This window comes from Eucalyptus grandis, chromosome 5 (assembly GCF_016545825.1).
Source record: "Eucalyptus grandis isolate ANBG69807.140 chromosome 5, ASM1654582v1, whole genome shotgun sequence".
In the NCBI taxonomy this organism is placed as follows: Eukaryota; Viridiplantae; Streptophyta; class Magnoliopsida; order Myrtales; family Myrtaceae; genus Eucalyptus; species Eucalyptus grandis.
The window spans coordinates 12,269,530-12,341,618 of NC_052616.1; the positions used below are offsets into that span (position 1 = coordinate 12,269,530).

At 38.9% G+C, this 72,089-nt stretch overlaps 4 protein-coding genes and 4 pseudogenes across 4 annotated transcripts; 3 read left to right on the top strand and 5 right to left on the bottom strand.

Annotated features, from left to right (window-relative positions):
• Positions 1–574: 574 nt before the first annotated feature.
• On the bottom strand, positions 575–1,091 carry LOC120293624 (annotated as a pseudogene).
• A 9,481-nt stretch (positions 1,092–10,572) lies between these two features.
• On the bottom strand, positions 10,573–11,073 carry LOC104446218 (annotated as a pseudogene).
• A 16,892-nt stretch (positions 11,074–27,965) lies between these two features.
• Positions 27,966–28,482, bottom strand: LOC104446204 (annotated as a pseudogene).
• Positions 28,483–32,884: 4,402 nt separating this feature from the next.
• On the top strand, positions 32,885–33,277 carry LOC120293625 (eukaryotic initiation factor 4A-III homolog A-like). The gene has a single exon (XM_039313322.1). It carries the CDS (start codon positions 32,885–32,887, stop codon positions 33,275–33,277), a length of 393 nt encoding a protein of 130 aa, XP_039169256.1.
• Positions 33,278–34,554: 1,277 nt separating this feature from the next.
• Positions 34,555–35,058, bottom strand: LOC120293626 (secreted RxLR effector protein 161-like). The gene has a single exon (XM_039313323.1). The coding sequence runs from the start codon at positions 35,056–35,058 to the stop codon at positions 34,555–34,557; it is 504 nt and encodes a 167-aa protein (XP_039169257.1).
• Positions 35,059–47,066: 12,008 nt separating this feature from the next.
• Positions 47,067–49,971, bottom strand: LOC120293627 (receptor-like protein 54). The gene is made up of 2 exons (XM_039313324.1): positions 49,807–49,971; positions 47,067–48,377 (listed from the first exon to the last, which is right to left on the bottom strand). Exons 1-2 carry the CDS (start codon positions 49,969–49,971, stop codon positions 47,067–47,069), a joined length of 1,476 nt encoding a protein of 491 aa, XP_039169258.1.
• Positions 49,972–59,554: 9,583 nt separating this feature from the next.
• On the top strand, positions 59,555–65,229 carry LOC120286366 (SH3 domain-containing protein 2-like). The gene is made up of 11 exons (XM_039313325.1): positions 59,555–59,689; positions 61,043–61,159; positions 61,658–61,771; positions 61,910–61,979; positions 62,055–62,203; positions 62,346–62,447; positions 62,530–62,730; positions 63,792–63,854; positions 64,022–64,174; positions 64,531–64,605; positions 64,902–65,229. The coding sequence occupies exons 1-11, from the start codon at positions 59,555–59,557 to the stop codon at positions 65,028–65,030; spliced, it is 1,308 nt and encodes a 435-aa protein (XP_039169259.1). The 3' UTR covers positions 65,031–65,229.
• Positions 65,230–66,923: 1,694 nt separating this feature from the next.
• LOC120293629 overlaps positions 66,924–72,089 on the top strand; it is a 5,324-nt pseudogene continuing 158 nt past the window's right edge.

A 72,089-nucleotide genomic window follows, 5' to 3' on the forward strand; every position in this document is an offset into this window, starting at 1 on the left:
GTGATTGAGGAGCAATGTTCTGGAGAGAGGAACAGAGAATTAGCTGATAAAACCCTCAAGAAATTATATTCATTTGTCTTGTTCGAGCTACAACCCTCGTGTAGAATTTTTCTCAACTATGGTTCATGTCATGTTCCCTTTGGACCTTCCGAATGTGTCAATCCCATGTTAAAGCTGAAATTTGGTCAACGTGGGAAGTTGAGAGGTTATATTCATTTGCCTTTCTGAGATGCAACCTTCTTGTTTGATTTTTACCGACTATGGTTCATGTCATGTTCGCTTTGGACCTTCAAAAGGATAAATCTTTAGGTTACACGTCAAGTATGCTATTAAGGTCAGGATGTGGTTAGAAAAAGAAAAATCAAATCAAATCAAATCAAAAAATCCGCGTTGAAGAACCCATCCCTATATATACATCTTGCATTTATTAAATCAACTCTCTTAATAAGTTTCCGCGTGAAAGTTCATCCCCATCAATACACCTTGCATTTATTAAATCAACTCTCTTAATAAGTTTCCATGTGAAAATTTATCCCCATTTATACACCTTGCATTTATTAAATCAACTCTCTCACTATGTCATCATATTAACTTTGACAACACTATCAGGGACAAACGTTTCAAATACGATCAGTGGCATCTTCTCCCCGGTTGCTTTTTGGGTAGAGGGTTGCTTAAATAAGGAGCATCGGACGTTCATCGAGAGCCCCACGTAGCTCAATGTAGAAAATGTGATGCCAGATCTTTTCCATATCATCCCAATTGCTGGCAATTCCACTCTCCATAGGGTACTTCAAAGTAAGCATGCCCCTTTTAGATTGGGCCTCATCTCCAACATAAGCAACCCTGTGGCCCATACTAACCATGTCAACGGGGTGCCTCGATCGACAAACCATACTGGGGAAGACAACCCTTGGAGCATCATCTCCAGCAAAACCAGCCTGTCCAATTCAGGTTATTATGTGAGCACAGATACCACCATGCACTCCAGGAAAGCCCATAGCAATGGACCGGTGCATAAATATTCTCACCTTAACCATGCCAAATCCATTATCAACACCAAGAGGCTGAATGTCTTCGGCATCTGCCATCTCCTTATGCTAATCAAAGGAAAAATTCTACATGATTAATACAGGTAAATATCAATGTCCAAGTAAGATCCACGTCGGTAAGTTCTAATGGATGCACGATAACGTTTTACCATAGAATTATCCTTGGCATAATACATAGCTGTATAATGAACTGCACTGATCCAACAAAGCTAATTGAATAGAGCTTTTGTGGAGATAACAAGAACAAAGATACCTTTAGTAGCTTTTTAATTTCAAAAAAATTAAAGCCTTAAGGATATATTTTTAATTTACGCAGGCTCTATCCCTCACTGTCCAACAGAAAAGCAATAAAATACTAAATCCAAATAACACACCGGCCAGGAAAAGAAAATCAAGAATTTTTGAAGAAATGCTTTAACTACCATAACAGTACGGGAAAAAGGATAATAGAGAGTGACAGGAATCTTAAAAATATTCTTGAATTATGGTTGTCGAGTTCAACAATCATGCTTTAATTGTTGATCACGCCTTAACTCGAAACACCACAGCAGCTCGCACACCAACTATGCATCTATTCATGAAAGGAATCTCCTCTCGATGCCATGAAACAAATTAAGTTAAATCATCCCAATTTACACTCTTGGTCACGCACAATCCGTTGATTCTGAGAAAGCTCCACACGCGTTCAACAATCGGCAAGCCTTCACCCAGTCCGATTCGGTAAAATTCAATGGCGAACCGCCTAAATCAGCTCCTAAGCCTCCAAAATTCGACTGGTAACATGGCTGCGCATTGGTCAAAACAGACGAAGGAACGAAATCCAACTTCAAATTACATTAAAAAAAAAATGGTCGCATTCCATTCAATTTACCATTTCATTCTCCGATTCAAAATCGAGTGACAAAATCCAAAACAGAAGTAGAGAGACAGCTTTAGTTCAGAGTTCAGACACGCCCAACGACATAATCGTTTTAGTGTCATCCAGGGTAAGAAAGGTTCTAGAGTCTTACGTGTTATATTATTTAAGATTCGTGATAGTATACCATTTATTCATGTGTTATCTTAGGTTTTCAATTTATTAGGCAAAAGAACGCTTCAAGTGCCAGAACTTTGCACAAGGGACACTTAAGTGCTATAACTTACGAAATGTACACTTAAGTGCCACATTCGAAGAAAACGGATCACTTAAGTGCCACTCCAGAGTCCGGCCAAAACATTGACGTGGCATTTTTCCGGCAAAGCGTGCCCAAAACAACGCCGTTTTGCAAGCTAACATGACCAAATAATGCAAAAACGACGTCGTTTGGGCTAATGTGGTAAAAAAAATAATGAAAAATTAATTAAATTCAATTTAAAATTCAATTTAGTTAAAATATTAAAAAATTAAGATAAAAAAAAGAAAAGGGAAAGGGGGAGGCGGTTGAGGGATCAGCCCTCGCTGCCGCCGCCCCACCGTCGCCGGAAGGGCCGTGACGGCAGGGGAGGGTCGGCCGGGGTCGCCAGGCCTAGCAAGGGGTCGGCGACCCCGGCCGACCGGTGGCGAGGGCTCGCGGCCCTTGCCTAGATCCGGCGAGGGTCGACGGCCCATGGCTCGGCCGGGCGACGACCATCGACCCTCGCCGATCTAGGCAAGGGTTGCGACCCTTGCCCCGATCTGGGGTGAGGGCTCACGAGCCCTTGCCGCCAGTCAACCGGGTTGACAGCCCTTGGCCGGGCCTAGCGACCCCGGTCGACCCTCCCCGCCGTCGCCGGCCCTTCCTAAGCAGCGGAAGGGCGGCGGCACAACTCAAGGCCGATCCTCACCACCTCCCCCTTTCTTCTTCTTTTTGTTTTTAATTTTTAAAATTTTAAATTATTATCTTAATATTTTAACTAAATTTTATTTAATTAATTTTTTATTATTTTTTTACCACGTCAGCCCAAAATGACGCCGTTTTGCATTATTTTGCCACGTTAGCATGCAAAACGACATTGTTTTGGGCTCATTCGCTGAAAAATGCCACACCGGTGTTTTGGCAGACTTTGGCTGGATTGGCACTCAAGTGATCCATTTTACTCCGATTTTGGCACTTAAGTGTACATTTCGTAGTTATGGCACTTAAGTGTACATTTCATAAGTTATGGCACTTAAATGTCCCTTTTGTGTAAAGTTATGGCACTCTAGGAGTCCGCACGTCCAATTTATTACAAAGCGAAAGTTAATGGAAAAATATATAGTATATATTTTATAGGCGGCCTTCTTAGAAAAGTGTACATGTCCAATGACCAATTTCTAGAGCAGCAAAAATAAAGACTCAACCCAATAGAGGAAACACAACGTTGATATTCAAACAAAAATGCGAAGCTGAATAAAAGGAAAATAGTCAAATGAAACTTTCACTAAGAATAGGAAGCATTAAATAAGTCCGCTAGAATTGTATTAATATATATCTAGGATAAGTACATTGAAAATTTTTAAACTTGTCAAGAAAGTACAATTACGTTTTTAAAACTTTCAAAAGTGCAATTGAGTCTTAAAACTTATCAAGAATATACAATCAAGTTGTAGAACTTTCCAAAAGTGTAATCAAGTTCTAAAACCATTCACAAAAATGGAACCGAGTCATAAAATTTTCAAAAAGTGCAGTTAACGAAAGGATTCAATTCAACTAAATTGACAAGTTTTATAACTCGGTTGTATTTTCTAAAAGTTTTATATCTCGATTGCACTTTCACAATAAGTTTTATGAGCCCCCAATATCTTTATTTCTACATATTTCCATACTCATTTCATATTGTGAGACAAAATTAACGATATTTAAATAATAAAGGAAATAACTTTGGAGTTTTTATATTACATTTTCAAGTGGATAAATTGACTTAAGAAAAGGTTTATTTTTCGTACAACCATTCCGAATGATGTTTAGGTAATTGTAATAAAATGATGAAAACATATCATTAAACTGAGAATATAGGAAACATAAGATTGACATTCAAACAAAAATGTGAAGCTGAATAGAAAGAAAATACTCAGACAAAAGTTTCGACGGAGGATAGTAAGAATTAAATAATTCTTGTTGTGATTATATTAATATATATTTGGGATATGTACATTGAAAATTTTTGAACTTATCAAGAAAGTGCAATTACATTTTAAAACTTTCAAAAAGTGTAATCAAGTTTTAAAACTTATCACGAATGTATAATTAAATCATAAAACTTTCAAAAGTATAATCAAATTCTAAATTTGGTCATGAAAATGCAATGGAGTCATAAAATTTTCAAAAAAGTACAGCTAAGGAAAGGACTCGACTCGATCAATTTGACAAGCTTATAACTCGATTGCACTTTTTGAAAGTTTTATGTTACGACCGCACTTTCGCGATAAGTCTTACGACTTAATTGCACCTCTTGAAAGTGTTATGACTCGATTGTATTTTCATAATAAGTTTTAAGACCCCAATACGCTTATTTCTACATATTTTCATACTCATTTCATTTTGCGAGACAATATTAATGAAATTTAAATAATGAAAGAAATAACTTTTGATTTTTTTGTAGTACATTTTCAAGTGGTTAAATTGACCTAAGAAAATGTTTTTTTTTCTGTACAACCATTCCAACTTATGCTTAAATAATCGTAATAAAATCACCAAAACATATCGATTTAATTAGCTAGATCATTAACACGCATTTAGAATTCAAGGGAAATATATAAAGTACAAGATCAATAGTGAAATTCGCTTTAGAAGTTCATACATGGGGCACGTCTATTATTAATGCTAACTCAACAAATTTTGGGCATATTTTGCATAGAAATTTGATGAAATTATCAAAATTTCCGTTGGAAATTAGGATTATAAGTGAAAGGCCCAGCGATGAGATCTCCAAGGTCAAAAACATGTAATTTCCCATGTTGTCATTTTGCATAATTTGATTTTCGAGGTCTTGACCGAAAAAAATAGGATTAATGTCATGAAAAATCTCAAATCCATACGCATGTGACAAATTTAAACTAAACTATTTTTTTTTTGTATCATAGAAAACCTCACAATTAATACACATGCGACAATTTTACCCTCCACTAATTTCTTTTTAAATTCTAGTCAAATTACCGAATTAGACAAGACATAGCAAATTGACGAGTTAGTAATTTAGGATTTTACCCTGGTTTGTCATATGTACAATATTTTGTACTTTTTACAGTATTGATACAATTTAATAAATATTAACGTATGGTAAATTTGTCATAAATGCACTGAATAAAACTTTTTGATGCTAAAAAAAATTAGTTTAATAGTCAAAAATTATATTGGGGCTTTTTATGATACTTATAAAGAAAATCTTAATTTTTAGAGATACCAATCACACATAACACGATGGAATGAAATTAAAATTTATCTAATATGGTAACAGGTGTCTAGCTTATTTTTATAATAAAGTCATTTTGAAAAATTGCAATACCCATAGTTTAACTGTTTTGAAGTGACTTGATTTTTTTTTTTTTAGCTTTTCTCAGTCAAAGCTATTTTCAAAATTTAGAAAATCCAAAATCAAGGTGCAAAATCGTATGCGATTTTTAAATGCAAATGTTATTTGAGACAATGTTCATTTCATGATGTTATTTGTTAAAATCAGGATACTTTAGACTGATCGTGTCCTAATTTGACTGAGTCCATTTGGCCCTGTTTGAGACGAGCGCTTCCACACTCCCGCTCACTCATCAATTCCACACAGAGACGAGACTGCTCTCTTGCCCTTTCCTCATCTCTTTGGATTCGGTAATGGCGACGTCCTTGATGGCAAGGCCAGTTCCGGCGACCCGATCGCGCCCGCCGGCGGCGGCATTCGAGACGGCGACAGGCGTGGAGGCCGTGTTGAGCTTCGACCGCATGGGCCCGAGCGACGATGTTCTCCGTGGATCTACGGCGATGGGTTCGACAAGCCCTCGGCGATTCAACAGCGAGCGGTGGTTCCGATTGTCCGAGGCCGAGACGTGATCGCTCAGGCGCAGTCCGGCACGGGCAAGACCTCCACCTTTGCCCTCGCGTCTTGCCAGATCGTGAACACCTCCACAAGAGAGTACGCGATCCTCTTATTACCTAAATTTGAATATCACGTTTCCAAATTGGATCGACAAAGGTGGCTCGGATGAATGACGAACGATGTGGCCGCTGACACGATGCTTGATGGCGGATAGCTATACCTATTCCCGAGGGGTGACCGAGGACAAGTGGTATGCCGCAGGTGGGGGAGTGCCATGGAAATGCGAGGAAGCTCTATCAGACTGAATTGCGACAGTTGTGATGGTGGAAAGACCAGGACAGCAATTGGCAAGGCTCCGAGATCGGTGTGAGTTGTAACTTGAAGGCACGACCATGGGAAGGAATTCTCCATTGGCGATGTTGGCGTCTCTGGAGAAACCTAAGCTGGTGACCATTGGGCTATAGTTGACACTAAAAGAACCATCGAAATTGGTGGTTTCATTGAGCGCACCATCAATGCCACAGGAAGTTTACCATGTGGTGTGAACTAGTTTGTCACGATGACAATGTAGAGCCGCCACCCCAAAAGACTCACCAATGTATAATAGTAAGTTGTCAAAGCAAGAGCCGCCACTGGAAAAGTCCCATGATAATCAAAACCTTCCCTTTGACTCAATCATTTGGCAACCAACGAGCCTTGTTATGTTCAACAGAGCCATTTGCGTTGTACTTAAATTTGCATACCCATTTGCAACCAATTTGGTTTTCAATGCAAATGTAGATTGACAATATCCCAAGTGTGGTTCTCAATGAGAGAATGTAGTTAAGCTTCCATGGGCTTGCCATTGTGGGTTACGCATTGCTTCATCAAAAGATGACGATTCTTGTTCCTCTTATATGCGACTAATACAACTTATATGTTCTGGTGATAGTCGGCTAAATGAAATATAAGAGGAGATAGGACGACATGTACATGGAGAAATCAATGTGGGACATTTGTACACTTTGGTCCATGCGGAGGAACAAATGTGGCTGCTCAATATGCCTTTGTCTTGGAACTAGTGAGCAAGAATCATCGAGGCATGGATGCGGGGATCCCACTGAAGATGCAGGTGTCATTCAAGAAGCAGACAGATCATCTTTGTCAGATGATGATGTAGGTGATTCAATTTCTTGATTCAAAGAATTTGAATCGGTTGGAATATATGATATAGGGTTTGCTGAAATGAAAACATATTAAGGACTCACAGATAATCCTCTTCTAATAAGAATTGACTGTTGTTTGATTTTGGCATAGGCGATTTAGATGAAGGTGTTATTTCCTAGAATGAAAACATATTAAGAACTCACAGATTAATCCTCTTCACATTGTGGACAGGGATAACAATTGCGGTACATAGAATTAAGTTCACAAGTTGTCAGCAAAAAAATTAAATCGACGAGTCTCTAGTGCTTGTGGGTATGACTTGAAGGAGTCTTGCAAAGGCAAAGGACTTCCGTTCTTGGCCATACAAAAGAAAACGAGTGGGATCAAGAAGTGGTTAGAAAAATGGAAAATCAAATCAAATAGAAAAACCTCTGTCGAAGGACCCATCCTCATTTATAAATCTCGCACGTATTAAATCAACGCTCTTATCAAGTTTCCACGTTAACTTTCACAAAACTACGTACTTCTAATTCAAGGCATTTTTGTTCAATGCAGATATATATATGGGCTTTTGACCTTTCCGTGAGCACTAGAATAACTCATTCTTATTTATACATCTTGGATTTATTACCTGTGTTGATAAAAGAGGGGAATTTGCACGTCTATGGGCACATGCATGTGCACGTTATCTACTTTTATATGCCTAGTCACCAGAAACATATGTTATCTTAGTTGAATATTCGTGAATAAACCAAATTCTTTTCATCCGGACCTAGTAGCTGAATTCGACTAACTTATCAAAGTTACTGAAATGAATACCCTGCTCGGCTTGGAAATATTTTGCCAGCGAAAAGAAGAATGACTAATGTTAGAGTGTTTTGTTAACTTTATAGACTTAAACAATGCCAGTCCAAAGGACACATTCCTTCTGCCAATCGCCGAGCTACGGATAGAATGGATATTCCAGCAGCAATCAATACAAGAATGGATCCAAATGGTGGCGAGGAAAGGACGGCCTTTATAATTCCCAGGGGAATATTCTGATACAAAGTTATACATTTTAGGTTCAAAGAAAGCGGGCGCAACGTTCATGACTTTCCTTCCTGGGGACTTTGCTCCACTATATCATCTAATGTTTTGTGGACGATTTGGCGGTCAAGACTAAAGGGGCGATCACCTAAATGATCTCTAGCAAAAGATTCCGGAGCTTGTGGACCAATGCCGTCTCGACAATTAATTATGTGAGTTCCATGTTGGATGAATTAATTATTAGATCATAAAACATTTTTTCCCACCACACCAGCAAAGACAATTTTTCACGCGGAAATTGTATTTTCACTTTCGAGGCAATAGAGAATACGTAATTATATAATTGCATATACTTGAAGTTCGTCTGTATACATTTCTTTTCTATGACATACTCAGGTATTATTATGCTTTTCTTTGGGGAAGATTGAAGGATATGTAATCTTCAGTAGGTGTGTATCATCAAAGATCTCAAGTGCACAAATTTATAAAAGCAGATGTTGGATGAATTTAAGAATTAAGGGTCTTCTTCACGAATTTTACTCTCCTAGCTTTTCTCTTCAGTATTTTTTTCCCTGCTTGTGCATGCCCATTTATACTCATTGCAACTAAATGACTGGCAAATATGAAAATGATCTGACACATAAGAATTATATAGAATCATATATAAAAAGAAATGGATGAAAGATATTTCCAATCGTATGACAGCCCCATACACTTTAAACCTACGGGTTTAAAAGCTGTGAGCATTGTAAACAAAGAAACTCCAAACATATTCAATGCTGGATCCAAGAAAAACTTCTATATATCTCTATTTCTTATTTTCCCGATGACGAGGAAACAAGAAAACACTATTATCAATCTTGAAGTTCAAGAACCATATCCAAGAAAACAATTATTCTCCCAACTACATAAGTATACCATTCTTACCCCCACTATGCTTCTCTTAACCTTCGGATGCCCATAAAAGCAAACGTATACTCGATTTTAGAGGAGAAGATCGTTACGCCATTAGGCTTCAATGAATTCTATGAAGAGCGCAGCATGCTCCTCTTCAGCCCGGGTGATCTGTTCTCGAATTTGCTGCACTCTGGCTCGCGTCGCTGCAATGCGGGCTTCCGCGCGATTGATATTCACGGCCCGCCTAACACGCATTAACAAGGCATTCACTGTAAGGTCGAGCTCCCATCTGAGACGCCTTAACCTCCTCTGCACTTCCTCAAGCTCGTGTAAAACAACTTGGTCAGTCCTTGGCATTTTCTCTCCCTCTCTCAGTCTCTCTTAGTGTTTTCCTGATTCAAGATAAGAAGGCAGAAGCAAGAATCAGTTTGAGATGGTTAACAGGAACTTTCCCCTCAGACTTCAAGAATGGACCTTATTTATACTCGCGGTCACTTGAATGATTACGCGAAACTTCAAAACCAATAAAAGAAGAAAACATTATTCCGCTAGAAATATTACGTAATATTTGTTGTATAGTTGACCGACTACATATTATAGCCAACTAGAAAAAGAGAACATTATTCCACTCGAAATTTCGTGAATGGACCTTATTTAGAGAGAGCTGTGATGAGCACTACAATTAGATGGACATAAGTCCTGTGGGAGACGCTTAATGGGGAAGAAGCGCGTCCCATGTTCGAAGAATGTCTCCACTTACCATTTTCAGACTGCTGTAATTTTAGAGCGGGCCTTCTTATTCCGGAGTAGATGTTGAAAATTAAGAGAGAAACCGACCAACTTCAGAAGTCGCATTTTTTTGGTCTTTTGTATGCTGGATTGGGGTTTCTGAGAGTTTGGATTCATGTGATTGAGGAGCAATGTTCTGGAGAGAGGAACAGAGAATTAGCTGATAAAACCCTCAAGAAATTATATTCATTTGTCTTTTTCGAGCTGCAACCCTCGTGTAGAATTTTCTCGACTATGGTTCATGTCATGTTCGCTTTGGACCTTCCGAGTGTCCCAATCCCATGTTAAAGCTGAAATTTGGTCAACGTGGGAAGTTGAGAGGTTATATTCATTTGCCTTTTTCTGAGATGCAACCTTCTTGTTTGATTTTTGCCGACTATGGTTCATGTCATGTTCGCTTTGGACCTTCAAAAGGATAAATCTTTAGGTTACACGTCAAGTATGCTATTAAGGTCAGGATGTGGTTAGAAAAAAGAAAAATCAAATTAAATGAAATCAAAAAAATCCGCGTTGAAGAACCCATCCCTATATATACATCTTGCATTTATTAAATCAACTCTCTTAATAAGTTTCCGCGTGAAAGTTCATCCCCATCAATACACCTTGCATTTATTAAATCAACTCTCTTAATAAGTTTCCATGTGAAAGTTTATCCCCATTTATACACCTTGCATTTATTAAATCAACTCTCTCACTATGTCATCATATTAACTTTGACAACACTATCGTGGACAAACGTTTCAAATACGATCAGTGGCATCTTCTCCCCGGTTGCTTTTTGGGTTGAGGGTTGCTTAAATAAGGAGCATCGGACGTTCATCGAGAGCCCCGCGTAGCTCAATGTAGAAAGTATGATGCGAGATCTTTTCCATATCGTCCCAATTGCTGGCAATTCCACTCTCCATAGGGTACTTCAAAGTAAGCATGCCCCTTTTAGATTGGGCCTCATCTCCAACATAAGCAACCCTGTGGCCCATACTAACCATGTCAACGGGGTGCCTCGATCGACAAACCATACTGGAGCATCATCTCCAGCAAAACCAGCCTGTCCAATTCAGGTTATTATGTGAGCACAGATACCACCATGCACTCCAGGAAAGCCCATAGCAATGGACCGGTGCATCAATATTCTCACCTTAACCATGCCAAATCCATTATCAACACCAAGAGGCTGAATGTCTTCGGCATCTGCCATCTCCTTATGCTAATCAAAGGAAAAATTCTACATGATTAATACAGGTAAATATCAATGTCCAAGTAAGATCCACGTCGGTAAGTTCTAATGGATCCACGATAACGTTTTATCATAGAATTATCCTTGGGATAATACATAGCTGTATAATGAACTGCACTGATCCAACAAAGCTAATTGAATAGAGCTTTTGTGGAGATAACAAGAACAAAGATACCTTTAGTAGCTTTTATTTTCAAAAAAATTAAGGCCTTGAGGATATATTTTCAATTATGCATGCTCTATCCCTCACTGTCCAACAGAAAAACAATGAAATGCTAAATCCACATAACACACTGGCCAGGAAAAAAAATCAAGAATTTTTGAAGAAATCCTTTAACTACCATAACAGTACAGAAAAAAGGATAATAGAGAGTGACAGAATCTTAAAAATATTCTTGAATTACGGTCGTCGAGTTCAACAATCATGCTTTAATTGTTGATCACGCCTTAACTCGAAACACCATAGCAGCTCGAACACCAACTATGCATCTATTCATGAATGGAATCTCCTCTCGATGCCATGAAACAAATTAAGCTAAATCATCCCAATTTCCACTCTTGGTCACGCACAATCCGTTGATTCTGGGAAAGCTCCACATGCGTTCAACAATCGGCAAGCCTTCACCCAGTCCGATTCGGTAAAATTCAATGGCGAACCGCCTAAATCAGCTCCTAAGCCTCCAAAATTCGACTGGTAACATGGCCACGCATTGGTCAAAACAGACGAAGGAACGAAATCCAACTTCAAATTACATTAAAAAAAAATGGTCGCATTCCATTCAATTTACCATTTCATGCTCCGATTCAAAATCGAGTGACAAAATCCAAAACAGAAGCAGAGAGACAAGCTTTAGTTCGAGTTTAGACACGCCCAAGGACATAACCGTTTTAGTGTCATCCACGGTAAGAAAGGTTCTAGAGTCTTACGTGTTATATTATTTAAGATTCGTGATAGTATACCATTTATTCATGTGTTATCTTAGGTTTTCATTTTATTAGGCAAAAGAACGCTTCAAGTGCCATAACTTTGCACAAAGGAACACTTAAGTGTCATAACTTACGAAATGTACATTTAAGTGCCACATTCGAAGAAAAAGGATCATGCCACTCCGGCCAAAGTCCGGCCAAAACGTTGACGTGGCATTTTTCCGGCAAAGCGCACCCAAAATGACGCCGTTTTGCACGCCGACGTGGCCAAATAATGCAAAAACGACGTCGTTTTGGGCTAATGTGGTAAAAATAATGAAAAAATTTAATTAAATTAAATTTAAAATTAAATTTAGTTAAAATTTAAAAATTAATAATTTTAAATTTTAAAAAAAAATTTATAAAAAAAAAAAGGAAAGTGGGGAGGTGGTCAAGGATCGCCCTCGCCCGCCCCCCGCCGTCGCCGGAAGGGCCGGTGATGGCCGAGGTAGGGTCGGCCGGGTCGCCGGGCCCTAGCCATGGGAAGGAATTCTCCATTGGCGGTGTTGGCGTCTCTCGGAGAAACCTAAGCGGGTAACCATTGGGCTATAGTTGACACTAAAAGAACCATCGAAATTGATGGTTTCATTGAGCGCACCACCAACGCCACAGGAAGTTTACCATGCGGTGTGAACTAGTTTGTCACGATGACAATGTAGAACCGCCACCCCAAAATAATCACCAGTGTATAATAGTAAGTTATCAAAGCAAGAGCCGTCACTGGAAAAGTCCCATGATAATCAAAACCTTCCCTTTGAGTCAATCATTTGGCAACCAAGTGAGCCTTGTTACATTCAATAGAGCCATTTGTCACGCCCCGAACCCCGAGCGCGAGCACATCCCACTGCGGTCGATCAAATGCGACATTCCCAGGTAGTGTCGCCGACCCATTTATTTTATTACGCATGCGGAAGCGAAACAAATCCCCTGACAATAAAATACGGGATAGAAAAGCATGAAGCAAAACCACAACATAACACTTCCATAATTCAACATAATTACAAACAGAAGCCTACAGCCAAAAGTCTACAAAAGACCGGCTCTAAAAAGGAACTGTCCTACGACCTACAAGTCGGACACGTTCTCCAATCTTATGACTTCACCTCTCGCAACTCCCGAATGCCAACCAAAGCTATCTCGGCCGCTCCGTCCACTGGGGACCCGAAATGGTTATTCAATAACCACCGAGACAACGTCTCAAAGTTCAACCCCTAAACCCCTATTAGAAAGAAAATACGCCCGGTGGCATAGCCACATCACACGTAAGACTTACCTCGCCTCAGCCTTTATCTCGCAGGTTAGCACAATTTATATAAACCAACCACGTGCAATTATGATAGCCAAACAACTGCAAAGACAATCACATCATCGAACAATTCAACCACTTGGATCGTCTCGGCGATCAATCGACTTGGCCGATTACATGTCAATTCTAGTGAATCAATTACTACTTCCAATCTCGACCCTATAGGAAAGCTTAATAACCAGTGGCAATCACGGCCCCACTCGGCACGACCTTTAATTAGGTGGTCCATCACGGCCTCACTGGGCACGACCTCACATAGGTGGTCCATCCCGGCCTCGCTGGGCACGACCTCTCATAGGTGGTCCATCACGGCCTCACTAGGCACGACCTCTAATAGGTGGTCAATCACAAATTACCCCATTAGGCACGACCTCTCTTAGGTGGTTCATCGCGGCCCTATTAGGCACGACCTCTCATAGGTGGTTCATCACGGCCTCACTAGGCACGACCTCCAATCGGTGGTTAATCACGGCCTCACTAGGCACGACCTCTAATAGGTGGTTAATCACGACCAATCTCCCATCAATTTCTACACTTAGGATATCGTAAAGAATCCCTATAAATCGAATCACACTCAATTCATCACAACCAATCATCAATTTCAAATTCTACTAGCAAAGAACGATCGGCACGAAATTCTGAGCAAATAAGGTACCAATGAAAATTTTCGGAATTTAATAAATAATTAAATTTATTCCGAAAATAATTAAATAATAATATCCATAGTTTTCGAAATCCACACTCAATTTATAATATCCAATCATCAATTTCAAAATCCGACTACACAAAGAACGAATTCGGCACGAAATTCTGAGAATTTAAGGTCTCGGCAAAATTTTCGGAATTTAATAAATAATTTAATTTATTCCGAAAATAATTAAATAATAATATTTTAAAATTTCGAATATTAAAATATTATTCAATTATTCAATAATTTCGAGATATTTAAATAAATCAAAAATAGATTCCTTTATGTCACATCAAAGTTTATATTAATATAAACACCCACTTAACTTTAAATTAAACACAATTTAAGCTAATTAAACACATTAATATAATCCACACTTAAATAAATCAAACTAACCACCTAATCACACTTAACATAAACTAAGCACCCATAAAGCATCATTAACCGTCTAATCAAGGTTTGATGAGCTAAACTCACCGGATTAGCAATGGAGCGGACCAAAACGACGGGACGACGCGAGGATCGACTTTCCTCAAAGCGGGCCAAGCATCTGGGCTCGGGAAGGCGGCCAAAACGGCCCACGAAGGGGCTACCATACCCATTTTCTGGGTTACTGATCGGGGCCGAGATGGGGCGGATCCGGCGCCGGTTCGGGCGGCCAAGGGCGGCGGAGGCAAGGCGAAGCTCCCGGCGGGCTAGGGCGGAGGTCGACGGCGGCGGGGACGAGCTCCGGTAGCTCTTGCACGAGATGAACAGCAGCTTGGGATGCCGGCCAAGCGCGGGCGAGCGCGGGCGGAGCGAGGACGCGAGCGGACCGGCGAGCGGCGTGCGGGCGAGCGGTCGAACGGCGGCGAGCTGCGACGGCGAGGAGCTCCGGCTGGCGGCGTGGACTGGCTGCTGCTTAAGCGATCTCAGATCTGCCCGCGGGTTCAAGCAACAACTAGGGAAGAAGAAGACAGCAAGAGAGAGAGGGAGGCGGAGGTGCTCGCGGGGCTGAGCGACGGCGAGCGGGTGGCCGACGGTGGAGGCGTGAGGTCCGGCAGCTTGCTGGTCGATCTTCCTTGTGGCTGGCGTCCGAAGAAGAAGATGAAGAAGATGGAGATGGAGGAGTCGCACGGTAGAGAGGAAGAAGAGGGGAGGAGAGAAAGAAGGATGGGACCATTCCCTTTTCTTTTTTTTCTTTTTTTTTAATCCAACAAATTGCCCACCACACGACCTCATGCGCGACATCACACTCCACTCACCCAATCCCCCACAACCTTTCCAATGGGTTCACTTGCAATTTCCGCCGGGGTCCAATTCTTTGAACAACAACTTCTTCAATCCCACTTGATTCTCTTCCAATTGAATCAAATTGAAGTCCATAAAATTAATCCAATGTCACCACACTTCAATTCACATATTCACTTGTCCATAGAACCAACTTAAGTCCCAAAAGCGCGACCAAAAGCGGCCTACTAATTTCTCGAGCCAAATTAGCTATTTCTTGATTATTTTGCCGAAAAGCTCGGCTTGCACGAAAATCTTCCCAAAGATGATTCAATGATCTTAAAATGATTTGTGACACACCCCGACTTCCAATTTCGAATTTCATCTCAATTCCACGGTTAATTTCACTTTGGCACGATACTAGCGCGCCCAACCTACCGGGTAGCATTTAGAAATTTTCATGCATTTGACTGTGGTTGATCATCTCAAGCCACAATGTACATCTTTGAAACATTGGCGGCTTTCGGTTGTCGGGGTAATCTCAAGGTTTCAAATACGAACACAGGGGTACCCAATCGATAGAAAAGTCGGTCCAAAAGATCGATCGACAAGAATTGTGCGATCCGGTGGAATCACCCACACTGATCACATGCCTCTCGTCGAGTCAACCTATCTCCGATCTCTAATCGATTTTAATTGTGCCGTAATGACCCTTGCAGATTAACTCGGTCGAAAGATCGCTTCCCGGTCAAATTCTCGAGTCCGATGCATTAAAACTCTTAACAAACTTCACCCGATAGACTAGCTTTCACATGAGTGGCCGACTCTAGGAAAAGAACTATATGCGTGCCAACGAAATGCCCGTCTCAATTTATTGAAAATAGAATCGGAAAATCGGGATGTCACAACTCTTCCTCTTATAAAAATTTCGTCCCGAAATTTAAACCTTTACCAATTCTTAAACAAAAAGGTGGGGGTACAATCGTGTCTCATATAATCTTCTTTTCTCAAAGTTACTCCTTCGCACCAATACCGCAAGATCACCGCTATCTTGCCCAAACCACTTCGGGTTCAAAATGCTAAGCACTTGCTCACTTAAAATTCCAAAGGTCTTCAAAGACAAAATCGGCGAAGCTAATCGGCGATTCCGAGCGCTCTAAACTATCTCTAATAATTGCGATCAATCACCGATTTCAACCAACTTTGGACCCGCAATTTTCTGATCTCGATCTCGATCTCATCTCAACAACCGAAGTTCGAACACTCGCTCTACACCGACTAAAAGAACTATCTGACTGATCTACTGAAACTGGGAACCTCCGGTTAAGATATGATATAATTCTGACACTGATCTTGACAACTGCAATCACTGACTACTATACTGACCCTGGCCTATGATCTTTCTTTCCTTGACTTCATCTCAGCAATTGAAATCATGCATTCTCTGCTATGCACTGCTTAAGAAGGAACCATCTGAAAGCTCTGCAAACTTGGAACATCTGATCTAGATTTGAAATACAATTTATCCTTGGCACTCCATGCCAGTGATTTATATGATATACACACACTTCGGTATACCTATTCCAATCGAGATCTTTTCGCGCATTAAGGTGAGTTGACTCCGATCACCTGTCGACTACAACCTCATAAGGAATCAATGCTCTTCCTGACTCCTTAATAACCTGTCATAACATTCCATCATGTTATACTTTCATTCTCACACAAACCTCTCTCCAGTACTTGAAAAAGCTTTCCTAGCTTACATTACCAAATTCTCACTTACTGGCGCATCCAACACTTACAACTTGTTCGGCGATATCTATCGTCATACCGATCTACCAATCCCAATGATGTAGATTTTGACTCATCTTCTTATTGTCTGGACAACGCTGAAGTTGCTATGATGAGCTTCCCATAAGATTTATTCTTTAATCTTAGCATTCTCAATTACATACAATCGTCCTCAGAACCTTAGCGTTCTGTCATCAGAAATCTGAAAATCAACCTCTCTCTCAATTGCATTCTCTTATAGAATCTTCTGAATTTCTGAATCTGTCCACTGAAGCGATTTGATTATGATCTATACTCTCCGCTCAATTCTGAGGGTGGTCATAAGATTCCAAAAGGTGGCCTACCTTAGATTCGAAAATTGAATTTCGAACTTTCTCAAATAATATCTAAATCCTTGAGTACCGACTCAGGCAACTAAGGACTCTTGATTCAGTACGTCTGTAACTTTGCTCACATTTCCAGAGTGATACGAAATACCATAATCGTAATCCTTAATGAGTTCCATCCAGCGATGCTGTCTCATATTACTCCCTTTTTAAGACTACATACTTGAGGCTTTGATAGTCATTGACGATATGCAATATTCCTCTGTACCGATAGTGCCTCTAAAATTCCAAACGAATATAACTACTGCAAGTTCTACGATGTGCGTCGAATGATTTAACTCACAAGATCTCAATTGACGGGACGCGAATGCAATAACTCTATCATGCTGCATCGACAAGCAACCAAATCCTTTAAACGACACATCATTGCAGACCTCATAACTTTCCGGACCAGATGGAATGGTCAGCACAGGTGCGGTAGTTAGCCTTTTCTTAGGCCCTTGAAAACTACGCTCGCACTCATCTGTCCACACGAACTTTTCTTACTTCCTTAGTAGTCTTATCAATGGTAACGCTAACGCTGAAAACCCTTTTACAAACTGTCTGAAATATCCTGCTAATCCCCAGAACTTCTGATCTCTGTTACTGTCGTCAATCTCGGCCAACTATTCACTACTCCAATCTTGGATGGGGTCTACGGAGATTTCTTCGCCCGAAATCACGTGACCAAGAGCGCAACACGAGTCATCCAAAACTCACACTTGCTAAGCTTATTGCAAAATCCAAAAGTACTTAAGGTCTAAAGTACCATCCTCAAACGTCTCTTGTGCCCCTTAGCACTCTTCGAACACACCAGGATAACTTCAATGAACATGATCACAACCGATTCAAGTGTCCTTAAACATTTTGCTCATTAGACCCAAACAAACAACTAAGGTGTCCATTAACCCACACATTATTACAAAACTCATAACTACCGATCGAGTGCGGGGTGCTAACTTCGGTATGTCCCTTTTTCCTGATCCTCAACTAATGATACCATGACCTCTAGTCGCTCTTGAGGAATATCGAGATACAAACACAATGAACCAACTTTCTCCTTCACGAATGGAACAGGTGCTCCCCAAGGTGATACACTGGAAAGTATGAATTCCCTATCCAACACTTCCTGCATCTACACCTTCGGTTCTTTTAACTCGGGTAACACCATACGGTAAGGAGCCTTAGGACCGGCTCGATCCGGTGCTAATTCAATCACGAACTCCATTTCTCTTTTCGACAGCCAGACTTAGCAATTCTTCCTAACACACCTTAGAAAACTTCTGTACCATGGCTAAGTTTCTCATATCTGGCTTCTCAATTGACGCATCTATTACAGCTGCCATGAAGATCCAGTAACCAACAACCAGAACCAAGTTATCTTCAGTGACAATTAACAAGGATCAAAGTTCCTCTTCGACTTTCAGTGATTCAAAAATTTCACACGCTAACTGAACAAACTGAATTATGTTATTACCATGATTCAAAACAACAGAAAGCTCATCGAGCCAAACCTTTTCATAAATGACTTCCAAGTCATACATAAGCAAACCCATCAAGTACAACTATGGTCAAAGACTCGTCTTCCTATTACTTATTACCACAACGAAAATCCTACAACCTTCACTGAAAATTCTGATGCACTACTCTGATAAAAACATCTCAAAGACATTCTTCCCTTGATCAATGCATGGTCAGTCCATTATTATTTTCGCCATCCTAGTGGCGTTCTATCTGCAGTAACAGTACTTACGCTCTCATGGACTTACGCGGACAATTCCTAACCCAATGATCGTGCTGGCCATATTCAAAGCATGCTCTCTTTTACTCTGACATTGGGCTGACTCACTCTCTTTTTCCACAAACTCAGCACACAATCGGTGAGTCATCTACTTCCCATCAAGGAACATCGTGCACCCTTCTTTGCACTGGGGTCTGTTCCAAGTACCCCATTAAATGTCTCGAAGCATGTTTCCCCTGTTCTGTCTTATCAACGACAATGCAGAAACAGCTATAGTTCCATCCATCTATACGAGCCATCTTTGATCAAATGGCTTTACTGGCGACACCCGTAACAAGTCCTTTCCCTCTTACAGCACGGAACAGATCCATGCCATTTCTTACAGACGCAACACACATCGATCGAGTTGAGCACTGACCTTCCAACTCTACTCTTCCGGTTGGGTGAAGCAGGGCATCTTTCTTCTGACATCGGCCTTTCTCCCCAACCGATTTTTCATCTCTGTCTAAACTGAACCTTGACTCAGATATGAAGGCTTGATCCTCGATCACAGCTCCAAATTAGGCCTCAACAGGCGCAACAACAACAGCGGTCAAAACACTGACAGCAATAGAAACAACGGCAACAGGGCGGCTCGATCCCCGAACTTACTCACCCAACGAGCTTCCAAGGAACACTAGCGCCTTAACAATCCTATTAAACCTAGGATCATTCGGTGCTATAACACTCTCAGTACCGACTTGCGGCGGTACTCTCACACTCGCGCTGGTCTAAGCCTACGCTCTACCTCGGGTACCGACTCTTGTCAGCATCCTACCCCGAGGTATAGGTCCTACCGACCTCCTCCGAGGAGTTCTCCACTCCTGGTCACTCATCCTACAGGCTCGTTATCGACGCCTGCTTTCGATTCCAACATCAAGTTAGAATTTGAGTGACCCCACAAACAAGCTACCAATCAGCTATCACTCACATGCATCAGCATATTAAAAGCCTTTCCTACTAACTATCCCAAGACTCATCGCACCTTATCACTCCATACACAGACCATGCTCTGATACCACTTAAACGGGATGTCACGCCCGAACCCCGAGCGCGAGCACATCCCACTCAAGGGTCGATCAAATGCGACATTCCCTGTAGTGTCGCCGACCCATTAATTTTATTACGCATGCGGAAGCGAAACAAATCCCCTGACAATAAAATACGGGATAGAAAAGCATGAAACAAAACCACAACATAACACTTCCATAATTCAACATAATTACAAACAGAAGCCTACAGCCAAAAGTCTACAAAAGACCGGCTCTTAAAAGGAACTTATCCTACGACCTACAAGTCGGACACGTTCTCCAATCTTATGACTTCACCTCTCCAACTCCCGAATGCCAACCAAAGCTATCTCGGCCGCTCCGTCCACTGGGGACCCGAAATGGTTATTCAATAACCACCGAGACAACGTCTCGGCAAGTTCAACCCCTAAACCCCTATTAGAAAGAAAATACGCCCCGGGTGGCATAGCCACATCACACGTAAGACTTACCTCGCCTCGGCCTTTATCTCGGAGTTAGCACAATTTATATAAACCAACCACGTGCAATTATGATAGCCAAACAACTGCAGCACAATCACATCATCGTAACAATTCAACCACTTGGATCGTCTCGGCGATCAATCGACTTGGCCGATTACATGTCAATTCTAGTGAATCAATTACTACTTCCAATCCGACCCTATAGGAAGGCTTAATAACCAATTGTGGCAATCACGGCCCCACTCGGCACGACCTTTAATTAGGTGGTCCATCACGGCCTCACCGGGCACGACCTCACATAGGTGGTCCATCCCGCCTCGCCGGGCACGACCTCTCATAGGTGGTCCATCACGGCCTCACTAGGCACGACCTCTAATAGGTGGTCAATCACACCCCCATTAGGCACGACCTCTCTTGGTGGTTCATCGCGGCCTATTAGGCACGACCTCTCATAGGTGGTTCATCACGGCCTCACTAGGCACGACCTCCAATCGGTGGTTAATCACGGCCTCACTAGGCACGACCTCTAATAGGTGGTTAATCACGACCAATCTCCCATCAATTTCTACACTTAGGATATCGTAAAGAATCCCTATAAATCACAATCACACTCAATTCATCACAACCAATCATCAATTTCAAATTCTACTAGCACAAAGAACGATCGGCACGAAATTCTGAGCAAATAAGGTCCCAATGAAAATTTTCGGAATTTAATAAATAATTAAATTTATTCCGAAAATAATTAAATAATAATATCCATAGTTTTCGAAATCCACACTCAATTTATAATATCCAATCATCAATTTCAAAATCCGACTACACAGTAACGACCGGCACGAAATTCTGAGAATTTAAGGTCTCGGCAAAATTTTCGAATTTAATAAATAATTTAATTTATTCCGAAAATAATTAAATAATAATATTTTAAAATTTCGAATATTAAAATATTATTCAATTATTCAATAATTTCGAGATATTTAAATAAATCAAAAATAGATTCCTTTATGTCACATCAAAGTTTATATTAATATAAACACCCACTTAACTTTAAATTAAACACAATTTAAGCTAATTAAACACATTAATATAATCCACACTTAAATAAATCAAACTAACCACCTAATCACACTTAACATAAACTAAGCACCCATAAAGCATCATTAACCGTCTAATCAAGGTTTAGTGAGCTAAACTCACCGGATTAGCGAGCCGAGCGGACCAAAACGACGGGGACGACGCGAGGATCGACTTTCCTCAAAGCGGGCCAAGCATCTGGGCTCGGGAAGGCGGCCAAAACGGCCCACGAAGGGGCTACCATACCCATTTTCCGGGTTACCGACGGGGCCGAGATGGGGCGGATCCGGCGCCGGTTCGGGCGGCCAAGGGCGGCGGAGGCAAGGCGAAGCTCCCGGCGGGCTAGGGCGGAGGTCGACGGCGGCGGGGACGAGCTCCGGTAGCTCTTGCACGAGATGAACAGCAGCTTGGGATGCCGGCCAAGCGCGGGCGAGCGCGGCGGAGCGAGGGCGAGCGGACCGGCGAGCGGCGTGCGGGCGAGCGGTCGAACGGCGGCGAGCTGCGACGGCGAGGAGCTCCAGCTCGGCGGCGTGGATCGGCTGCTGCTAAGCGATCTCGGATCTGCCCGCGGGTTCAAGCAACAACTAGGGAAGAAGAAGACAGCAAGAGAGAGAGGGAGGCGGAGGTGCTCGCGGGGCGAGCGACGGCGAGCGGGTGGCCGACGGTGGAGGCGTGAGGTCCGGCAGCTTGCTGGTCGATCTTCCTTGTGGCTGGCGTCCGAAGAAGAAGATGAAGAAGATGGAGATGGAGGAGTCGCACGGTAGAGAGGAAGAAGAGGGGGAGGAGAGAGAAGAAGGATGGGACCATTCCCTTTTCTTTTTCCTTTTTTTCTTTAATCCAACAAATTGGCCCACCACATGACCTCATGGGTGACATCACACTCCACTCACCCAATCCCCCACAACCTTTTCCAATGGGTTCACTTGCAATTTCCGCCGGGGTCCAATTCTTTGAACAACAACTTCTTCAATCCCACTTGATTCTCTTCCAATTGAATCAAATTGAAGTCCATAAAATTAATCCAATGTCACCACACTTCAATTCACATATTCACTTGTCCATAGAACCAACTTAAGTCCCAAAAGCGCGACCAAAGCGGCCTACTAATTTCTCGAGCCAAATTAGCTATTTCTTGATTATTTTGCTGAAAAGCTCGGCTTGCACGAAAATCTTCCCAAAGATGATTCAATGATCTTAAAATGATTTGTGACACACCCCGACTTCCAATTTCTGAATTTCATCTCAATTCCACGGTTAATTTCACTTTGGCACGATACTAGCGCGCCCAACCTACCGGGTAGCATTTAGAAATTTTCATGCATTTGACCTGTGGTTGATCATCTCAAGCCACAATGTACATCTTTGAAACATTGGCGGCTTTCGGTTGTCGGGGTAATCTCAAGGTTTCAAATACGAACACAGGGTACCCAATCGATAGAAAAGTCGGTCCAGTATCGATCGACAAGAATTGTGCGATCGGGTGGAATCACCCACACTCGATCACATGCCTCTGTCGAGTCAACCTATCTCCGATCTCTAATCGATTTTAATTGTGCCGTAATGACCATTGCAGATTAACTCGGTCGAAAGATCGCTTCCTGGTCAAATTCTCGAGTCTGATGCATTAGAAACTCTTAACAGCTTCACCCGATAGACTAGCTTTCACATGAGTGGCCGACTCAAGGAAAAGAACTATATGCGTGCCAACGAAATGCCCGTCTCAATTTATTGAAAATAGAATCGGAAAATCGGGATGTCACACCATTTGCATTGTACTTAAATTTGCATACCCATTTGCGACCAATTTGGTTTTCAATACAAAGGTAGATTGACAATATCCCAAGTGTGGTTCTCAATGAGAGAATGTAGTTAAGCTTCCATGGGCTTGCCATTGTGGGTTACGCACTGCTTCATCAAAGATGACGATTCTTGTTCCTCTGATATGCAACTAATACAACATATATGTTCTGATGATAGTTGGCTAAATGAAACATAAGAGGAGATAGGACGACATGTACATGGAGAAATCAATGTGGGACATTTGTACTCTTTGGTCCATGCCGAAGGACAAATGTGGCTGCTCAATATGCCTTTGTCTTGGAACTAGTGAGCAAGAATCATCAAGGCATGGATGTGGGGATCTCACTAAGATGCTGATGTCATTGAAGAAGCAGGCAGATCATCTTTGTCAGATGATGATGTAGGTGATTCAATTTCTTGATTCAAAGAATTTGAATCGGCTGGAATATATGATATAGGGTTTGCTGAAATGAAAACATATTAAGAACTCACAGATTAATCCTCTTCTATTAAGAATTGACTGTTGTTTGATTTTGGCATAGACGATTTAGATGAAGGTGTCATTTCCTAGAATGAAAACATATTAAGAACTCACAAATTAATCATCTTCAAATTGTGGACAGGGATAACAATTGCGGTACGTAGAATTAGGTTCATGAGTTGTCAGCAAAAAAATTAAATCGACGAGTCTCTAGTGCTTGTGGGTATGACTTGAAGGAGTCTTGCAAAGGCAAAGGACTTCCGTTCTTGGCCATACAAAAGAAAACGAGTGGGATCAAGAAGTGGTTAGAAAAATGGAAAATCAAATCAAATAGAAAAACCTCTGATGAAGGACCCATCCTCATTTATAAATCTCGCACGTATTAAATCAACGCTCTTATTCCACGTTAACTTTCACAAAACTACGTACTTCTAATCCAAGGCATTCTTGTTCAATGCGGATATATATGGGCTTTTGACCTTTCCGTGAGCACTAGAAGAACTCATCCTTATTTATACATCTTGGATTTATTAACTGTGTTGATAAAAGAGGGGAATCTGCACGTCTATGGGCACGTGCATGTGCATGTTATCTACTTTGATATGCCCAGTCACCGGCTGACGAGAGAAACAGATGTTATCTTAGTTGAATATTCGTGCAGAAACCAAATTCCTTTCATCCGGACCTAGTAGCTGAATTTGACTAACTTATCAAAGTTACTGAAATGAATACCCTGCTCGGCTTGGAAATATTTTGCCAGCGAAAAGAAGATGACCGATGTTAGAGTGTTTTGTTAACTTTATAGACTTAAACAATGCCAGAGTGTTTTTTACCAAAAAAAAAAAACAATGCCAGAGTGTTTTGTTAACTTTATAGACTTATGCCAGTCCAAAAAGGACACATTCCTTTTGCCTATCGCTGAGCTACGGATAGAATGGATAGTCCGGCAGCAATCAATACAAGAATGGATCCAAATGGTGGAGAGGAAATGACAGCCTTTATAATTCCCAGGGGAATATTCCGATACAAAGTTATACATTTTAGGTTCAAAGAAAGCGGGCGCAACGCTCATGACTTTCCTCCCAGGGGACTTTGCTCCACTATATCATCGAATGTTATGTGGATGATTTGGCGGTCAAGACTAAAGACGGGGGCGATCACCTAAATGATCTCTAGCAAAAGATTTCAGAGCTTGTGGATCAATGCCGTCTCGACAATTAATTATGTGAGTTCCATGTTGGATGATATAATTATTAGATCATACGACATTTTTTTCCACCGCACCAGCAAAGACAATTTTTCACGCGGAAACTGTATTTGGACTTTCGAGACAATAGAGAATACGTAATTATATAATTACATATACTTGAACTTCGTCTGTATACATTTCTTTTCTATGACTACTCAGGTATTATTATGCTTTTCTTTGGGGATAGATTGAAGAATATGTAATCTCTTGTAGGTGTGCATCATCAAAAGTGCACAAATTTATAAAAGCAGATGTTGGATGAATCTAAGAATTAAGGGACTTCTTCACAAATTTTACTCTCCTAGCTTTTTTCTTCATTTTCATATTTGCCGGTAATACTCATTGCGACTAAATGACCGGCAAATATGAAAATGGTCTGACACATAAGAATTATAGAATCATTATATAAAAAGAAATGGATGAAAGATATTTCCAATCGTATGACAGCCCCGTACACTTTAAACCTACGAGTTTAAAAGCTGTGAGCATTGTAAACAAAGAAACTCCAAACATATTCAATGCAGGATCCAAGAAACACTTTTATATATATATATATATATATATTTCTTATTCTCCGGACGACCAAGAAACAAGAAAACACTATTATCAATCTTGAAGTTCAAGAACCATATCCAAGAAAACAATTATTCTCCCAACTACATAAGTATACCATTCTTACAACCTTATCCAATAAAACCCTAGACCCCACTATGCTTCTCTTAACGTTCGGATGCCCATAAAAGCAAACGTATTCTCTATTTTAGAGGAGAAGATCGTTACGCCATTAAGTCCATGGATTCTATGATGAGCGCATCACGCTCATATTCAGCCCGGGTGACCTCTTCTCGAATTTTCCGCATTCTGGCTTGCGTCGCTGCCATGTGGGCTGCCCGGGTGATGTCTTCTCGAATTTCCTGCACTATGGCTCGCGTCACTGCCATGTGGGCTTCCGGGTGATTGATATTCTCAGCCCGCCTATAACGCAAAAAGGCATTCTCGATAGTGTCGAGCTCCGATCTGAGACGCCCTATCCTCCTCTCCACTTCGTCAATCTCCCGTAAAACAATTTGTACAGTCCTTGACATTTTCTCTCCCTCTATCAGTCTCTCTTAGTGTTTTCCTGGTTCAAGATAAGAAGGCAGAAGCAAGAATCAGTTTGAGATGGTTAACGGGAACTTTCCCCTCAGACTTCAAGAATGGACCTTATTTATGTTGGAACCAAAAGAATGACAATAAACTTTGGAAACTTGGAATAAGAACACTAGAAATTTGAGGGAGAAATTTGTATTGAGAATGCATGCTCTTATTTGTGTCTTCGTGGACTATGACCTGTGGCTAGATTTACAACTCACAACTTCATCCCTTTATATAGGAATTGAAGTTTACAAATGCTAAGGATTACATAACAACCCACAAATTTAATGACTAAAACAAAACAGCCTCATACATGTAATCATAAATACAAACAAAACGCACAAAAAAGTAACAAAAGTCTTCAATAACTTCCATTCTTCGAATCCATGTAACCTACCATAAATTTTTTATGGCTCCTTCAATGCTTGCAAGTTTCTCATCCAGCAATAGTCATTCGATAATCAATTTTATTTTATTTCAACAATTTATACTTGTGGTCACTTAAATGATTATGGGAAACTTCAAAACCAATAAAAAAAAATAAAACATTATTCCGCTAGAAATATTACGTAATATTTGTTGCATAGTTGACCGACTACATATTATAGCCAACTAGAAAAAGAAAACATTATTCCACTCGAAATTTCATGAATGGACCTTATTTAGAGAGAGCTGTGATGATCACTACAATTAGATGGACATAAGTCCTGTGGGAGACGCTTAATGGGGAAGAAGCGCGTCCCATGTTCGAAGAATGTCTCCACTTACCATTTTCAGACTGCTGTAATTTTAGAGCGGGCCTTCTTATTCCGGAGTAGATGTTGAAAATTAAGAGAGAAACCGACCAACTTCAGAAGTCGCATTTTTTTGGTCTTTTGTATGCTGGATTGGGGTTTCTGAGAGTGGATTCATGTGATTTTCTTTTTTCTTTGGTGGAATGGATTCATGTGATTGAGGAGCAATGTTCTGGAGAGAGGAACAGAGAATTAGCTGATAAAACCCTCAAGAAATTATATTCATTTGTCTTTTCGAGCTGCAACCCTCGTGTAGAATTTTTCTCGACTATGGTTCATGTCATGTTCGCTTTGGACCTTCCGAGTGTCCCAATCCCATGTTAAAGCTGAAATTTGGTCAACGTGGGAAGTTGAGAGGTTATATTCATTTGCCTTTTTCTGAGATGCAACCTTCTTGTTTGATTTTTGCCGACTATGGTTCATGTCATGTTCGCTTTGGACCTTCAAAAGGATAAATCTTTAGGTTACACGTCAGGTATGCTATTAAGGTCAGGATGTGGTTAGAAAAAGAAAAATAAAATAAAATAAAAATCCGCATTGAAGAACCCATCCCTATATATACATCTTGCATTTATTAAATCAACTCTCTTAATAAGTTTCCGCGTGAAAGTTCATCCCCATCTATACACCTTGCATTTATTAAATCAACTCTCTTACTAAGTTTCCATGTGAAAGTTCATCCCCATTTATACACCTTGCATTTATTAAATCAACTCTCTCATTATGTCTTCATGTTAACTTTGACAACACTATCAGGGACAAACGTTTCAAATATGATCAGTGGCATCTTCTCCCCGGTTGCTTTTTGGGTTGAGGGTTGCTTAAATAAGGAGCATCGGACGTTCATCGAGAGCCCTGCGTAGCTCAATGTAGAAAGTGTGATGCCAGATCTTTTCCAGATCGTCCCAATTGCTGGCAATTCCACTCTCCATAGGGTACTTCAAAGTAAGCATGCCCCTTTTAGATTGGGCCTCATCTCCAACATAAGCAACCTTGTGGCCCATACTAACCATGTGACCGGGGTGCCTCGATCGACAAACCATACTGGGGAAGACAACCCTTGGAGCATCATCTCCAGCAAAACCAGCCTGTCAAATTCAGGTTATTACGTGAGCACAAATACCACCATGCACTCCAGGAAAGCCCATAGCAATGGACCGGTGCATCAATATTCCCACCTTAACCATGTCAAATCCATTATCAACACCAAGAGGCTGAATGTTTTCGGCATCTGCCATCTCCTTATGCTAATCAAAGGAAAAACTCTACATGATTAATACAGGTAAATATCAATGTCCAAGTAAGATCCACATAGGTAAGTTCTAATGGATCCACGATAATGTTTTATCAAAGAAATATCCTAGGCATAATACATAGCTGTATAATGAACTGCACTGATCCAACAAAGCTAATTGAATAGAGCTTTTGTGGAGATAACAAGATAAATTAGGAGATCTAAGCCCAAAACCAAGAACAAAGATACCTTTAGTAGCTTTTATTTTCAAAAAAATTAAGGCCTTGAGGATATATTTTCAATTATGCATGCTCTATCCCTCACTGTCCAACAGAAAAACAATGAAATGCTAAATCCACATAACACACTGGCCAGGAAAAAAAATCAAGAATTTTTGAAGAAATCCTTTAACTACCATAACAGTACAGGAAAAAGGATAATAGAGAGTGACAGGAATCTTTAAAATATTCTTGAATTACGGTCGTCGAGTTCAACAATCAAGCTTTAATTGTTGATCACGCCTTAACTCGAAACACCATAGCAGCTCGCACACCAACTATGCATCTATTCATGAATGGAATCTCCTCTCGATGCCATGAAACAAATTAAGCTAAATCATCCCAATTTCCACTCTTGGTCACGCACAATCCGTTGATTCTGGGAAAGCTCCACATGCGTTCAACAATCGGCAAGCCTTCACCCAAATCCGATTCGGTAAAATTCAATGGCGAACCGCCTAAATCAGCTCCTAAGCCTCCAAAATTGACTGGTAACATGGCCACGCATTGGTCAAAACAGACGAAGGAACGAAATCCAACTTCAAATTACATTAAAAAAAATGGTCGCATTCCATTCAATTTACCATTTCATGCTCCGATTCAAAATCGAGTGACAAAATCCAAAACAGAAGCAGAGAGACAAGCTTTAGTTCAGAGTTTAGACACGCCCAAGGACATAACCGTTTTAGTGTCATCCACGGTAAGAAAGGTTCTAGAGTCTTACGTGTTATATTATTTAAGATTCGTGACAGTATACCATTTATTCATGTGTTATCTTAGGTTTTCAGTTTATTGCAAAGCGAAAGTTAATGGAAAAAAATATAGTATATATTTTATAGGCAGCCTTCTTAGAACATGTCCAATGACCAATTTCTAGAGCAGCAAAAATAAAGACTCAACCCAATAGAGGAAACACACCATTGATATTCAAACAAAAATGTGAAGCTGAATAAAAGGAAAATAGTCAAACAAAACTTTTACTAAGAATAGGAAGAATTAAATAAGTCCACTAGAATTGTATTAATATATATCTGGGATAAGTACATTGAAAATTTTTAAACTTGTCAAGAAAGTACAATTACGTTTTAAAACTTTCAAAAGTGCAATTAAGTCTTAAAACTTATCAAGAATGTACAATCAAGTTGTAAAACTTTCCAAAAGTGTAATCAAGTTCTAAAATCATTCACAAAAATGCAACCAAGTCATAAAATTTTCAAAAGTGAAGTTAACGAAAGGATTCGATTCAACTAATATGACAAGTTTTATAACTCGATTGTATTTTTGAAAGTTTTATGCCTCGATTGCACTTTCATATTAAGTTTTACGATTTTATTGCATTTTTTTAAAGTTTTATGACTTGATTCTAGATATTTCCATACTCATTTCATATTGTGAGACAAAATTAACGATATTTAAATAATAAAAGAAATAACTTTGGAGTTTTTATGGTACATTTCCAAGTGGTTAAATTGACTTAAGAAAAGGTTTATTTTTTGTACAACCATCCCAACCGATGATTAGATAATTGCAATAAAATCACCAAACATATCAATCAACTCAAACTATAGAAAACATAAGATTGATATTCAAACAAAAGTATGAAGCTGAATAAAAGGAAAATACTCAGACAAAACTTTCAACAGAGAATAGTAAGAATTAAATAATTCTCGCCGGGATTATATTAAAACATATTTGGGATAAGTATGTTGAAAATTTTTAAACTTGTCAAGAAAGTGCAATTACATTTTAAAACTTTCAAAAAGTGCAATCAAGTTTTAAAACTTGTCACTAATGTATAATCAAGTTGTAAAATTTTCAAAAAGTATAATCAAGTTTAAAAATTTGTCACAAAAATACAATTTAGTCATAAAATTTTCAAAAGTACAACCGACGAAAGAATTCGATTTGACCAATTTGACAAGCTTCATAACTAAATTGCACTTTTTGAAAGTTTTTAGGCTTCAATTGCACTTTCACGGTAAGTTTTAAGACTTAATTGCATTTCTTGTTATGACTCAATTGTATTTTTGCGATGGGTTTTAGGACCCCAATACACTTATTTCTACATACTTTCATACTCATTTCATATTGCGAGACAAAATTAACGATATTTAAATAATGAAAGAAATAACTTTGGAGTTTTTATAGTACATTTTCAAGTGTTTAAATTGACTTAAGAAAAGGTTTGTTTTTGTACAACCATTCCGACCGATGCTTAGATAATTGTAATTAAATGAAAAAAACATATCAATAAACTGAGAATATAGGAAACATAAGATTGACATTCAAACAAAAATGTGAAGTTGAACAGAAGGAAAATACTCAAACAAAACTTTCGACAAAGAATAGTAAGAATTAAATAATTCCCGTTGTGATTATATTAATACATATCTAGGATAAGTATATTCAAAATTTTATAGTTATCAAGAAAGTGCAATTACATTTTAAAACTTTCAAAAGGTGCAATCAAGTTTTAAAATTTGTCACGAATGTATAATCAAATCAAAAAATTTCAAAAAGTATAGTCAAATTCTAAAATTTGTCATGAAAATGCAATCGAGTCATAAAATTTTCAAAAAGTACAACTAACGAAATGACTCGACTCGATCAAATTGACAAACTTTATAACTCGATTGTACTTTTTGAAAGTTTTACTTTTCGACCACACTTTCACGTAAGTCTTACGACTTAATTGTACTTATTGAAAGTTTTATGATTCGATTGTACTTTCGCAATAAGTTTTAAGACCCCCAAGACGCTTATTTCTACATATTTTCGTACTCATTTCATATTGCGAGACAATATTAACGAAATTTAAATAATGAAAGAGATAACTTTGGATTTTTTATAGTACATTTTCAAGTGGTTAAATTGATCTAAGAAAAGGGTTTTTTTTCGTTAAACCATTCCAACTTATTGGTAAATAATCGTAATAAAATCACCAAAACATATCGGTCTAATTAGCTAGATCATTAACATGCATTTAGAATCCAAGGAAAACATTTAAAGTACAAGATCGTAGTGAAATTCGCTTTAGCGCTTCATACATGGGGCACGTCAGTTGTTAATGCTAACTCAACAATTTTGGGCATATTTTGAATTGAAAGTTGATGAAATTATCATAAAATTTCGTTGGAAATTAGGATTATAAGTGAAAGGCCCAGCGATGAGATCTCCAAGGGTCAAAAACATGTAATTTCCCATGCTGTCATTTTGCATAATTTGATTTTCAAGGTCTTGACTGAAAAAAAAAAGAATTAATGTCATGAAAAATTTCAAACTCATACGCATGTGACAAATTTAAGCTAAACTAACTGTCTTTCTTTTTACCATAGAAAACCTCAAAATCAATACACATGCAGCAATTTTACCCTCCACTAATTTCTTTAAAATTCTACAATCAAATTACCGAATTAGACAAGACATGGCAATTGACGAGTTAGCGATTTAGAGTTTTACCCTTCGTTTGTCATATGTACAATATTTTGTACTTTTTACAGTATTGATACAATTTAGTAAATATTAACGGATAATAAATTTATCATAGATGCTGAAAAAATTAGTTTGATAGTCAAAAATTAGATTGGGGCTTTTTATGGTACTAATAAAGAAAAAATTAATTTTTAGAGATACCAATCACACATAACACGATGGAATGAAATTAATTTTTTTCTAATATGGTAACAAGTGTCTAGTTTATTTTTTGAATAAAGTCATTTTGGAAAAATTTGCAATACTCATAGTTTAACCGTTTTGAAGTGACTTGATTTTTATTTTTTTTAACTTTTCTCGGTCAAAGATATTTTCAAAATTTAGAAAATCCAAAATCAAGGTGCAAAAATCGTATGTGATTTTTAAATGCAAATGTCCAAGATCAAAGTAATTTCTTAATTAACTTGATATCGTCACTTCAGCCTTTATTTGAGACGATGTTCATTTCATGATCTTGTTTGATAAAATCAGGATACTCTAGATAGATCCTGATTTGAGATTGACATAATCCTTGATGTACACAAAGTCCATTTGGCCCTGTTTGAGACAAGCGCTTCCACACTCCCGCTCACTCATCAATTCCAGAGAGAGACGAGACTGCTCTCTTGCCCTTTCCTCATCTCTTTGGATTCGGTAATGGCCACGTCCTTGATGGCAAGGCCAGTTCCGGCGACCCGATCGCGCCCGCCGGTGGCATTCGAGACGGTGCCAGGCATGGAGGCCGTGTCAAGCTTCGACAGCATGGGCCTGAGCAACGATGTCCTCCGTGGAATCTACGGCCATGGGTTCGACAAGCCCTCGGCGATTCAACAGCGAGCCGTGGTGCCGATTGTCTGGGGCCAAGACGTGATCGCTCAGGCGCAATCCGGCACGGGCGAGACCTCCACCTTTGCCCACGCGTCGTGCCAGATCGTGGACACCTCCAGAAGAGAGTACGCGATCCTCTTCTTGAGCGATGACCCTTCTGTACTATCGGTTTTCTACTGGAATTTGGTTGAGGCATGTTATGCGTTTTGCTTTGGAGGGTAAGATGAGTCATTAACATTATAGAGCTCAAACTATGACACCACAGATTAATAATATTACAAAAAAAAAAAAAAAAAAAAATGGCAAACCTTCTCTCTCTTTTCGAGAGAGAGAGAGAGAGAGAGAGAGAGAATTGCTAGCGTAACGAAATTCAATCGCTCTGACAGGAAGAATTTTTGGTTTTCGACCTCGTCACCTAAAGAATTTGAGATGTTCTGATGTTGAGGCAGAGGGATGCTGGCTTTTAGTTTTACCATCACCGCTCGAATGGCCCTGAAAGAAATTCAAGCCTTATTCTACGGAATTTGTTCTTGAACTTTGTTTTGAGAAGCTTTCTATGGAATTAAGCGTAGCCTGAGTTTATGCACTTATTCAGGTGACGTACGTACGTACGTACATACATACATACATATTATGAACTCAGAATGTTTGAGTGGGTCCTCTTAATTGAGTATTTTAGGCACTTGCAAGGCATGAAAGGTTTTCTTCATTATCAAGGAAAACGAATAGTTTTATTCTTACATTATTGATTCTATATAAAACGAGCATTAGTATAATTGAAACTGCGATGTGGCTTTGCTTATTTGTGTAGCAAACATCCTGGATGCACTCATCAACAAGCTCCTATTATTAAGTATCCTTGACTTTGTTGCTTGTATTATGTTGATTTTGTTAAAAAAACATAGGAGATGCAGATTTGCATATATGCACAAGAGCAGTGCTAAAAACAGAGGAGAACAAAGGAGATACCGATATGCACAAAAACAGAGGAACCGTCTGCAGAACCACACACATAAAAGTAAAAAAAAATAAAAAAACTGACACCAAAGCCTTTATATAGGCTTTACAAAAACAAATAACCACCACACCCCCACTAACTTCACACGTACAACAATCAATCCACATAATAGAAATGACTTAATAGACTATTAACACATAAAAAACAAACCATAAACATTGATTCGTTCAACATTCCCTCCTTTAAACTAATGTTGCAAACAATCAGTTTAAAGGACATTCTCTCAATTTGGAATATCCAACAAACGAACACCAAGGAGCTTTCTCAACTTCTGAAACATGGACAACTTTAGGGGCTTGATGAATATATCAGCCACTTGATCTTCACTTCTACAAAAAAAAAACTAACTCAACTACTTCATCCTTTGTAAGATCTCTTAAGAAGTGGTACTTCACATCTATATGGTTGCTCCTCCCATGTAGAACTGGATTTTTGGTTTGATAGCTAAACTGTTGTCACAATAGATTATAGTTGCTTCTTGCTATTTGAACTGAAGCTCTCCAAGAATCTTCCGTAACCATATGGCTTGACAGCCGCATGAAGTTGTAGCAACAAATTCTGCTTCAGTTGTTGATAAAGTAACAATTGATTGCTTCTTTGAAGACCATGAAACCGCCCCTGAACCAAGCATGAATACATACCCTGAAGTAATTTTTCTATCATCAACATCTCCAGTATAATCGCTATCTGTAAACCTAAACAAATCTGACTTTTCTCCATTTTTATAGAACAGCCCAAAATTTTTAGTTCCTTGCAAATAGCAAAAAATCCTTTTTGCAGCTTGTAAATGTAACTCTGTTGGGTGCTCCATATACCTGCTTATAAGGCTCATGGCATGCATGATATCTGGTCTTGGCCTCGTCAAATACATCAGACTTCCAACAATTTGCTTGTAAAGAGTGCTATCCACCTTGCTTCCATAAGGATCTTTCAAGAGCTTCAATCCAACTTCAGTTGGAGTAGTCACAAGGTTACAATTATTCATTTGAAACCTGTTCAAAATCTCTTAAACATACTTCTTTTTGAGATACAAAGATTCCAACTGCAGATTGAATTACTTATGTCGCGACAGCTTCCCGAATTCTTTTGAAGGTGAATTACTTAAAGAATGCTAATGGATTACTAAGTCCGAAAACTTGGCACGGACCCTCTCAAGTCTTACCAATCGCGACTTGATGTTAAGAAATTAATCTATTTAAACATGTAATCATATTTAATTTGGAGCCGCCGCTAACCAATTAGGGTTGGTTAGAAACCCAAGTGAAGTATGAGAGAATACTAGACTATTGCGAACCAGAGATTCAGTAGGTCCGGGGACATGGTTACGCTAGATTAATCTAACGCCCTTTCGGTACCTTTTATTTTAATTTTAAAAATATTTTGCAGGCAATGTTGATTAATTTAAACTTAAGCTACTAACATGCAAATGGTGGTCATGCGAGTGCACAATCAATAAAATAACATTCAAATAACAAAGCTAATAAAAATGCATGTCCTAAACATGATTTCTAAATAACATGACATCTAATTTTTCTTTTCCTTTTAAAAATGTTAATTATATGCAATCTTAATTTAACTTAATATGCATGAATTTATTTTAATGACATGTGAGATGCAATTCATATGGTATGACTTAAACTTATCACTATATATATGTAATCTAATTTATATAATCTTAAATACGCATGTGCTACGTGATATGAGATGAATAACATGGTATTTCTACATGCATGCTCTTTTATGATTTTTTTTTATGATGATTCATTTTTTAATGCATATATGCAAACCTATGCTAAATAATGATGATATGAGATTAATTATGAATTAACCTATTAACTAACTAAGGAAATGATCTTTAGTTTTTTTTTCTTTTTTAATGACATAATGTTTTTTATTGAAAAGAAAGTAACTTAATGGTGCAATGATCATCTTTTAGCATTTTCTTTTTTATTAAAAAAATAATTAAACTATAACTCATATGGCATGCATAACATTTTTTGTTCCTCTTTTTGTTTTACTAAATGAAAATTGACTTAATCTAAAAATATTCTAAAAATATCTAGATGTGTTGCTTTAATATGAAATGTGTATGGACCTAAGTACCTAAGTTCTAGATATGACAATATTTTACTAGTAAACAAATTCTAATTAAACCTATTATGCCAATTAATTAATATGTACCTAATATTTTTTGGATTCTTTTTAGTGAAATTCGGAATTAAAAAAAAAAAAACTAATTAGACTAACTAAAGTGAATGATATTCTAATTTATTTTAGGAATCAATTTAACTTAAACTATATCTTATCTTAAAAGCTATATAAAAATCAAGACATGCCAACATTATTTAAAATTAGCCCTAACAAAAATCACCCATCTAAAAGTATAATCTAAAAATTATAATCCTATAAATGCAATTCTAATTTACTAACCCTAAAAATACAGTCTTAATTTACTAAACCTAAATGCTCTAATGCAATATTTAGATTTTTATGTACTTTTGATTTTTTATTTTTTTAATCTTTCCAAACAAGTAATTATTTTAAGAGAATGAAGATAAGAATTAAAATAACCAAGAAAATAATCCGTTGTCTTACGGATTAAATTAATAATTATTTTAACTCTATAATGATTTAACAATTGAAATGTTATCAAAATTCCTAAAAATTAAGTAATTAAAAATGACCCGACGCCTTACGGTCAAATTAATAATTACCATAATTTTGGATAAAATACCTGCAATTAATGCCTACGAGATTTATAAAAGAAAACACATCTCAATACACTAATAACAAAATAAATAAAATAAAGAAAAGCAAATTAGGTAAAATAAAGAAAAACAAACTACCTAATTTGCTTTTCTTTTTTTTTTTTTTTTTTTTTTTTCTTTTCCTTTGCTTCCAAAAAAGAGAAGCTCGGCAGCTCGTGCGGCTGGTCACCGAGGGGACTGATCGTTGGTCTGGCAAAGGGAACTCCGATGAAGGCGGACCGGCAGGAACGGAGCGGCACCCGGGCAGCAGGGACAACCGGCGGAACAGGGGTGTCGCGGTCAGAGGTTGCGGAGGTGCGGAGCTCCGGCGAGATCCGGCAATTCGGAGCTGCTATCGTCAAGTGCCGCGGCGTCGAGCACGGCAAGAACAGGGAGGTCGGCGAGCGGAGCTGGACGCGGGCTGCAGGCGTTCGGGCTCGCGGGTCGCCGGAGGCAAGGCGCAGGCGTCGAGTACGGCGGGCTTCGGTCACCGAGCGAGCAGGAGGCGAGGTGCTGCGGAGGTCCGAGCGGCGTGAGGTGGAGTCACGGGTGACCGGCGTGAGGCGGTGCTGGTGAGGTGACCGGTGCGGCTCGGTGGCTTCGCGGCTGCGGGCGGAGGGCGGAGCCGCTGGTGCTCGAGCAGATCTGGGCGAAGGGTCTGAGCGGATCGGGAAGCGGCGCCACCGGCAGAGGAGCGGCGGTCGGCGACTCGGAGGTGGCTGGTGGCCCGGGCAGCAGGCGGTGTCCGGTGCTGTTAATCAGAAGGTGGAGGCGCCACAATAGTCGCGGTCGAGAGGAAGAAGATGAGCAGTGTTCTGCTATTTTCCCTTTTCCTACTGCAGGGTCCCGCTGATCCCCTCTCTCTCTCAAGTCTCCCTCACGTCACCTCCCTCTCTGCCCCCTGTACACTTTCCCTTTCCCTATAGAACCGAAGCTTTCCTTCCTTTTTCTCTCTTTTCCACTTTTCTATTTTCTTTTCTTTCGACGAAAGACCAAGAGAAGCGCCCCCCTCACTCTCACTCGGTTCTGAAGCCTCGCATTTATTAGTGAAAGCGCTCAAAGTTGTTTTTGCAGGCGACATGTATGTTTTTATTCTTTATTTCTGTTCTTGAACACTTTTTTTTTTTTTGTTCCCAAACAAAATAAGAAACAAAAAAATTTTTACTTCTTGTTTCAAACAAAATGAAGAAACGCTTCTCTTCTCTCTCTCTTCTTCTCTTCTTTTTTTTTTCTTCTTTTTCTTTCTGCGGCCGCCGCCATGGAGCATCGCCGCCCCGACGAGGCCGAGCGTCGCCGCCCCCGGCAAGGCTCGGGCTCGCTGGATCCGGGCGAGCTCGAGCTCGCCCAACCAAGGCGAGGCTCGACCTCGCCTAGATCCGGCAATGCTCGACCTCGCCGGGCCGGCAAGCCTCGCCGTGGCCGGGCGAGGCTACCGCCGAAAAGAAAGAATAAAAAAAGAAAGAAAAAATTAAAATTAAAATAAACAAAAAAAGAATTAAATTTACCAAACGTGTTTCTATTCATTTTTTATTCCCCGAACAAACGTTACCAAACGCGTTCTTTTGTTCAAAAACGGTTCCCCTAACAAACACTTTTTTTTATTTCTATTCCCTGAACATAAAAGGAACATAAATAAAAACATGCGCACCCTCAACGACTCCAACAATAGAAAGGCTCCAAAATCAAATAAAAACTGAATTTTTTTTGAATTTTGAAATAAAGATATATTTTCAACAAAAAAATTTCAAAACCGAATTTTTATTTGATTTATTATTTTCTAAAATATTATGTGTCAACAACTTCTATGCCCAAAAATAATGCATCAATCCAAGATTAGTCATCTCAAATTCATCCATCATAGACTCCTTGAATTTGTCAAACATGGCACTATCACTCCCAGTAAAAATAAGATCATCCATATATAAGCATACAAGAAGCAACTTTCCACCATCACCAATTTTAATAAAGAGTGTATGCTCATATGGACACTTTCTAAAACATTTCTTCAAGAAAATAGGCATCAATGCGACTATACCAAGCTCGGGGAGCTTGTTTTAACCCATATAGTACCTTTTTAATTTATAAACTTTATGTTCACTACCGAGCTTCACATAACCAGAAGGTTGATTAACAAATACCTTTTTCTTGAAGATCACCATGCAAGAATGCTGACTTCACATCCAATTGGAAGATGGGCCATGAATTTTGCGATGCTAATGCAATTACCAATCTAATTGTGTCAAGTCTTGCTACAGGTGCAAATACTTCTTTGTAATCCACTCTAAATTCTTGCTTGTAGCCTTTCGCCACCAAGCGCGCCTTATACTTATCAACTTCACCATTCTTGTTCAATTTTGTCTTGTACACCCACTTGACTCCGATTATTTTGTGTCCTTTTTGGAAGATCTGTTAACTCCCAAGTGTTATTCCTCTCAATAGCTGCAATTTCTTCATCCATTGCTATCCTCCAATTTTCTTTTTGTACTTTGCTTCATCAAAAGTTGTTGGATCACAATCTGAAAACAAAGCAAAATGGATAAGTGGATCTTCATATTGATCAACTCTTGTTACTTCATAATCACTCATCCATGCAGGCCTTTGTCGAACACGATGAGGCCGATATTCAGGTTCCGCAACTGCTGTTGTACTTTGGACACTGCCTATGGCGATTTGGGTTGTTGTGGATTGCTGCACCAGCTCATTTTCGTCTTCAAAATTCGTTGGAATTTGCTTACCAACAACTTGCTCATCCCACGGCCAAGTTTGTTCTTCATCAAAAATCACATCACGGCTGATAATGATTTTCTTGGTCATAGGATCATAAAGTTTATAGGCTTTTGATTGATCACTAATGCCAAGAAAAACACATTTGACTCCCTTGTCATCTAGTTTCTTCCTCTTTTGGTCAGGAACATGAGCGTAGGCAATACACCCAAAAATCCTGAAGTGATCTACTGCAGGTCTTTGGCCGCTCCATACTTCTTCTGGTGTCATATTTTGAACAGCTAAAGTGGGACTTCTATTTAAAATATGAATGATCCAATTGACTGCTTCAGGTCAGAAACTTTTTGGAATTCCACTTCCCCTCAAGAGACTTCGCACCATATTCAGAATGGTACGATTCATCCTCTCACATACTCCATTTTGATGTGGTGTATAGGCTGCCGTAAGTTGTCTCTTGATGTCATGCTTCACACAAAAATCTATAAACTCAAGCGAGTTGTACTCTCCACCACGATCCGTGCGAAGGACCTTTATTTGATTTCCTCCATCTTTTTCAACAAGTGCTTTGAAGTTCTTGAAAGTTGCAAAAGCTTCAAATTTTTCTTGCAAGAAATACACCCAAATCTTCCGGCTAAAATCATCGATGAAGGTAATAATATACCGTTTACCTCCATTGGAAATTGGAGATATTGGTCCGCAAATATCTGAATGAACCAACGCCAATGGACTTTTTGCTCTCCACGATTTTCTTTGTGGAAATTGAGCACGATGTTGCTTGCTAACAACACAATCTTCACAAATTTCCAAAGGAGCAGAGATTTGAGGAAGACCCTCCACCATCTCTTTTTATATAGTGTTCGCAACCCACCGAAATTAAGATGCCCATAGCGAAAATGCCATAACCAGGCTTCCTCCTTCAATCTTGCAGAGAAACGGGAATTTGTAGTGTTGTGGAGATACAATGGAAACATCCGATTGCTCGTCATTTTGACTTCGGCAATTAAACCCAACTTCTCATCTTGGATTCTGCAAATCCTACCTTTAATAGAGATTTCATATCCCTTCTCTTGCAGCTAACCAGCACTTAACAAATTAGTCTTCAATTCAGGGACATACAATACATTTGAGATAGTTTGTACTGAAGTCCCTTTTGGATGAATTGCCACTATTCCTTTCCCCATCACCGACACAATGGAATTATCACCAAACTTTACAGTATTTTTGTATGTTTCTTCTAGATCAAAAAACATTTTCTTGTCTCCACACATGTGATTGCTACAACCAGTGTCGAGATACCACATGTTTGGTTGAGTTTCTTCCTTCTCGTGCCACACCATCAAAAGAGATACTTCTTCTTCTTTTTCAGCAAAGTTAGTTATTTCAATTATTTGTTTATTCAAATTAGTTCGACATTCAAATTTGTAATGCCCATACCTGTGGCATCTAAAACACTCCACTTTGGATTTGTCTGCTGACCTTGGCCTAAAACCAGTTGAATGTCGTCCTCCACGACCTCTTCCTCTGTTCACCCTTGCTACTAATGAAGAATGATCTCCAGTTGATACCTTCAAAGCTTGCTCTTCCGTCTCTTGTTGTAAGAGTTTTTTTTCATGAACTAACAAGGATCCTTGCAACTCATCAATGGAAAGTTCTTCAATGTCCTTGGCTTCTTCTATGGAACAAACAATAAAGTTGAACTTTGGTGTCAACGATCGAAGAATCTTTTCAACGATGATGACATCCTCCGTCTTGTCACCATGAATCCGCATCTTATTAACTATTGCCATTGTCCAAGAGAAGAAATCTGTGATTGTCTCTCCCGACTTCATTCATAGCATTTCAAACTCCGAACGAAGCGTTTGAAGCTACTGCCTCTTTGCTCTTGCTGAGCCTTGATACTTTTTCTTCATGGAATCCCATATTTCCTTGGAGGCACCTTGCAAAGAATTGTCTCCAAAATGAATCTGTCAATTGCTTGGAAAAGATAGTTTTTGGCCTTGAGATCCTTCAATTTTAAAGCATCCAAAGCCGTTCTTTGCGCTGCCGTTAACACAACTCCTTCATCAAGTTCGGCAACTCCCGAAGAAACAACATCCCAATACTCCTTGGACTTGAGAAAATTCTCCATTAGCATGCTCCAATGATCATAGTGACCATCAAAGTGTGGAATAGCAGGTTGTACAAATGTTTCTGAGGCCATTACTGCTGCAACAAAATAGAACCACCACAAAAGCAATCTGCTGCTGCTACAAACGAAAATAACCTACTGCAATACTCTCCCTTGACTGCTGCAAACGAAAGTACTTGCTGCAATAAAAACTCTCTTTTGGTTCTAACCTTTTTACAGCACTCAAACACACACTTTTCTTCCTAACCTCTGCTCTGATACCAATGTTAAAAAAAATAGAGGAGATGCAGATTTGCAGATTTGCAGATATGCACAAGAGCAGCGCTAAAAACATAGGAGAATAGAGGAGATACTGATATACACAAAATCAGAGGAACTATCTGCAGAACCACACGCATAAAAAATAATAAAATAAAATAAAATAAAATAAAAAAATTGACACCGTAGCTTTTATATAGGCTTTACAAAAACAAATAACCACTACACCCCACTAACTTCACACGTACAGCAACCAATCCACATAATAGAAATGACTTAATAGACTATTAACACATAAAAAACAAACCAGAAACATTGACTCGTTCAACAGATTTTTCAAGCTACCCTTTTCTATTATTAAGTTCCTCTACAAAACCTGGCGAGGCGGTGACAATGGACGTGATTGCAAGTACTCTTACCAATACAATGACGAGTCCTACACAAGTGGTGACGTGACCGTGGAGAACTTAACGATTGGAACACCCCCGGCAGCTCGATCACCCTCCAGAGGATGGCGTTCAGGTGCAGCCATGAAAACGATGGGATCTTCGACAACACCGGCTTGGCATTGTCGGTCTGGCCGGCATTGGTCCCTTCTCGCTTATCTCCGAGATAGAGGATTCCATCGTTGGCCAATTCGAATTCGGCTATTGCCTCGTCCTGGAGTTTGGAAAGGCCTGAGCAAAATCAGCTTCAGCGAGGATGCCATGATCTCTGGCCCGGGTGCCGTCTCAACACCTCTTGTCTCAATAGGTCCCTACCCATACTACGTTTTAAAGTTAGAAGGCTTCAGCGTAGGAAAAACGAGGTTCTCATATGGTGACAACTCCACCAACTCGGAAGCCAAGGAGTCCATCAATGTCATGAAAATGGTGATCGACTCCGCAACGTTCCTGACGCACATGCCGTCTTAATTCTTCCACAACCTGGTGAGTGCCGTAGCTGAGGCCATCCCCTTGCTGATAGTCCCAGACCCCAAAGGCAAGCTCGGCCTCTATTACGCAAGCCTAGGCAATGAGATCGATGTGCCGGTTGTGATGCTGCATTTCGCAAGCGGCACTGATGTGGCCCTGAACATAGTTAACACATTCACGCCGTGAACGGAGGATAATTTGGTGTGCTTCACAATAAAGCCAGCCAGCAGCATGCCAACTAAGTAGCATCGATACCATTATGCGACACGATATGATATGACACGACATGCCGACACGTCGTTTCTAAAAAAAAAAATAGAATATTCCTACATGTCAGGATACGTTGTGTATTAAATATATATTTTTATATATACATAATAAATTATCTTTTTATGATTATTTAAATCAAATCAAATTAATTTGATTAAAATTCACAAATAAATAAATAATAATAAAGAGCCTAGAATGATATTATACTAAAAGTATGAATTCATCATTTGTTAATATCATTTATTGTTTCGGTTCGACAAATTTAACTCTATCCCAGTAATCCATAAAACTTTGAGGGAAAAAAAAATAAGCAATCTACATTTTGGACTTGTTGTTAAAGTGTGTCGGAAGAGAAGAGAAAAAAACTTGGAAGTGGATTGTGTGTCATGAGAAGTGAGAGTCGGAAGAAAAGAAAAGACATGTTTTCTTTCCCCTTTTATTTTTATTTTTTACATATTTACATTTTGACGAATCATTTATTAAAAATGACCCGTACATGTCAAAATTCCGAACTCACGTATCGAAATTCCGGACTGAAGTGTCGAAATTCCGGACTCAAGTGTCGAAGAGTGACTAGGTGTTGGAATTACGTGTCGGAATTCCGAACTCGCCCATTGGAATTTCAGACTCGAGTGTCGGAGATTGTCGAGAAAGTTAATCAGACATCGGATTTTTCAATATGTGTTGACCGAGTGTCGAAAAGTGTCGGAAGATGTCGAACATGTGTTGAAGTGTCCAACGCTATACGAACATTTCCGGAGAGTGTCGTGTCGTGTCAGTGCTTCATAGTGTGCTAATACTCGGGAACCTCGCGCAAGTGGGGTTCAAGGTCGGGTTCGATCTGCGGAAGAGGATGGCGTCGTTCATGCCCATCACTGATTGCACAGCGCAGCGCAATGGCATGATTTGAGGAGGAGTTTGCATTTGAAAAATAAGGGCTTGTGTCTATTTTTCTGGTTTTATGCTCGGCCTTTTACTCAACATCTGAATAGATTACGAAGGTTGATTCCAACGTGCTTTTTAGCCATGTCGACTTATCATTTCGCTGGACGTAGTATTATACGAGGTTGCAATTACTTGAAAATGCAGGTCGATGCAATCCGAATAACACTTTTGCCAGGGTAACCATAAGAGCACTTACGTATGGAAAAATGCTCACTAATTCAGTGAATGAGACCATCAATCCTCTGCTAAATCTCAAACGGTATCACGCAAGTCGGTCGCCAATTTCAACCATGCGCAAACTTCAGCGAGTCTCAAACGCATGTAAAGCAAAGCTAGGATCAAATGAGGGATATTAACATGAAGTGTCAAGTGATTCTCGAGGACCCATCATGAGATTGACAGAAACCATAGATTTACCGATATATACCTAAGAAACTGAGATCGAACGACAAATACAACTTGAATTGGTCGATTTTATATACTATGAATTATGAATAATACTCTAAGAGTCCATCTTGGTGCAATATCTAAAACTATCTACAACGCTCTGAGTAGTGGTCAATTCTATTTTTAATGATGTGATTATGAATTAGTGAAGGAAAAGCGTGACAATAATCACATGTACGCCCAAATATATGGTAATGGAGTGCTGTAGCAAGTATTTGAGATTGTCAAACTTTAGCTTTCCCGGTTAAATTATTTTGTTTATGTACTTGTGTTTAAAATTATCGGTGTATAATTTTTTTTATAATTGCAACTAAAAAAATAATCTAGTAGGTTTTATATATGATAACCAATTGGCCTCTTTAATAAGGAGTCAATTTATGTATACTAAAACTTAATAACTACAATGTCATATATTTTAGATTTTCTAATTGATTGGATCTCATATCCATGGTCAAAGATCATGAAAAAGTTTCTATTCAACGTCTCTAAGATTTTCAGGTCACTTTCATTGATGTTTGCACAGTATAATATAAATCAATACTAATTTAAGAAGGTCACAGGAGGCAAAATGGATATTAAGTTCGATCATTTATATGTTTACCTCGCTTGATCAGAGAAATACATAGTGCCAATTAGTATAATGGTTCGAACACCACATGTCCATAAAAGCGTGAGGGCTGTAACTTGAAAGCACCATGAAAGAAACATACAAAACTTAAGCCATACCTTTGAAAAGAGGGACATGATTAGTATATATTAGAAAATCAACCAATTGAATTACGAGAGATAAATGTTTTAAATTGAGATCTTTCCTCAATGACTGAAACTATCCCTACGGAAAGAAAAAAAAAAAGACAAAAGCAAAGAGAATTAGGAAAGCAATGTTGAGATATTGTCGGATGACAAAGTTGACGGGCATTTAAGGTTGACTATGCTGGTTTCGTTGGAATCTGAGGAGTCTTAACGCTTGAACCATATTTTATATCACTCGTGTTACTTAGGCGAGATATCGTGAACATAGAAAATTAATTGCATCAGTTAAGGAGTCTTTCTCTTTGTGTGTTTTTTCCTCTTGGAACTTTTTTCTCGAGGAATGGGATGAGTCTCCCAAGAAAGATGAACACGAAACTCCTTCGTCACGCTTGAGTTTCTCAATCAATGAGTCCAATTGTATTATCTTTACTTAAAACTAAAATATTTAATATACGTTTTTTATTTCGGATTATTTTAGTTAATAGGCTATAAATGAAGTATATCTAAGTTAATATAACGAAAATAATTAATATGTGCGTTTTATTTTAGATTGTTTATTAGTTAATAGGTTAATTAATGAGCAGGAGTGTGTGTGTGTGTAGATTAAAACTACTGATCAAATGGACGGTAAAATAAAAGTCATTTCTACCCTAGGAAACTATTGAAATCGATACCCAAGAAGGAAAAAAAAGCATTTAACAAGCTTAAATTATTACATATTTTGTTTTTGATAGGAATGAAAGCATTTTGGAAGCAAGTCTGGCAGAAGCATTTAACATGTAGGGATGGTTTGATGGGCTGTTGCATAGTGAAGTATTTTCAAGTTTCGACGCATCAGGGAAGATCCTGTCAAAGCCAATTGTAGATAACCTTCTTTTCAAAACAAAGTTTTACTAGCAGTTCATATTCTTTCGCGTTTACCTTTTATAAGTTCTTTCCCGTTTACCTTTTATAAGTACTTTGAACTGTGAATTTTATTAGGGAAAAATATCTAATCAGTCCTATACATATTATACAAATGTCAATTCAGTCTTAAACTTTTTAATTTTATCAATTTAGTCTTAAACTTTTTTGTGAGATTCCAATATACTTCTTTTGATCAAGATTCACGGGAAATCGCTATTGTGGCAATTTAGTCATCACCAACCATCCTACAAGACAAACAAGTAGTAATTTTGGGTGAAACTTGGCCGGAATGACTATAGTAGAATTTTGTACTAAACTTTAAGATTGAATTGGCAAAATTGAAAAGTATAGAACTAAATTGATATCTGTACAATATGTTTAGAACTGATCAGATAATTTTTCCAATTTTGTCACATCAACTACTTTTTTATTAGGTTTTTCTCATCTTTTAGTGGCTAAGGATAACAATCCATCTTTTTTTTTGTAGTCTTTAACGATTAAATTGCAAATTATTGAGTTTCATTTTTATCTCCCTGTCTCTACCATGTCAATGGGTTCGACATTTAGTAGCTTTCCACAATTAGATTTTGGAAGTAGCAAATGTCCTAAATTAGTCCCTCAACAGCCAAGAAGTGAACGTGATTGCTTCCATTAGAAAATACTACGCGTTACGTTATATGATGACATAACATGATCTTCTAGGGAAAACAGTCAGAAAGATACAATAGTGAACAAGAAAATAGCGTCTACATATATAAAGTTGCCAAAAACACAAGTTCACGTGAAGCAAACATAAATCCAAATCAGAGAAATTCGTAAAAATAGATAATACAAGCCAGACACGCGACAATGACTGTAAGTGCCAAAAAAGTAATTGACTACATGCACAACTCCTTATTGTTCAGCATCTCCCCGATCGTTTCCATCTCTTTTCCATTCTCTTGGCATGGTGCAAGAACCACCTACTCTTCTCGTCAATGATCAAGTTCCCTAGCACAACACCAATCATTAACCCGACTCCAATGCCAATCAGCACAACTTTCCAATCCAAGTCGAATAGAGAATGTTCGCCATTTTCTTCATCGAGAGGCGGTGATAATGGTGACATATCCTTGGTCGTTATGCAGTTTTTTGGCAAAGGACTTCCACATAACCCCTCATTCATGGCATATGAATCTATCCCAAATGTGTTGAACTGACTCCCTTGTGGAATTCGTCCTGACAGTTGATTATAAGAGACATTGAAAGATGAAAGGAATGTAAGATGGGCTAGATGTTGAGGGATCTCTCCTGACAGCTTGTTTTGAGAAAGATCTAAAGATTCGAGCATTGTCAAGTTTGCCAAGGAAGGTGGAATGCAACCAGTAAGAATGTTGTTTGAAAGGTTAAGCAAAATAAGAGACTTCAAATCTCCAATGATATCAGGTATGTGTCCTTCAAATTTATTATTGGAGAGATCAATTCCCATAAGGGCATTTGGAACCTTCGAGTATTCCCTCTCTGTGCCTTTATTCATCAATCTCATTTCATACTTTGCAAATATTGATCTTTGGGAGGTACCATAAGTTTGCCAAATACCTATATAATCCAAATGATCTTGAACAACAATTACTTTCATGGCATGGAAACTCTGCATCAACTTGGAAGGAAGTTCACCATTGAAGTTATTGTTGGAAAGGTCCATGATATGCAAATTGCTGAAGTTGAACCGGCTTCGATATGCTTCTATTGGACCATGGAACTTATTGGACTTCAATATAATAGCTTTCAGCTCTGTCAATTCTAATAGCCCTAGAGGGAACTCATCAAGAATATGATTGTAACCAAGGTTCAAATATTCTAGCATCACACAATTCGCCAAAGATCTTGGTACAGGCCCTTGCAATCGATTCTCTGTGAGATCAATAAGCTTCAACGTACAATCTTTTGGATAAGCTTGAGGAATCATACCCTCAAGTTTATTTTTCCCAAGATTCAAAATTGACAAAGACTCAATGTTTCCCAAACATGAAGGAATTGTGCCATTGAGACTATTGATGGACAAATCAAGAATGACGAGGGATCTTCCTTTACAAATAGATTGAATTTCTCCAAAGAGGAAGTTATTGGAGATATTGTAATAATTGACAAATGGAGGTGGAGTGGGAAGTGTTGTTTCAAGCAAGTTAGAACTAATGTCAAGATAGCTCAACTTGGGTAGTGGCAAATTGATCTGATTATTTTCACAACCAGTTAGAAAATTGTGAGAAAGATCAATATAGGTTAAGGATTCTCTACTACCATTCCATAACCATGTAGGAATACACCCTCTGATTTTATTGTGTGCTAGAGTTACCATCTCTAATCTGGTTTGGTAGCCTAAAAACTTCGGGAACTCATGTAAATTGCATGACTCTAATCTTAACCAAATAAGATTTGGAAGAGTGACATTGATCTCGGTCTTGCCGACAAAAGATATGTTGTTGAAGTCCAAAATAAATATTCCAAATTCTTGAGTTTGTGCAAATCCACAAGCCACTCAAATTATTCCCATAAAGATTCAGAATTTCAAGATCCTTGAGTTCCCATAATGAGTTTGGAATTTCACCTTGCAAATTGTTGGATTGAAGGTGAAGCTCAATCCACCGCGTTTGGTTCATAATTGAAGATGGAATTCGACCACTTAGCTGAATACCTGCCAAATGTAAACAGACCGCACTTGTTAGTTTGGCAACTAATTGAATCTTATCATTTCCTTTTCTGTTTGACAAAACAAACCTTGCTATCTAAATATTACCTCGAAAGCTTCAAATGGGTGAGTTTTGCCAAGTTGACTAGCCAATGCCAATTATGATCATCTGTGAAATTATTGTAAGAGAGATCTAGATATGCCAACCGGGTTAGGTTAGCAAAGGAAGTGGGGATTTCACCTTGAAATTTGTTGTGTGATATATCCATATCAACAAGTTGAGAAAGATTACCTAGTGAAGTGGGAAGTGAACCCGAGAAATAACAACTCCCAATTGATAATTCATTCAACAAAACAAGGTTTCCTATCGACATGGGTATTTCCCCTGAAAAATTCGTGCCCTGAAGAGACAATGATTTCAAGGAACTACCCCATTGATGTTCTGGAAAAAAACCAAGAAGGTTGAAATTGCTACCAATGTCGAGGACTTCCAAATTTGGTAACTGAAAGATGCTTACTGGAAATCCTCCAAACAATCCACATACCACAAGTCTAAGCGACTTCAAAGAAGAGAAGTTTGTAAGTGCATGGGGGAATGGCGATAGCATGGCTACATGAGAGAGATCAATTTCTCTAAGCATAGTTAAGTTTTTAACGAAGTTGTCTACGTCGCTCAACTCAAGAGTGAACAACTCAGAAGACAAGTCAAGAGAAACTAATCTCGAGAGCTGTGAGATATCCAAGGGGACTTTCCCAATAAAGTCAGAATTTGAGAGATTAAGGTACTGTAACTTGGAAAGATTGCCGAAACCGTATGGGATTGAGGAAAAGTTGAAGTTATTCAAAGCAAGATTGAGCGATTCTAAGTGGAGTAAGCGAAAGATGCTAGTGTTAGAATTTATGGTACCAAAGAGACAGTTGTCGCTAAGGTCAAGGACTATCACATGACCGGTGGCCTCGTCGCACTCTACACCTTCCCACGAGCAGCAATCTCCATGTCCGTCAAGTGACCATGATTCAACCTTCGGATAAACACAGCGGTAATCTGCTTTATTGGTTTGAAAACTTCCTTGAATTCCATCAAGGCATAGCTCTCATCTGAATGGCATAGTGGCTTAGCAAGTGAAGTGTGAACCATCCCGAGAAGCATGGTCCAAGTAAGAAGCACAAAGAGTAAGGATGCCATGATTTTCTTCTTCTTTTTGGTTACTGGCGTATGTAAATGTGCGCCAGATGAAGTGCAATTGAGAAGCTTTTATTGACAGCAATAACCAGTCACACTCAACGAAAGTTTGCGCTACTTGTATCGCATGTTATATGGGAAAAGAGCAATTTACTGTATCCCCACATCTCGAGCTAATAAAAAACCTAATTGTTGACACGACTCGAAGAAAATCGGATGGTCAGCTTACAATATAGTTAAATGTCACTTTCCAGACACTAACGTCGAAAGTGCCGACGATGCAAGAGTCGATGAGATCCCAGGAGGCACCTGGTACACTTTTCTCTCCATAGCCATCTTTCAAATTTTCGAATTCTAAAATCGTTTTCTTTTTTTCTACCGAGACCTTTATATATGCATTGACGTTTTGTCCTTACGAGAGACGATCTAAGGACAATGTGGCAAATATTCTCCGAAGGTCAGGCCTATTAGTAAATGATATAACTTATAATAAGTTGAAAGATGGAAAAGTTTTCTTGACGAGTGTAGCACAAGTTTGTCTGCTAGTTTCTAGTCGTATCTGCAGGGTCCACTGAGACCGCGTTATACATCTATGCCAAAAAGAAAAATAAAAAACGAAGACCAAACTTGAAAAATACTATGAAAAAAGAAGAAGAAGAAATGGTCTTTGAAATCGGCTAACAATTAAATAGATAGACTAACAATGTTAGCTAATGGGAAGCATCAAAATGAGATCAGTAATAAAGTGAAAAAAAAAATATTCTGAAAAGTCCTAAACTTATTGTACAGTGTCAAATTCAGTCATGAATATTTCAATTATGCCCATTTAGTCATTGAAGATTTGTCAATATAGTCATAAATCTTTTAATAAATTACCAATTTAATCATTTCGACTAATTTTGATTGGAAATCACCGTGACACAACCGATACTAACATAGATTATTTTGTAATTTTTCAAATATTTTCATAAGTTTTTATTGATTTTTTTGTTTTTTTTGTTTTTATTCATTTTTTTCCTTTTCATCTTCACTAGGCCGACGGGGCCACCGGCCACCGGTCGAGGGTAAGTGAGGGTGTCGTGGGACTAGTCACGGAGTCATGATTTGAGTTGAGCTAGTGAAATTCGGTGACGATAGGTGGAATCAGAAAACTCTTCTTTGCGTGAGAATTCTGAACAACCTTACACTAGGTGGAGTGTATTTTTTTTTTTTTTTTTGTGAAAGGTAAGAATTATATTGACTTTAAACCAAAAGAGCTATATATAGCTATACAACAAAAACTCAGTCCCGGAAACTTGCACTCACAAAGACAACAAGTCGAGTGAGTAGAAGGGGCCAAGGTAAAAGGAAACCAAGCCAAGGGCAAGGGAAGGAAAAAAGGCCAAACAACGGCACAAAACCAGCAAGTCTAAACCAACACAAACAGCAATGAGGAAGCACTACTAACAAAAGAAACCAAGCACGGCTCTAAGATTGGTAATGAAGGGCGTCTCGGAAGCCAGGAGGAGGGCGACGACGAGAGGACGAAGCAGAGAGTTCAATATAAAGATGATTTGTTATTTGGACAAGAGAAACAAGAGTCTCTTGCTAACTAGTGATAATTTTATCGGATACCAAAGTTAATTTATCATCAAGTGCTTTTTCACAATAATATTCAATTAATTTTGGCTTCCCTTATATTTCTGCGACATTATTGAACGATTGAAAAATTCACCTCAATCACATGGGTTTTCTTATAGAGGAAGGCGCATACGTAAAGTCAAAAAAATTTACAAAAAATCACATTTTCTTATCGAAAACATCATAAGAAAAAAGATAAGTGAATATAATCATCACTACATATAAAAATATGATCTAAAAAATATAATTAGACGATTATCTCACTGAGGTACTAGTAAAAGAGCACCCCGTGCTCGAGTGTTTAAGGAACACATAAAAGGATAAATATGTGGAGGGAGAGACTTCACTTTAATATAGCAGTTTGATTTATTATTAGTTTCATCTTTCAAAAATTAGATATATGTTGTGGTAATATCAAATTAGACTCTATGCAGCTTTGAGACCAAAGACACTATCATAACTAATACCAATAATTTTGGGGGTCAGGATGAATTATTGGTCGCCAGATAAGACCTTGAGGGCATGTTTAGTTATCGGGAACGAAGCCGGGAATGGAAACCCAATTCACTTTCCCGATATTGTTCGGCAAAATTTGAACGAGGCAAAACATAAGCCAAAAGCAGAAATGAAAAGTTTTGCATTACCCAATCATTAATAAATTAAGGACAATCACCCAATCATTTCTCTTTCTATAAAAAGTGAGAATGAATGGGAATAGGTTAAAAGAAAAGACAAGCAGGCAAGCAAGAACCACCGATACTTGCGACCCAAGTATTGTCGTTTGAAGAAGACTTTCGATTTTTTAGCATTTACAAGAACCACCGAAAGACATGAGATTCCATCAGACCCTGTGTCTTTTCTTCTCCCTTTCTGCGCAACCGCAGGCTGCAGCTGTAAAATATTTTCCTTGGAAAAGTGCCGACGCGTCCCCACCGAACCCCTCCATTATTTTCCGGGAAAAGAAAAAGGACAAACGAGAAGAAGAAAGAGAAGTGAAGGACGCCTGTCCCCCCTGTTGGTTCGCGTTTCGCGGCCATCAGAAGAACCATTTTCCAAGTCTTTTACGACAAGACCCATTCCAATTTCGATGAGGAATGGTGCGTTGTGTCATGTCGTGGGATGGGACTGTGAGACTTGATCAAATGCGCTTTTAGACTCCATTTAGTTTTGAGATCAAAAATAATACGTAAAGTAATTCGACCAAAATAAATATTGAACCGTAGAAAGGGTGCATCCCAATTTTGATGTATCATCACATAAAGTACTATTAAGTTAATTGCTATTCAGATACTCATAGCTCATTTCGATTCCTTTTATTTTATTTGGATTGTCTCAATTCTCATGCACCTAACAGGACTTTAGGTTCTTATTCATTTACGCCGGTACTTGACGAGTTTATCAAGAATTAAGTATGATTGTTACGAGCATATGCACCTATGGACTCAACCACAAACACACAAGCAGCATCACTTGTCCATTGATGTTCTTATTGTGCACCTATGGACTCAACCACACCCTATTATGTTGGAAGATCTTAGAATCGATTATGATTATAATCGATTCTAGTAGGTCTTTGATTAATACAGTATATAGGAAATTTTTATTCATGTATATTATCGTTCCTATTTTATTCTTTCATTCTTACATTATAAATGTACAATGTACTAGCATACAGAAAGTAGTACAGAAAAACATTTTCCCCAAATTTCCTTGGACAATAAAGTCAAACCAAATTATTGCAATCCGGCTTGTGTGAAGGGGGTGCTGAAATATTGTCCCACGTTACTTGGCAAAAGTCTTAATCCAGCTTATCTATTAAAGGAGTGTTGAAATATTACCCCATATCGCTTGATAAGTCCAATGCATGATTTGAATTGCAAGCCTTAAGATAAAGTGAGGAAAAAATAACTTTGTGTGAATATCATTGGGCCTTGTCCTGTTACTTCTTTTGAAAAACGTAGATCATCTAGAAAAATGCTTACTTAAACAATAGTCTTCCATATTGATAAACTCGTCCCTTATCAAAGTCAAAAGATATGAACCCTAAAGTCAAATCTTAAGACACGGAGTCTTGCTAGGTACATGTCCTGTTGGCGTTCATAAGATATCTGTTTTCTGTTTTCTTACGGAGACCTTCATATATGCACTACCATTATTTCCTTACGAGAGACGATCTAAGGACAATGTGGCAATATTATTTATAATAACTCGGAAGATGGAAAAGTTCTCTTCGATGCATGAAGCACGGGTTTGTCTGGGAGTTTCTAGTCGTATCTGCATGGTCCTCTGAGACCGCGTTATATATCCATGCCTAAATGAAGATCCAACTTGAAAGATACTGAAAAATATTCTCAACTCCAGCAAACAATCGAATGGAATGACTAACAGTGCTATCTAATCGGAAGCATCAAGATGAGACTAGTGACAAAGCCCGGGAAAATTATTTGGAAAATCCTTAAATTATTATACAGTAGTTAATTATATCTTAAACTTTTTAATCATGCCAATTCAATTCTAAATATTTTGACAATTTGTCAATTTTGTTTTAACCTTTTGACGAATCATGGTCCTTTTTGCTAATTTTGATTGAAAGCGCTAATGTGATAATCCAGTTAACACTAGCTATTTGATGTAGTGCAACCAATGCTAATGTGGATTACTTTTAAAAATTTAAAAAAAAAAAAAAAAATAGATTTTTCTTTTTTTTTTTTTTTTTTTTTTTCTTTTTGCTTTTTCTTGCCATCTTCACAGGGCCTATGGGGCGGCCGGCCACTGGTCAAGGACCAGCGAGCGTGTCTCGCGACACAGTGATGGAGCCATGATTTGGGTTGACCTGGCGAGATTCAATGAGGATAGGTGGAGTCAAAAGAAAACTTCTTTGCGTAAGAAATTTTGAACAACCTTACATTAGGCGAAGTGTATATTAGTTAGTCGGTATTAAGTTTAAAAAGTAGAGAGTTCAATTTAGTATTATGTAAAATTGTTTTCTTGAACTTTCCATATAAATATGAATTATTATTTGGACAAGAGAAGCAATATTTCTTGATAACCATTGATTATTATAGAGAATATCAAAGGCCATTTTTCATCAAGAGTTTTTCACTAAAATATTCAATTGATTTTGGTTTCACTTATATATAAACAATATTTTTCAACGATTGAATTATATCAATCGAGAGAGAGAGAGAGAATTTATTTTTATATAGTAGAGATGACTAATGTAATTTGATTTTGTTATTAATTTGATCTTTCAAAAATAGAGATATATTGTGGTAATATCAAATTAGACTCTATGTAGCTCTAAGACCAAAATACTTATCTTACCTAATGCTAATAATAAATTTGGGAGGGTAAATTATTATTATTTTTATAATTGAAATGTTTGTTAATTTGTATCTATATTGTATATAAGAAAATATTTTGGCGAAAGGATGAGGCTGTGGCCCCTGCAAGTCCCTTCCCCTGTGACTGAATAAGACTTTAGGGCATGCTTGACTATCAGGAGTGAGTGAAGCCATTGGAACGAGAATGAAACCATCATTCACTTTCTTGATATCATCTTTCAAATTCAAATGACACGGAATGTAAGTGGGAAGTGAATGATACAAATGAGCTCTAAAATTTGGTTCAATGTGCAATGTAGTCCATGAATTTTTACAACATTGAATATTTTCACATAGTTCATGGACTAAGTTGAACATGTGTAAAAAATTCGTGTACCACATTAAATAAATTAAAAGTTCAATAATCGGATTGCACATTAAGCTAAGGTTCAAAGACCATATTGAACAAATTAAAAGTTTAAGGACCATATTACACATTGAGTCAAAGTTTAAAGATTATTTATGTCATTATCCATTTTTATTATTATAGGCGAGGATGGAATTGAGTAATATCAATTGAAAATATGCTAATATAAGGGGCAAGCAGACAACAAAAGATCACCAATAAAGTCCAACTTATTCGTCCCAATTCGTCGATGGATGCCCTTTATAAATTCCTTCACTCTCTTTCCTGCGTTCAGCAAGGAAGAAATCCTGCGGCACTGAGTCTTTTCCACACCCAAGTAAGTGCACCAAGACAATGAAGAGATCCAAACCTCGTGACCCAACAAGTATTGTCGTTTCAGGAAGACTTCGACTCCTCAGTATTTACTATTAAGCCAACCGCTTTCCTAGAGCCATTGTGCTCGAGCGAAAGACACGAGATTCTAACAGAGCCTGTGTCTTTTCTTCTCTTTTCTGCGCAATGTAGCTGTAAAAAAAATTTCCCAGCCGACGAGTCTCGTCCACAGAGAGAGACCCCTTCACTGTTTTCCGGGAAAAGGAAAGCACAAGCGAGAAAGAGAAAGAGAAGTGAAGGAGGCCGAGACGTGTCCCCCTCTGTTGGTTCGCCTTTAACAGCCGTCAAAAGAACCATTCTCAATGTCTCTTACGACCAGACGGATCCCAATTCAAATTCGATGAGGAATGGTGTGTTGTCGGATGCGCTTCCAGACTCTTTTATGTCTTGAGACCAAAAATACTGCATGAAGTAATTTGACCAAAAAATATACATATTTTAATTCCAATGTGTCATCACATGAAGCAATATGATATTATTTACTGTTCCGGTACCTCATAATTCATTCCAATTCCTTGTACCTTATTCTAATTGTCTCATTTCTTATATACTTGACAGGGCTTAGATTTTATGAGACCATTGAGTTAGTTTCTAGTAGAAAGAAGGTACAACCCTTTACTTTACGTCCTAACAAGCAAGTCCGATTTGGAGCCCCAACTCCAATGGAATTGCATTTTCAAGGACTAGCCTGCTTCCCATTAGTCAACAGGATATTTCCTCCCATAATGTTGACACATAAAGTTGCACCTAGGGATTTTTCATGCATTTCATAAACATTAGAATCAATGTTGCATAATCTTACATTATCATTCTTTATTGTGTTTATCTATATTTAGAATTTGGGGACATTTTTGTTTAGGCATTGTGTGTTTACATTAAATTTAAACATAGGCGATACAGTGCATTTCGTTCAAATTGGGCTCTAAACTCAATGGACTCTCAAAACTTAGCCCAATTGAGCGCAACCCCTCTAAGAAATTTGTGTGCACTCTCTTTTCCTAGGCCTAGCAAAAATTTGCATCTACAGTGCATACGTCATTCTAAATTAGGGAGCATAAAATCAAGATCGAGGGAATTTATTCTTCATGACAAAAATTGAGATATTTTTCTTTTACTAGACTGTTGCACGTACATCTTTATGAATCACTGAGGTCCTGTCGCAAGGCTTTATAACAAGGACAGGGGTAAATTTAGCCTGTATGGCCTGTGTTGCTTTGCTTTGCTTTCTTTAGCTATCGCTTGTTTCATCTTTTTCGTTTTTTGCGCACTTATGCATAGTGCCTAAAGAGGGTGAATAGGTTGATGACAATTTTTTACAAAATACTCAAGTTAGATAGATGCAAAAACTATTTGATGATATCATATGCAAGATTCTTCTGTTATATAAATATGGATAGAAGACAATGTTCATAATCAAATTTAGATCAGGCTTATATCCATCCTCTTAGCATAGACCAAAAGCCTTGAACTCACTTATACACTCGTGAATAGTTATAATGAAGCAAGTGCTGCTTCCATCCGAAAATGATAGATGTCACTATCAATAAACAAGCACAGCTTATGCACTTGTACGCTTCTCAAATCACAAATTATAATGAGTAACAATAACTCTTAACAAAGAGGAACACAAGTGAATAGAATCATGATTCATGATTACAGAGAGGGTGATAATTTCAGTGTTTGTAGCTTTCTTGATTTTTTGTACTTCCTTCAGCTTGTGTTGAGTCTCCTATATAATTTTTAATCTCCAAACTAGTCATGGAGAATCTCCATGAGAATCAAAAAGTCATTGGAAATGACAACACGATTCTTGATATCTGATCGCTGGTACAATCAGATTCTTCTAGCAATATTGTGATTTCCCTAAATAGAAACAGCTATTCTTGGTAACTGTTTGTTCCTTTAATGGAGAGAATAAAATAGGCAAGAATTAATTCAATTTATCTTTAGTTTGTCCTTTTAGAATCCGTGGCGCTAATTGTTAATATTTTTGACCTATAATTTAGTCTAAGGAATATCTAAGTCTCGGTATCCAAATCATGCGATAATCATCTACATTACAATTGATATAGGAGTTACATTTGTCAACAATCCAATGAGTATTCAAGTTGCGTGCTGGGAATCAACTAAGAAACTATCATATTAATCTTCTGATTCCATTGATCTTTTGGAATATATTATCGATCTAGACTTCACTTGGTTGTCATCTTATCTTGATATCTCCAAATTTTCACAAATTACTTGTTTTTCTAAATTTGCTCACTCCCCATCAAGGTCCATCCAGCTTTAAGGCGTCTTTCCTCTATGTACTTTTGATGCCATTAGTGGTGACAAACCATTCCTTATATTAACTTTACTTGAATTAAAAAAACATATGCATTTATATTAACATGGGAATGGGGAGATGGGGATTTTGAAACTCCTCTCCTCCATATAGGTGGGTTTATGGGTTTATGGGGTTTCATTAGGTAGGCTCATTAGAGGCTCACCAAGCTCCTTGTAAAGGAGCTTCAAAGTCCAGGAATACACCTGACTGATAGAAAATAATAATAATAATAATAATAATAATAATAATAATAATAATAATAATAATAATAATAATAATAATAATTTTGTCAACTTTAAAACATCATAAAATAATTTTCTCCAGGTTTGCATGTTTAGAGATAAATTCAATGAAGATCAAGTGAAAGAACATTTTACTAGACGAGAAAAGTAGAGTGAGATAATGAGCATTAGGTAAAACTTATATAACTAAGGCCCCAAACCCTCGGTATCCCTAGTCCGCAGAAATCTCATAACGGACCAGAATATGTTAATGGCAATTTTAGTTAAACTTGATAAATGAACGAGAAATCAAACTGCAACCAGTAAGGCTTAAGAAAGCTTACACAAAGCATAAGTACGAAGCATAATGCTCCCCACAAGAGGATAATTCGTGCCAGGTTAGCACTCCGTGGGTTGCGACACACAAACATTGATCTCACGCAAAACGATCGTGGGCCAAAAGGCTTGTCCACCCGTTGTCGCCTAATCATCGTCGTTAGGCCCCCTCTGAGTTGCTAGATGCTGCTGTCAAGCCCCGGCCCAAAGTCCTTACGCTTCCCTCTCCCCGTGGAGTTGTGCTGATCTTCGAGTAGTGATCTGGTAATAGTCAATAGACAAGACCTATCTCGTCGACCTTCCTCTGCCTTACATTATTTTTCCGGGTTTGAATGGCGGGCAAGTCATCGTCATCGTCGCTCCCGGGCGTGGGCGCGTCAAGGACCTTGTCCTCAGCCAAGTTGAGCAGGCAAAAGTAATTGGCCTTAACTAAAGGAGGCGGCGCTAGCCAAGATGCCGCCGAGCCATTGTTGTGTCCGCAGCTGAGATTGCGGCGGTCAGGTCATTTGGATTTCACATGATCTTCTCGTCCTTGCCATCCCTGCCATCCCCCCGCATGCCGATCGGTCCTCCATCCTCCGCCTGCCTCCCGCCAACTCCACAGCCGCCCACTTGCCCTGCGAGGTCGTGGCCGTGGCCATGTACGAGCGCCAGTTCATCCTGTACTGCACTCTGGAGGCCAGAGAAGGGGGTCTTCGACATTCATGGCCTAGCAGACGATCGGATCCATTCATCCCGACCGTTACTTTTCCAAGGAGAACGACGACACGCCCTCGATGCGGGTTTCTTCCTAGCCGCCGCTAATTCAAGTCGAAATTCCATGTACTCAATGTTTCACCGCCCGCTTATTTCCTTCGACTTAGGCACCTCCCGCCGGCTGTTTTTACACGATTCGGATCGACTTCTCAGCGCCATGGCGAATCAAAACGGCATCGATTACCTCATCGTAATCGTCGTTTCTTCTGCTACTACGCGATCCTTCCCTTCATGCGGGTCGATCTTTATGGAAGAGATGCCTCGTGCCGTAGCACGTGATATCAGGAATCCTGTAATTAGACTTGTAAAACACCACGATAAAACATCGCTCTCGCTTGCGAAAGGCAAAGTACAACATTCAAAATGTTCGGTGGCCGCCACTGCTTTAATTTCATAAGGTTTAGTTGCCCTTTTGACTCCGGAGGCTTCATTCGTGCTCTCTTTTTCAATACATTCTTTCAATATAATTTTTTTTTTTCATTTTTACGAAAAAGGGCTGCTTCTTAATTGGGGTTTTGCTTCGAGAACCGGCAAGTTTGACATTTTCTTATATTTTTGGACTTTAATATGTATGATTGTTCTCTTAAAACACACAAATCAAGAACCACGCCGACCGAGTTGCGTTTCGTTTTCTTTTTTCCAGAAATAAGTTCATACAATTTTCCGACAAACTTTCCGCTTTGCGACGCAAATTGAGAAGCCCAAGAGCTTACTTATGAGATTGAGAAATTAAATTTTTAACAATTTTAATCAATCTTAAAATATGACGATTTCGATTGTTGAGAGTTAAAACTAAAGATGTTCATTGATAATTACAATTTAATCGCTAGATAAAATTTTATTTTAAAAAGGAATTTTAATTACGATCAGTCTTTTTTATCGAAAGTTTACTCTTTTTAAATTTTTTAATAGGATAATTACACAAACAACTTATGAACTTTAACTTGGTATGTGATTTGATTTTAAACTTTAATTCGTTTAATACGATCTTTAAACTTTAACTCGATATACAATGTGATCACTGAATTTTTAATAAGTATCCAATATAGTCACTAAATTATTAAGTCTTTAAATTCAATCCGGTCTATTGAACATGTATCAATAATTCAATGAATAAATTGAACAAACTAAAAGTTCACATTGAGTTGAACTCAAAAATCGCATTAAATAAATTAAAAATTTGCGAATTATGTTACCCATCACGGAAAAGTTAGTGGGACTATCGGTGTTATGTTCTCTTTTTTTAAATCCTAGTATTGTTTTCTACCTTAATTTAATCGAAGAAGAGGAAAGAGGGCCCGACCGACCACATGGCGTAGGGCCACGTGCGCCCTCAATTACGCGATGAATAGAGTCAATACACTTTTCTCCGAAATTCTTCCTCCTCCTTCTTCTCGCCTTTCCTGTCGATTCCACTTTCTCTCCCCACTTTTCATTTCCGTTCTCCTCCCCCACAGCTTTTCATCATTCATGCCAGCCCCTCTTTCTCTCTCTTCTTTCTCTCTCTTCTGTCGTTACCTGTAAAGATAACCGCAAAAAACCCACCCCACTCCTCCTCCTCCTCCTCCTCCTCCAACCGCCGCCGCCGCCGCCATTGCTCCCGCCGCCTCCGCTTCCGGCGGTTCCTCGCGATCGGCGATCGCAGTCCCGAGAGAGAGGCGGCGAATCGGGCTTCCGGCCCGTGCGCGCGCGTCGGGAGCATGGAGGCCATCAAAGAAAACAGGCCAGCAAGCTGCGGGAGCAAGTCGCCAAGCAGCAGCAGGTGATTCCGATTGTTCTCTCGACTGAGCTCGCCGCGGGCATTGCCGCCGCTCCTGTGGCGAATCGTCTGATGTTCGAGCTTTTTCGTGCGGCTTTTGTTGTTGTCGGTTGCTGCTGCTGTCGTTGGTCCTGTTTTGGTTGGATGATCCGGGATTTTTTAGTGTGTGTTTTGAATTGTGGACTTGGAAAGGTTCTGTTCGTGTGCGTTGATTTGTTATGCTGCGGAAATCGAGATAATGCAGTTATCTGGAGTTACTCGATTAGCTTCGTCTTCTCGTCGATTATGTTTGAACGTTTGGTTGTGAATTTTCGCGGCGGCAAACATGTGTGGTGTCTGTGGGACTATGAATCTGATGAACCGGCTCTACTAGCCATTGGGCTTGGTCTGCGTGAGAATTAGTAGGAGAGGCATTGATCAATCTCTTCGCGAAAGTTAAGTGAACCGAAGATTGTGTAGTGATTGAGGAATCCTGCAACATTGTGTTTTTGTGTTTCGCAGGCAATATTGAAACAACTGGGGCACTTTGATGCTGATGCACTGATGGTTGATGAAGACGAGCTTCAGTGTTACCGGCAACTCCAGAATCTGTACAATTCTACCAGGGTAGCCAAGGTGAAATTATCGAGTGTCTTTAACTAATCTCATGTCTTCCAATGGGGTATATTTTCTCACTAAGAGGGGACTGATGCAAGCAATATGGAGATGATGATTTTGCTTGAGAAAAATCTAAAACTATGTTATCTTGCACAGCATCTACAGAGGAATATTGTTCGAGGCGTTGAAGGTTTCATATCCATAAGCTCAAAGCAAATGGCGATAGGTGAAGATAGATTTTCTTTCTCATTCTCCATGCCCTTTCCACTGCTGACGTCTGTATATTGTTTCTATGTGGTAGTAAGGAAGTTGGCTGATGACTGCTGCAATTATGGAGTTGAGAACCAGGGCTCTGGTTCTGCTCTTTCGAGAGCTGCTCTCTCATTTGGTACTTCGCATAATTCAATGGAAAGCGAGCGAGCGAACTTGCTTGGAACCCTAGGTGATCAGGTAATTCTATCTAAGTCTTTCGTCCTTTGTGATGATAAATGGTCCTTTACACTAATTGCTGCTGGAAAGTTTTAATCGAGCTTAACCAGCTGTTTTAGTAATTTTAGGTTTCATCTAATCATGTTACAGATATTATTTATAGGTTTCCGAGCCTCTACGGGTAGTTATAAATGGAGCTCCTTTGGAAGATGCGCGCCACTTAACTCGCCGCTATGACAAGCTCCGGCAAGAGGTGGAAAACCAGGTAATCATTTAGGTCACATCTTCATCAAGATGGTGTTAGAGATATAGTAAGTGCATGGTAAAATTGTTTTTTCCCCTCTCAGGCAGCTGAAGTTCTGAGAAGGCGATCAAGATCTAGAGATTCGACTCAATCTGCAGAAAGTACCCTGAAGCTTAAAAGTGCAGAAGCAAGATTGACTGAACTTAAATCAGCTATGATGGCACTCGGTAGAGAAGCAACTGATGCTATGTTATCAGTTGAAAATCAACAGCAGCAGATCACTTTCCAGCGTCTCCTTAAAATGGTAGTCTGTGCACTTCCTTTGTATTTTTATTGTTTTAGAGTTGATGATTAAGCAGTTTTCTGGTTTGTGCTCTTACATACCTATTTCCCTATGTCATGGTTATGCAGTTTGAGTATGTATGTTGAATAGTGAAACTCTAAATGGAGGAGGAGGTTGTTCAACAATTAGCAGATGGGATTTTGGTTATATCGTGACTATTTTAGTGTCAATTTTTGGTATTTTCACCTTTGCTGAACTGGTTTTATTGGGTTGGCTTCCAGTTTTGGGTTGCGTATTATGAAAAGAAATTAGCGTGGCAGCTTTCATACTGATGCAACTCTACTTCATGGATCCCTTTACGCCATTGCATTTCTCTTAATTGGGAGTTCGATATAGCTTGAACAAATTTGCTAGCTACTGTCTGAACATACTTTAGGATTTAGCTGACTTAGATGGACTGATCAGGGAATTTTTTTTTTTTTTGGGCAGTATTTTGTAGAGGCATGTACAGTAGTAATTCTTTGATCCTTTAGGTCTAAATACGTTCCCCTAATATTAATTATTTTTCTGGCCATTCTAAATTTCCTGGCTAAATTATAAAAGTCAAGCAAAATTGTCAACTAAAGACCTGGAAGATTATGGCAATGACTTTATGTTGATACTGTTCTTTCAGTTAGTGATAGGAAAGTTGGCTGTGTAATGTAGCTTTAGGTGCAGTTTGTCGTAGCCAATTTGAAGTATGCCTTAGTTTCCACAGTTCATGACATTACAATTCCTCGGATTATGGGTGCAGCTTCTTTTGAGTACTTAGCATACTCTTCTATGTTATGGTTCAACAAAGATTGAGGCAACACTTCTTCCTAATCTACGAACTATAAAAAAAATTTGGCAAAAAAAGAACCAACTATAGCAAATTAGCAAATGAATTTGAGTAGAGGAAATTTAGTATGTGACGTATTCTGTAGCGGATTGTGCAAGTGCAACTGCTTTAGATTGTTTGTAAGATTTAAATGCAGAGATTGCATTTTCCTGCTTCATTTGCTTGCTTTTGTTGTTGAATTGGTAGTGAACTTTCCATGCAGGTGGATGTGGAGAGAGACTATCACCGAAGAGTTGTTGCCATCTTAGAGAAGTTACATTCTGAGGTAGGTAGCTTATCGACGTACTTTCTCATGCTCTCAGAAAACCATCTTTAGACTTCTTCCCAAAATCCTACATTTAACCAATAATAGTGCTCTCTTTCATTTTATTTTTAGTATTTTGAGTTGTTGCGCTCCTATGGTGAGGCTGAATATGTTGTCTCCTGGAGTAGATGATAGAGGAAGAGCAATCAAGTGAGCCTTCAGTGACATCAACGACATTGCAGCGAGATGGGGAAGTTCCACTTGCTCATGAGGATGACAAATCAAGCATATCAGATGATCATGGACACATTGATCAGTATGAGAGCTACTTCATTGGAAAAGTAAGGTCTCCGAGCTCTAAAATTACTGGAAATTTTAGAATATTTGCAGATGGGAACAGATTGCTTTGTCATCTAAGCTGGTCATAAACCTTTTCAGTTTCTCTTTTCAGTCCTCACATACTTTCATGTGATCGCATTTTTTTTTTTTCCGTGTGCCATCATTTGCATTTCAGATTTGACTTTGCTTAACCAGAGTACTTTGTGCTTCATAAGTCCATTACTGACACCACTATTTTATATTTTTTTGGGGACCCATTTAATTGGAGTTTCTCTTGTTACATTAGCTACCATTTTCACTTCCTCGTCTTCTCTTTCCTTTTTCTTTTCTAGCTAATAGCCTATACTTCATGCTTCAGGTCATACACTCATTTGATGCTCAAGCAGAAGGAGAGTTGAGTCTATCTGTTGATGATTATGTCATTGTCCGGCAGGTACTCCTCTTTTCATCTCTGCAATTTCTATTTGCTACCAATCAACAGCTACATTGGAACAAGTTTGCACATTTCTGATGAAATGGATTTTGCCATCTATCATTTTTGGCACTGCTGTTAAACTGAGCGACAAATTCTTTTTCTCCAACAATCTCGCTCTGTCGGCCCTATCTTTTGTCATGGATGTGAGGAGAAAAAGAAAAACAATCTCGGTTCTCTATCTATTAATAGCAATTACACTTTTTCGTTCCCATCATAATTTTGCTATTCCATCTCTTTTTTCGGGTTTTCACAAGGTCGCTCCCAACGGATGGTCGGAAGGCGAATGTAATGGAAATGCCGGGTGGTTTCCTTCTGCTTATGTGGAACGTCAAGAGAAAGCGCCGGCTAAAAAAGTACTGGAAACGACAAGCGCAAGGATCTGATGCAAAACAAGAGCTCAAGAATCTGATGCAAAACAATCTTGTGAAATAGAATCTGGAGGAAATTGTTCATGCCGTTTTACCTTGTATAATGTGGTGCCTAATTATTGTTGGGTTGAGTTTAGTTGAATAAATTGTTATTTCATTTTTGTAAATTATTTATTGGTGAATAAATTTGTTGCCCTTTTGGTTGTTCTGTCTATTCGAATTATTGAAGGAAAGTAAATCGCATCCGATAAAGCATGACTTGGACAGCTTGAAAAGCTGATTGCTGTAATAATGACAGAATCACATGTTCCTCTCTGAGAATAAGCATGCATCGGATGATCGATCGTCGAAGCTGACGGCTACCGACTTGAACCGATTGCATGAATTTATCAAATAAAAAATTGTGGAAGTTAGTCTTTGCTTTTCGAAAGCGTGCTTTCCTTAAAATAATTGCCGGGCCATCGACACATTTGTATTAGAATATGAAGGGACAAATTCATTGGAGTCTTAAAGCCTGTCATTAAAATACAGTTTGAGTTCTAAAATTATAAAATATGTAAATAAATATTAAAACTTGCCAAATTGATGGAATTAACTTATTATCTTAATTTTATTGAAAATGTCAACGTGACTTATTCATTATGCTGACGTGACTAAAGCACAAAGAATAAGACTAACATAATAGTGTTTTTTTTCAAATATTAATTTTTTATATTACATTTAAAAAGAAAAGTGAATGAAGAGCTTTTGATATGGCTGCCCCATCATTTTGAAAAGGGCTAGCAACCAATGGGATGGCCAGCTACTGTCAGCTAAGTAACATCAATACTGACACGCGACACGTACACAACACGATATCGCCGACACGTCATTTATCAAAAACAAACAATTTCGATATATTGAGACACGTTATATATTAAATAATAAATTATCATTTTTATGATTATTTCAATCAAATTCATAAATAAATAATTTAAAAAGCCTAGAATGAATATATACAAAAACATTAATCCTCCATTTATTAATATCATTAATTATTTCAATTTGACAAATTCAACTTTATTTCAATTTGACAAATTCAACTTTATTTCAATAATTCATAAAACTTGAAAGAAAAAACAAGCGATCTATATTATGGACTCATATGTTAGATATATTGGAAGAGGAGAAAAAAAAAAAATTAGGGGTGAATTGTGTATCACGGAAATGGAAATCAAGAGAAAAGAGAATACCGAGTTTTTTTTCTTTCTCCATTTATTATTTTATTATTGTGTTTTATTTTTTTATATATATTTTGATCTCTTATTTATTAAATTTTAAAATTGACATCGATATTGGAATTACATGTCGGAAATTTGTATATTAAAATTTCAACTCGAGTAGTGTCCGATTTTCCGACACGTGTTAACCTGAGTATCCAGAATATCCGAGTGTCCGACACGTATCGAAACGTCCGACACGACACAAAAACTCTGGAGAATGTCAGTACTTACAAATGATGGTCAAGAAGGTTGCCCAAACCCCATTCAGTGGCCAGCAACCCTCAAGGCCCCGTTAACTTCTATTACATTCAAATATGCTTTTGATCTAATTTCGCTAAAATTGGAGATTAGTCTTGAGAAGCATCTATCAATTATTGAAGTAAGAAAATTTCCAAATCGAGAAAACATTTTTCGATGAAATGATTTCTTGAAGAGTATTTTTCTCAAAAACAAAATTTTCCCTCCCAAGTCTCACTAGTATGACATCACGGTGTGGCAGGCATTTATACTACAAGTATTCTAGCAAACCAAAAGTACTTCCGAATTCCTCTTCCTCATTTATGGAGCCAAAAAAAAAAAAAAAAAAAAAATCTCTCTACCCAAAAGGACGCATACCAGTCCTCTCTCTCTCTCTCTATCTCTAGCAATGAGCTCATCTTCTCTCTCGTCCCCTTTCTCAGTTCCGCCGCTGGACTCCGTCCGGCTCCGAAGAACCGGCCTCCCAGCTTCCTCGCCTCCGCCGTCGCCTCCCCGACCGGAATGGGCTCCGTCGCGCGGCGCGCACTCTCTGCTCTCGCCGCCGCTCTCTCGTCCTCCGGCCGGAGCCTCCGCGTTGCGACGCGCTCGAATCGCTCGGCTGCGCCGCCGTCTTCTCGGCTCTCGGCTTCGCCTTCGCCTTCGCCTCCGTCGCTCTCTCTCTCCTCCCGTCGCTCTCGCCTCCGATTCCGGCACTTCCGCCGTAGTTCAGCGAGAGGAAGGCCAAACTCGAGGTCCTTTTTTTTTTTTTTATTTGTTTCTTTTGATGTTATCATGATTATCGTTTTCTCGGTCGTGCAGTGCCGTACGTTTTGTTTGTTGAGGGATGGTGATTTTGTTGCTTGAGCATGAATGAGGAGTGAACTGATTCTGTCCATTTTGCTGTATTGCTGGATCGTTGAATGGTTGATTTGCGAGTGATTTTGTTGTTTTTATGCTTGAAAATGTGAGCGCAGATGGTGCTGGCGGCGACGAGGAACGAGAGCGTGGAACGAGAGATGTAGCTGAAGAAGAAGAGGAAGATAAGGAATTGGAGGAAGCGTTTGAGAAATGGAAGTCGAAGTCGTACGCTCTGACCGTTCCGCTGCGGGTCGTCGCTCTTCGCGGCTCCGTGCCTCCTCCTTGGATTAAGGTCTCCTGTTTTGGACTTTACCTTTTAGATTTCTCGGGTGCAAATCTGGGGAAATGGAAATTGATATTGTATTCTTCCTGATGATGTGAGCGAATTCGCCTAGTGTGTATAGTGTTGTGAAAAATTGCTTGCTTGATGTGTAGGAATTTATGCAGTCCCAAGGGAAGAGAGCGAGGCTACAACTTAAGTTGCGCGAGAGTCTTGACAGCATATTTTCGGATGTATCGACTGCTTTTGCTAAAGGCAATGTCAAGCCCGCGTCTACTGCTGCAGCTGATATTGTCACTGTTGGTGACTCATGGCTTGATCTAGCTATAAAGAAAGGCCTGATCGAGCCTATAGAAAGGGCAGAAGAGCAGGATTGGTTTTCTGGCTTAAATGACAAATGGAAGGTAAACATGAAATAGTAGATGCAGACAGTCGTGCACTGCAGTCCTTTCTAGAATTTTGTGCTGTGAATGCACTCTAATGCCTCTATGTTCATGTCAATGTAATCTTGCAACCGAATAAGTAAATACGTGGGAAGTTTCGCAAAATATTCTCTTCCTAGTTGTGAGATGCAGAATCTGATCGACAAGTTTGAAGACAATAAATTTGTCCATTAAGTCCATTGTTTTTATTTTAAAATTTTGAATTACAAAAGATTTAGATGAGGGCTGGGTATGTTATGTGGTTAATGTAGGAGCAAGTGGGGATGGAAATGCAAAAATGCAATGATGATGCAGTAGAAGTGAAGGGCAAAAATGCTAGGGGGTTTATTGCTCTCAAGAAGACAGACAGTGTGGTTTATTGCAGACAAGCTTAGAAGATTTTGGTCAAAATGAAGTTAAAAGTTCAGGATCATGGGCGGCATTCTTGAGCTTGGAAACATCAAACATTTGTGAAAAAGTGCTAATTTGCATTGATAACAAGCCGATAAAACTTAGAAAATGGTGTTATTGAAGTGTGACAATGCTTTAATTAGTCAAACAACTGCTTGCTGAATTTCTGTGCGTGATTTGAGTTTGATATGATAACTGCGCTTGCTTCTTACCTGAGCCATTGATTTGATGTGTTTGTAGTTTAATAATTTTCACTTTCACTGAAAAGATCTCAGGTACATTTACGCAGGAATTCTGAGGGGGCAACTGATACAGGCGGTAAAGTATGGGCAGCTCCCTATCGCTGGGGAAGTATGGTGATAGCTTACAAAAAAAGCAAATTCAAAAAGCTTAATATGGCTCCGATAGAGGTAATCACTTGCAGGTTGATGTTGATTTGTTTAAAAGATTGGGTAAATCATGGAATGGTCCTGATCACTTTGTAACGGTGTATGTTATGGTTAGTTTGGTGACAGTAACTTCTACTGCAATATTTAAGCTGCAACTGTGGTCAGGTCCCTTAGGTCTAAGGTATGCAGCCTTACCTTGCAATGTTTCCTAAAGGCTGTTTCCTTGGCTCGAACCCATGACCTCCAGGTCACACAGTGAGAACATACCATTGCACCAAGGCCCCATTATGGAAACTAAGTTCATGGAGAACTCAAAATCGTAGATGGATTTTCCTATTAAATAAATATACCTCAAACTTTCTGGTGGTTTTAGAGACCCATTTGTTTCTAGTATTGGGCTTGACAGCCTGCGTGGATCTCCTTCTTAAGTGAATTGGACAGGTAAGAAGTCCTACAATATCAGTCCTAATTTATATTAGGTTGTGAATTTGTGCTTAGCAAGGATCATAAGTAGAAGCCAATAACAAGGAGGTGGTGAAGATCGATAAAGCATGTGCACGATAAGACGTGAGCACATTTTTCTAATAGTGTAATATAGATTCCTTAACTGTAATTTGATAGCATAGCCCTTTAAATCAAGTATCTCATCTTAGATCTATACCATACCAATGGGCCAAGCTAATGTTGAAACCTGTGGCAGAGAATAGCAAAGTGCTGACCCAATTAATATAGTAGAGGAAAATTTTATACGTATTGTCTTAAATTCCTTGCAATGAAGTAGACAAGCTTGTCTTCAAAATCTAGACAGTCAACAACTTGGTTAGTCCAGAAAAGGAAAAAGGAACCTACCCAAACTATAAAGGTTTGCTCTTGCACCTCATGAATCAAATTTAGAAATGGTTTAATATGGTATGTGATCTATGAAAATTCATTTCAAACTGGAAAAAAAAGAATTTATGGTTTTCTTCTGTGTAAATTGGGTTTCTCTCCTGTTCATGGGGCAAAACCAATGAAGACAAAACTTTGGATGGAGCTTGCAGGTATCAATGTATAAATTGGAAATTCTCATGAAGGATAATATAATATAAATTTAATTTTTATTTTATTTTATTTTATTTTGTATTGATCAACTGCCTTAATCATCTTTCGGCTCATGATGTCCAAGCAACCAATTGAATAGAGTATGCAATTTTAGAAATACCAAAGGACATAAGACAACTCACAAGCGACCCTGAATAGGATATGAGTGCTATCTATCTTTCCAGTTTGTGTTTCAATAAAGATGGACTCTTTCAGATTCAACACCCTGTGCCTCTCATTTCCCATCTATACTTTGTGAGACTGTGCTGATCTATGAGAAGAAAGTAAGCAGTAGAAATTTTCTAGTGAAAAACAAGGGCTTTTCTTGAAGTACCTCTCCAGTTTTTCCTTAGGTGAAGGATTTTCTACCTAGCGCATATCTTTTAGTCAAAAATTCCATCAAATTCATGAAAGTTGACCACTGTAAAACTAATCTAGTAGGGTTCTCTTTCAATCAAAATGCTGAATGACTTGGACGGATCATGTTCTTAAGATTTGGGAGCATTCCTTGACTCCCCCAAAAACCAAGCAGGTAAAACTAGCTTCCATTTTGCTCAACTTGAAGTCGCATGAGTTAGATAATCATAAGATATGTTGAACTGTCATCATCTACAAACTTTTTGCATATATTAATTGCATAGAATAATTTTAGCTGTCATGTAAGATTGTAGGATTAACAATCATTGGTGTATTGCAGGACTGGGAGGATTTGTGGAGGCCTGAGCTTGCTGGGAGAATTTCAATGGTTGATAGTCCTAGAGAGGTTATCGGTGCTGTTCTTAAGTACATGGGAGCATCATACAACACAGATGACATTGACTCAAAAGTAGTTGGTGGAAAGAATGCTGTCAGGCAAAATCTGGCATCACTTGTGAAGCAGGTATGGTAAAGTACAGTTACTACACCCATTCCTTCATAATGAGCTAGCCTAATCTTTTAAGAAACTATAAGGTGAGAACTCGACCTGATTTTCCAAAACTAAAGTGACACTTGTTCGATTGCTTGTGAGGATGGGGTAGCTTGGTAATTTTCGGAAGATGGTGAGAATCATCTTACATTTCCATTATTAGTTTACGGCCATGAATGGATCTTCCAGCAATTATTGAAACGTCTGATCTTTCAATTTTTCGTATGGGAAAGGAACAACTTGATGCATCTTGTATAGGTTCTTATCTTTCAAAAGTTTAAGGCTTAGGTCTTACTTCATGCAGGTTCGACTCTTTGACAATACACACTATTTAAAAGCTTTTGGGGTGGATGATGTATGGGTGGCTGTTGGGTGGAGCAGTGACGTCCTTCCTGTTGCCATAAAGATGCAATGTTGCAGTCATTGTGCCAAAATCAGGAGCAAGCTTATGGGGCAGATCTGTGGGTATGTATTTGTGGAGCCTTATCTCCTCTCCCATATTCATGTGATTTCACTTGTTAGTGACTGAGCACTAGTAATGTATGGAAGCTACTGTACTAGAGAGAGTAATACACTGTTGAACGTAGCTCTAGGATCTTTCTCCGTCACCATCAGCATCATGTCCTGATGATACTTTCTTCTTGTGATAGGCCATCCCTGCTGCCTCTAAGATAGGCACCGACCAAATTGGAGGCCGCATTAGAGGCCCATCTCCATTAATCCATCAATGGATTGAATTCTGCTTGCAATCTGCAAGAGCACTGCCTTTCCAACAGGGAGTACTTCCAGGTGCTGTTCCTCGGGCCCTTGATAGTCCAATCATTGAAATTCCGAAAGAGCTCATCAAGGTTAATAGGCCGAAGCTAGATACAAACCTTGTGGCTGGAGTACCTCCACCTCACATACTTGACAGGTGCGAATTTTTGGAACCACTGCCTGATGCTACAGTCTCTGATTATGAGTGGCTGATAAGAAGTATGCAGAAATCTGGTCCTGGCTTTATTGAGCGTTTGCAGCTTAAGATGTCTATGGTGATACGGGTTCTTCAGCTCAAGCTACATGCCAAGATAAGTTGAGACGATGCTGAGTCGTAAGATGCCTATGTAATCAGCTAATAAGTGAAGTAGTTTTCTCTTCCTTCAACTTAAAAAGACACGAGCACAAATTTTGTTTAGAAAGGAGTGGCCTTTGACTTGAAGGCCACTTTAAGGAAATGGAAGTTGATTCT

Bases quoted from the DNA above. Each gene is read 5' to 3' on its own strand.
- LOC120286366 (XM_039313325.1), top strand. From the start codon at position 59,555: ATGGCGAATCAAAACGGCATCGATTACCTCATCGTAATCGTCGTTTCT. The intron at 62,204-62,345 runs GTAATTCTATCT...TATTATTTATAG, and splicing joins TTGGAACCCTAGGTGATCAG to GTTTCCGAGCCTCTACGGGT. The intron at 63,855-64,021 runs GTAGGTAGCTTA...CTCCTGGAGTAG, and splicing joins TAGAGAAGTTACATTCTGAG to ATGATAGAGGAAGAGCAATC.
- LOC120293626 (XM_039313323.1), bottom strand. From the start codon at position 35,058: ATGAATAATTGTAACCTTGTGACTACTCCAACTGAAGTTGGATTGAAG.
- LOC120293627 (XM_039313324.1), bottom strand. From the start codon at position 49,971: ATGGTTCACACTTCACTTGCTAAGCCACTATGCCATTCAGATGAGAGC. The intron at 48,378-49,806 runs GTGTAGAGTGCG...GAAAATAATCAG, and splicing joins AGATTGCTGCTCGTGGGAAG to ATCAATTTGCCACTACCCAA.
- LOC120293625 (XM_039313322.1), top strand. From the start codon at position 32,885: ATGGCCACGTCCTTGATGGCAAGGCCAGTTCCGGCGACCCGATCGCGC.